This window comes from Pelobates fuscus, chromosome 5 (assembly GCF_036172605.1).
Source record: "Pelobates fuscus isolate aPelFus1 chromosome 5, aPelFus1.pri, whole genome shotgun sequence".
In the NCBI taxonomy this organism is placed as follows: Eukaryota; Metazoa; Chordata; class Amphibia; order Anura; family Pelobatidae; genus Pelobates; species Pelobates fuscus.
In genome coordinates this window covers 145681971-145754059 of record NC_086321.1, presented here as the reverse complement: position 1 = coordinate 145754059, position 72089 = coordinate 145681971, and the positions used below count along the sequence as shown (strand labels likewise).

The following is a 72089-nucleotide window of genomic DNA, read 5'->3' as shown; positions in this document are numbered from 1 at the left end:
GTTGTGTTTGCCAACTGTCAAATATCTGTGATTCCATATCTCTGAAGGTCAAAGAATTATGAGGCCAGAGAGAAAAGAAGCTGTCTGCCAAATACCAATACCCAAGAATAGAAGACAAGTGCGAGAATTCTTGGGGGCAGCAGGCTTCTGTAGGATATGGATTCCCAGCTATGCGATACTGGCAAAACCTCTGTACGCAGCTATCAAAGGTACAGAGCACGACCCCTTCTTATGGACCCAAGAACAGCAAACGGCATTTGAAGATGTGAAGAAGGCTTTGATGAGTGCCCCAGCATTAGGTCTACCTGATCACACACGACCATTCTACCTGTATGTACACGAGCAAAGAAGAATGGCTGTGGGAGTATTGACACAGTACTTGGGATCATGGCAAAGACCTGTTGCCTACATGTCTAAGCAATTGGATACAGTGGCCAGCGGACTTCCACCTTGTCTAAGAGCCGTAGCTGCAGCCGCCCTGCTAGTAGCTGAAGCCGATAAACTCACTCTGGGTCAAGAACTTTATGTACGAGTCCCACATGCAGTACAGACGTTGTTGGATTACAAAGGAAATCATTGGTTTAGTAACAGCCGTATGACCAAGTATCAAGCAATGTTGTGTGAAAACCCCAGAGTGCATTTAGAGACTGTAAACACCTTAAATCCAGCTACCCTTTTGCCACAACCTACTGAAAGTCAACATGATTGTTTGGAAGTAATGGATGAAGTATTCTCAAGTAGACCAGATCTTCGTGATTTTCCCATCCAGAACCCCGATGTTCAATATTATACCGACGGCAGTAGTTATGTGAAAGAAGGGATCCGCTATGCAGGATATGCAGTAACAACAATAGACAAGGTGATAGAAGCTCGGCCACTGGCGAAAGGAACATCAGCACAAAAGGCAGAATTGATAGCACTGACACGAGCGTTACAATTGGCTGAAGGTTTAAGAGTGAACATCTACACGGACTCCAAATATGCGTTTTTAACCACTCATGCCCACGGAGCTTTGTATAAAGAAAGAGGACTACTGAATTCAGAAGGCAAAGAAATCAAATACGCAGCTGAAATCCTACAACTATTGGAAGCAGTGTGGGAGCCGAAAGAAGTCGGTATCATACATTGTCGAGCGCATCTGAGAGGAGATGGTGATGTAACCAAGGGAAATCGGATGGCAGATAGTGCAGCTAAGCGTGCTGCTGAATCAGGAAGACAGGAGTATGTGGGGCATATAGCTGCTCTTATACCAACTCCACTGTCCCAATGGACTCCAGTTTATACAGCTCAAGAAGAGGAGTGGTTAAAGACTGAACCAGGAAAGTATTTGGAGAACAAGTGGTATCAGCTAGAAGATGGAAGAATAGTCATACCAGCATCACTAGCGGTAGAAATTGTCCAAAATTATCATAACGGGACACATTCTGGGAGAGACAGTACTGAAGAATCTCTCAGAAAACATTTCTACATACCAAGATTGTCCAACTTGACTCAGGCCATTGTACGAAGATGTGTAACGTGTGCTAAAAATAATGCAAGACAAGGACCAGTAAAGCCACCAGGAGTCCAGTTTATGGGGGGACTCCCCATGTCCGATCTACAAATAGACTTTACAGTGATGCCTAAATCGGGTGGACATCGTTACCTGCTGGTAATTGTGTGCACCTATTCAGGCTGGGTAGAAGCATGTCCTACTCGTACAGAGAAAGCAGGAGAAGTTGTGAGATTCCTGCTACGAGAAATAATACCCCGATATGGACTACCCTGTTCTATAGGATCGGACAATGGTCCAGCTTTTGTTCATCAGTGCCTACAACAACTGACTCATATGCTTGGTATAAAGTGGAGGCTTCATACTGCATATAGACCCCAGAGTTCTGGTAAGGTAGAGAGAATGAATAGAACTATTAAGAACCAGTTGGCTAAAATGTGTCAGGAAACCCAACTTAAGTGGAACGTTCTCTTACCCATAGCTCTATTGCGAATCCGCAGTACCCCTACCAGAAGGATAGGCCTCTCTCCTTTTGAAATCATGTATGGGCGACCACCTCCCGTACTTGGTAACTTAAGGGGGGATTTGAGTCAGTTGGGAGAAGGAATTACCCGGCAGCAGGTTGTAGAGTTGGGTAAGACTATGGAGGAGGTACAGAAATGGGTACAAGATAGATTACCTGTGAATATTTATCCCCCTGTTCATAGTTATCATCCAGGAGATCAAGTGTGGATTAAAGAGTGGAATAATGTACCGTTAGGGCCCAAGTGGAGAGGTCCTTATGTTGTTCTTTTGTCTACCCCTACAGCGATAAAAGTAGCCGAAGTGACTCCGTGGATACATCACTCCAGGGTTAAACCAGCAGCAGTCGATTCTTGGCAAGTTACAGCAGATCCAGAGAATCCCTGCAAGATCCGGTTAAAACGCACTACTCAGTCGGAGTAACGAGGAACTATTGTGGATTACAAATTTTATTATTTTTGGGATTTGGTGCGTGAGTGAGAAGGCCATAATAAAGCCTGTCCGCCCACCGACGTATAGTTTATAAGCCAGGGAAAGTCTCGAAGGGACTCCTGTGAAGACGAGCAGAACTCCATTCCCTGCAGCCCTTACATCCTGGAAGCTGAGGTGCCTTCGCACGGACGAAGACTGAGGATGACGGCGAAAGATGTGCTTTTGATAGTGTTTATTTATATGTGTTTTTATATTCAGGAAGGTAGAGGTACCGACACTCCTAGCTGTGAGGTATGCATTAAGACTACGAGAACAGGTAACCATATTTCCCAAACCCTAATTTGGCATTCACAATACGAGTGTAAAGGAGATATATCGAGATGTAGATACTTAAATATAGACTATAGTGTGTGCCATTTAGGAGTAGGAGAACCTAAGTGCTTCAGTCCGGAGTATCAACCTCGTACAATTTGGTTGACTCTCAGGAATGGAGATCCTCAGGGGACCCTAATTAATAAGACGGTGTTAGAATCCGTACATTCTTCGGGTGTTCTGCTATTTGATGCGTGTAAAGCGATATCGAGTGGTAGAAAGCCGTGGAATGTATGTGGGGATCTTAGATGGGAGAGGACGTATGGGTCTAATGATAAATATATCTGTCCCAGTAGTAAAAATAAATATGTGAGTCCTAGATGCCCAAATAAAGACTATAACTTCTGCCCATATTGGTCTTGTGTGGGGTGGGCGACTTGGGGACAGACAGTAGACAAAGACATGATAGTGACTAAGTTGCCGACTAGCCCATATTGTAAGTCTATGGAATGTAATCCCATCCATATACTTATAAATAACCCGATAAGTTCTTAGACAAATATGGCAATTTATTTGGGTTTCAAATATACGGGACGGGTTTAGATCCTGGGACAGTATTGTTTATAGGGATAGAGACTGATACGGTATCCTCCCAAACTCATCAAGTATACCATTCCTTTTATGAAGAGATGAGTATAGATAATAAGATCCCCCATAATGCTAAAAACCTGTTTATTGATTTAGCCGAAAGTATTGCCGGTAGTCTTAATGTTACCAACTGCTATGTGTGTGGAGGTACTAACATGGGAGACCAATGGCCTTGGGAAGCAAAGGAGGTAATGTCCGGTTCTGAGGCAGTTGACCAACTAATATCTACACAAGCCGATTATCATATGAGTGTTAGAGGTAAATCTGAGTGGAGATTAAAGACCTCCATCATAGGTTATGTTTGCATAGCAAGGAAAGGAATAATGTATAACACTTCTGTAGGAGAATTAACTTGTCTAGGGCAAAAAGCTTATGATGATGATACAAAGAATACAACTTGGTGGTCGGCTTCAAATGTCTCAGAACCATCTAACCCGTTTGCTAGATACGCCAATTTAAAGGATGTGTGGTTTGATTTATCCATCACATCTACCTGGAGAGCCCCAGCAAATTTGTACTGGATCTGTGGTAAGAAAGCCTATTCGGAGTTGCCACAGGACTGGGAAGGGGCATGTGTGTTGGGTATGCTCAAACCATCCTTCTTCTTGTTACCGATTGAAACAGGTGAGACTTTAGGTGTTAAAGTGTATGATGTGAATCATAGGAAGAAAAGGGGACCCATAGAGATAGGCACCTGGGAAGATAATGAATGGCCTCCCCAGCGTATCATAGATTATTATGGGCCAGCCACGTGGGCTGAGGATGGTACCTTTGGTTACAGAACCCCTATTTATATGCTCAACCGTATTATAAGATTACAGGCGGTGGTTGAGATTATCACTAACGAAACATCACAAGCGCTCAATCTTCTAGCGAAGCATAACACCAGGATGAGGACGGCAGTCTACCAAAATAGATTAGCCTTGGATTACCTTTTGGCAGTAGAGGGAGGGGTATGTGGGAAGTTTAACCTGAGCAATTGCTGTCTTCAAATAGATGACGAAGGGCAAGCAATAGCTGAGCTTACTAGCCATATGGTTAAACTAGCGCATGTGCCTACTCAGGTATGGAAAGGGTATAATCCAAGTAGTTGGTTTGGTAGCTGGTATGAGTGCTTTGGAGGGCTTAAGGCAGTGGTAGGTGGAGTCCTACTGATTTTAATGTTGTGTCTACTCCTGCCGTGTCTTATACCCTTAGTAGTTAGGTCTGTGCAAAGTCTGATAGAAAATATAGCAGAGAGGAAGGCTGCTGCACAGATAATGGCGATTTATAAGTATAAGGCTTTAGATCAGGGAGAACCAATGCAGGAAGATGAGTGTTGAAGATTCACATCATAAGATAAGTCTGGTCCGGTTCATGGTAACTTGCGGTGTATGCAAACTAAGGTTAAGTGGTGCCTCAAGTAATTGTGAAATATCAAGAGGCATCAAAGGGGGGAATGTGGTGGAATCTCGGTAAAAATAAATTTAGTAGGCCGAGATTACCACGTGGCATGTGTACGTGCATATGCTGACGTATCGATCAGTTGGTTGCACGAGGCAAGATACGATCAGTAGTGTACGGAGCATGTGCAAGAATACAGGATGTAGTATTCCCCCTCCTCCATTGCGCTGGACAAGCCATGCGGTCAAGCAGGAAGTTAATTCTTATTTGTATTGATTGGTCAAGAGAATGTGCGGGTGGAGCTTAATATGGGAGGAGTTATGTGCCTATATAAGGAGCCTGCACTATTGTCCGGGACTCAGAACTTGTGGTATTTTGGTGACGCTAGTCCCTCTGAGTCCCGATCGGTGATCCAATAAAGAATCTCTTCCTTCCTGAAGAAACCTGTGTCCATCTCTCTGTGCTTCGCTTCCGTCAGTTTCTCCGGTATCAGTTCGGGAGACAAACTAAGGATAGCATTTATTGTTTCCCTTGCGGTTTCGCACTAAAGTGGTTGGTGTTAATGTTCTAATGGGGTACAGGGGTGGTCCTTGTTCGGGAGACGAATGGATGCTGTTCATATGAAATCTCCCAAACGGCCAAAAAAGAACTACATGAAATAACTGGCAAAATAACGGGGGGAGGGGGGACAACAGCCAATACAGGGAATAAAAAGTAGCTTGCAAATGTACATTCCGCTACACAGCATTCTATCTTGTGTTTTCTTTTGGTCTTAGCGACTGGTTAATAATCCGATACCTTTGGCTTAGTTTCATGGGGTCAGCTATTTGCAACTATCAGCTCCCTCTACGTGCACAAGGAGAAAGTAATGTGTGATCACTTCCTAACTCTGATCCTGTGTGAGGCAGCGGTCTCAGATTGTAGTTTGGTCAGAGATTTCCACAAGCAGATCGCAGTGTTAGAAGCAGTCAACCAGGCTCATGACCAGAGTATAGACTTTAATGATCTGATGGTCGTCTTAAAATGTATACCATTTACTAAAGACATCAGGACAATTCAAAGATTTAGGTTATATGCATGACACCCCCCTCATATTCCCTGTTCATGCAATGCTCATTCAGTGTGCCCCTGCCATTTAGGTTTTGCTTCTTCAGTAAACCCATTTTGTGCCATTGCCATCTTCATGCCACTCCTGCCTCAGCCATCCATTTCGTAATCCTGCAAATACTGTCCTTTCTTGTGCCTTTTCACAAATAGCTCATTCCCAAAATGTTTTCTGGTCAACCTTCCCTTTCATCACTTTTTTGTGGGTGTTGGCATGTAATACCAATAGTGATGTCCCGAACGGTTCGCTGGCGAATAGTTCCTGGCGAACATAGCTTGTTCGAGTTCGCCACGGACGGCGAACATATGCGATTTTCGGTCCGCCCCTATTCGTCATCATTGAGTAAACTTTGACCCTGTACCTCACAGTCAGCAGCAGACCCTCCCTCCCAGACCCTCCCACCTCCTAGACAGCATACAATTTAGATTAATTCTGAAGCTGCATTCTTTTTTCTTTTCTTTTTCTTTTCCATAGCCAGTAACCTGTGTTTATTATACATTATCCTCCCATAGCCAGTAACCTGTGTTTATTATACATTATCCCCCCCATAGCCAGTAACCTGTGTTTATTATACATTATCCCCCCATAGCCAGTAACCTGTGTTTATTATACATTATCCCTCCCATAGCCAGTAACCTGTGTTTATTAAACATTATTCCCCCTATAGCCAGTAACCTGTGTTTATTATACATTATCCCCCCCACAACCAGTAACCTGTGTTTATTATACATTATCCCCCCCATAGCCAGTAACCTGTGTTTATTATACATTATCCCCCATAGTCATTTATCGTTGGACCTAGGCAGCATGATGTCTTAGGCCGGCCCAGAGAGTGAGTGAGTGAATAATATAATATATATGTTCAGAAACATATTAGTAATATATGTAAATCGGGTTCATGCAAAGAGGGTGAAAAGGTATTAAAGAAAAACACACTTATTGCATCAACTTTACAAAGCCAAACTTTTAAAATCTTTCCTCATTTCTTTCTCGGGATGAGGAATATATTGGTTGTAGACTGAGGATTTCCATCTGCCCAATCTTTTAATAATATGCACTGGAGTGTCAGTGTTGAAGGAGACCGAAGCTGCCCCTATTCTAAATGAAAGACCCAAGACATGGATACAACCCAATCTTAGGAGTAGTGTTCTGATGTAGAAGATGAATTTAGCCGTAGTCAGAAGGATTCAGTGAGAGTAGTGGTGAAATGTGTGTGGCATGTAAGAGTCAAGTACCGGTATTTTAACTGGGCACTAGTTCTAGGTGGGATAAAGTGGTATAGCGGATGGATGAGTAGTTTGGTTCGTTTTAGAGGTTTGTAGAGAAAGTATATAGTGATCATGATTTTTAGCGATATCCAATATTTTTAAGGTGGTCTCAAACAAACATAAAATGCTATATAAAATTTGTGGGAATATCGAATAGTCGTGTACAGTAAATCAGAGGGCTCAGAATATCGAACCATTGATAGGTAACCTGGATGAAGTAGGGGTACGCGGTAATATGCTTTTAATGGGATAGGACATTAGGAAAGGTGTGTGATTGGAATAAGTGGTTGTGGCTGTATTTACCTTATCCTGGGACCGACCTGGCTCCTAAGCTTGAGCTGCGCGTGGCTGGATCACTCCTGCCTCCACACGAGCCGCATGCGGCTTGATCTCCTCTTCTGACTTAGCCGCATGCACTGACCGCAGTGATCGGTCACGTGGCCCGCCTGGCACTAGGAGCACGGCTAGAGTCACGAGCTCGCTCTTAAAGGGGCAGTGGGAGCCAAAAGTTGATTCAGGCTCCCATTGGCCCACGTCATTCCAGCACCCCCACACACAAATGTTTTTGGGGCACAATAGCTTGCATTTAAAAACAAAAAAAGAACTTTTTTGACTGTGAAATAATAGTCAGTTTCCTTCACACGTGTGCGTTTCTGGGCCTGCCAGTGCACAGTGTCACACCAGTGCAACTCATATCTGGTGTAGCAGTAGTGTACATTTAAAAAAAAATAAAAAAAAATACAGGGCGCTTGTTGTCACCTTTCGGGGACCCTTGGTGTTGTACGTGGCTGGGTGGAGGAAGAGACCTTCAATGACATCAGTGAGGACAAGGAACGGGACATGGCTAGCTTGGTATCCAACCTTGTGCAAATGGGGAGTTTGCGGTTGTGCAAATGGGGAGTTTGCGGTGCGTTAAACGGGGAGTTTGGTCTGTCACTGTGAAGCAGGCGTAACCCTTACACTACCTGATCGATACAACATCATATCTGATGTTTTAAAGCACGTTATTCCAAGCAATTTAGGAATGTTAGGTGATTTATGCCCTTTATGCATTAAAACCAGACTCTGCATCAACTATGTAATTTTCCATGGGAGTTTTGCCATGGATCCCCCTCCGGCATGCCACAGTCCAGGTGTAATCCCCCTGAAACAACTTTTCCATCCAACAAGAGTCCCTGTGGGTTTTAAATTTCGCCTGCCTGTTGAAGTCTATGGCGGTTCGCCCGTTCGCGAACTGAATATTTTATGTTCGCGACATTACTAAGTACCAACACACATTGGGAAATATTGACTGTTTGAGATCTGCATTTCACTTAGCATTTATATTATACACAAATCTGGTTTACAGATTTGTCAACGGCTAACAAAATGTAGTTTCACATCTAGCCCTATTGTGAATCAATATTAAGAGCCACTTCAGGGATTCCCACTTTGATTAGACCAGTGGTTCCCAAACCAGTTTTCATGATCCACAAACAACCCAGGATTTATGCATTTCCACTTTTTATTCCAATAGATACTAACAAAACGTGGAATAGACTCCCCCAGTCAAAAGCCTACTTTTGCCATTTCAACATCTCCCATGCTGGTCCTGGGAATATGGGCAACTCTTTGCCAAGTCCACCTTTTGATTATACTGTCATCACCTGTCGCATTTATGTGTCGACTCCTTGCAAAGTAGTTAACCCTCCATAGCAAAAGAATAGATAATAGCAAGGTTGCCCACTTGATGTTTAACTTTTTGCATTTAAGATCAGCTGTCCCTCTTCCCTCCCCCACCCAGAATTTTTTTTGAATGGCAGGGGGCTGCTGCTTACCTATTTATATGGGCTCATTCTAGAATAGGTGAGAGGAACCAGTCACTAGGTTCCTTCCATCACCTTTAATACACCACCCACCCTTACAGACACGCAGGTTATTCTGGTGTAATATAGTGAAATTAAAGAGTTGTCCTCAAAATTTTGCTGCTATTGATGACAGTTTTCGTTATACTGTACATCAGCCACCATGAGGTATGCAACAGGGACTTTTATTGTACACTTGTCAGATAATGCATGCCCTGACCCAAAAACGCTCCATGCATTTCATGAGTTCTGATTTTAAACAAAACAAATAAAACCACAAATCTTTAGCATAAAGTGCAAGTACGACAAGTGCTGTTGCAGTGTAAAGAACCCACTAGACTAGAGAGTTCTTTGTAAGAGACAATTTCTTAGATAGAGTTAGATAGAGTTTAGTTGGCTCATCAACATAAGTTTATTATATGAATTAAATTTAGTCTTAGTGATTTTGCTTTGCAATTTAATGTTTAGTCAATGTGAACATGTATAGAAACAAGTTGTACAAAAAGGCATAGATTTTTAAAGTGCTGAATTAAGATAATTTCCATTTGAGGTCACATGGTCTTGGACAAAGTATGTTTAGCTGAATAAACAGGAAAAACTGTTTAAAGCGGAGTTAGAGGACTCATACAAGCCAATGACAGGCTAAGAGATAAGCCAATAACACTCTAAAGACATAAAATAACCCACATTAAAGAATACACTTTGCAAGTTGTGAAATATACCAGGTTACAAAATGACCAGAAACATTAAGAATTCCACATACAACCAAGTGCATTATCTTCCGTGATATCTGGATCAATGTAGTCTTCACTAGAGTGTAGCAAATGTGGTAAAGAAACCCCATTTGATGAGTGTTGAATACCAGTGTGGACTGTGCAGAATCCAGGTATAGTTTAAGTCCATACATTGTTTCATAACAATAGCGAATATTTGACCGCAGCAAAGTTTCTACTTTAATTTTTTCCTGCTTGATGTATAACAGTCAGCTACACACTCCATTCAGGAGGAAGTGCAGCATGTCAGCTTCAGTACGTAGAAAGTCTTTCAGTCAAACCTCTTCAAGTTTGTCCACTGGCATAAATCCAACATCACCAAGCATCTCCAGTGACACCTCCCCATCTGGATAGATGACTAGCTTGCTAATGCTACCATGATGAAGAGACATCCTTTTCCATGCTTCAGGTGGGAGTTGTAATGCCCTGAACAAAAAAAACTACAAATTAGCTCAATGTCACATATAATGAATTGCTGCAGTAAAAGCTAGATAATGCTGGTTGTATCCTAGATGGTTTTACTTAACCTAGACAGTTTATAGCATGCATATTCTACACAATCTTTTACACAGGGAAGAGTTATTCAGAGCATGAGGACAACCAATGTCAGATAATTGACCAAAAGTCTGTGGAAGCCCTCTAGTGGCTGTCTGGTAGACAGCCACTGGAGTAGTTAACCCTCAGGTAATTATTGCAGTTTCTCAGAAACTGCAATAATTACGACAGTAGTGTTAAGGGACAAGACACCAAGACCTTAATGAGTTTAATTGGTCTGGGTGCCTACAGTGTCCCTTCAAGTTTTAAGGAAGAGCTAGCTTGCACGGTCAACATGCCAAGGTATACCAGTATGTTACTTTGAAGTTGTATTTCCCCCTTTTAGCCAGTATGACAATGAATCATAGAATGTTTTATACCAATTCCAGAGTTGCTGTTGTACTTGCTTAATAGTGGTCAATATACACACACCACAAGTATCATAGTGTTTATGGTTTAAGGAGATTATAAGCCCCATTAAATTGGACTGACTAGCATTTATTGCTTATGCCTGTAGTCCCCTCTTCAGAGATTTCTACTTCCACATTAGCATAATTTGGAAGTCTGGTGTATACACTTTCAAGCAAATAGTCCAAACATTCCCCCCCAAAAATTCTGTAGCGGTCAGTGTGCTGAACCTGGGAGGACCAATTAACTGACACATGATTCTTGTTGTATTGGAGGTCAAAGGGTATATTACCTGCATACAATGTAGCGGATGACATTTTCATGGCAGACTATGATCTCATAGCTATCTTTTGCCTGCTTTGGATCTGCGCGACATATATACTTCCTAAATGCAGCCTCGAGGCGTGGGCCATCTTTAAAAAACTAAGGACAAAAATGAAAAAAAATTAATTATATAGTTAACTCTAGGTCTACTCAATGATTGTATACCTTATAATCTGCTTTCCAGTGAGAAGATAGTGGGACTGGCTTGATTGGGTATCCTTCACGAAGCAAGTCACATCCAGAGTTTTCTAGATCTGTGGAGATTCATGGCTTTAGTTTTCTTCAGTTTTTAGAGATGCAACAGAAAAGAGGATCTTCAATACATCTCTATTACAGAGTGAACAACCCCCACAAAAACTCAAACCTGCCGTCTTATATGTATGGGGGAACCCCTGTGTATCCTCATTAGCACCAAGGCCATGAAGTCTATTTGTATGGAGCAGGTAGAGACAGGATAGAGAGTTACAAAAGGCTGTAGAATGAACTGAAAAGACTGTTTAGAAATACTAGGGCAGTATTTCCATTGGGTGCTGTCAGTGGTGTATCCTGGTTTTGTGCTGCCCTAGGCAGGACAAAACTCAGGCACCCCCCTCCCCACCCCCACCCAACCTTTCCCCCTGCATTCTAAATACACACACACACACTAACAGACACACACTGACACACACTCACATTAACACATTTTTTTTTTTTAATTTATTTAAAACATTAACACTTTTTTTTAAAATTTATTTTTAACACTTTTTTTTAAAATTTATTTTTAACACTTTTTTTTTAAATTTATTTTTAACACTTTTTTTTTAAATTTATTTTTAACACTTTTTTTTTAAATTTATTTTTAACACTTTTTTTTTAAATTTATTTTTAACACTTTTTTTTTAAATTTATTTTTAACACTTTTTTTTTAAATTTATTTTTAACACTTTTTTTTTAAATTTATTTTTAACACTTTTTTTTAAAATTTATTTTTAACACTTTTTTTTAAAATTTATTTTTAACACTTTTTTTTAAAATTTATTTTTAACACTTTTTTTTAAAATTTATTTTTAACACTTTTTTTTAAAATTTATTTTTAACACTTTTTTTTAAAATTTATTTTTAACACTTTTTTTTAAAATTTATTTTTAACACTTTTTTTTAAAATTTATTTTTAACACTTTTTTTTAAAATTTATTTTTAACACTTTTTTTTAAAATTTATTTTTAACACTTTTTTTTAAAATTTATTTTTAACACTTTTTTTTAAAATTTATTTTTAACACTTTTATTTTTATTTAACCCCCCCCCCCCCCCCTCCCAGCCTCCTTACCTTTGGGAATGCTGGGGAGGGTGGGTGTCTCTTCCTCCCTGGTGGTCCAGTGGCTGCTGGGCGATCGGGCGGCACTGCCTGGCGGGCGGCCGGTGAGGGAGCACTTCCCCTGAGCGGTTTGCTCAACTCCCTCGCGCGCCTCAGAGTGAGGCTGGGAGCCGGAATATGACGTCATATTCCGGCTCCGCCTCCCAGCCTCACTCTGCGGCTGGCGAGGGAGCTGAGCAGACAGCTCAGGGGAAGTGCTCCCTCGCCGGCCGGCCGCCCGATCGCCCAGCAGCCCGCCGACATGTCTGTTAGCCGCAAGGCTAACAAGACATTTGCCTTGGGCATTTGGGGGCGGCTTTTTTGCCGTCCCCTGGAAAATGCCGCCCAAGGCAAATGCCTTGTTTGCCTCGCGGCTAATACGCCCCTGGGTGCTGTTGACCTATTCTACCACCCAGCATGATCTTAAGTGATGCTCTAAGCATAAAGACAACTTTAGCTTAATGAAGCAGTTTATGGATTATGCCCCTGCAGTCATAAGCTAGAATTGTGTCATTTAAGAGTTAATTCACTTATGTTTGAGGCAGAAAACAAACCCCTCCGCCTGCTGTGACGCATACATGAGAAGTGTGTTAACTTTAGGTTCTCTCCTGCATGCTATAATGGGCTATTAAACAGATCAGTTTTAAACTTAACAGAATAGGCAATAATTGAGGTTGAAACATCTCTTTACAGGAAGGGTTTAGGAAGGCTGTGCAAGTTTTGGTGCATATATCCCTTTAAAGATACACTTGAAGGATCAATTGTTCGTACGTGTCTGACAATTGATCTTTATGAAGGTATTAAACTGGATTTATTCAGAATTCCTTGTATTTATTAGACAATTCCCCATCATAATGGGATTCCATTCGATGATATGAAGAGATTAGAGATAAATTTACCTGGTAGTTTTCTTCTGATGATTTCAAAAGTTTCTTTGGTTCTGGCCATCGAAGAATAAGTAATGTAGGTGAATGCATGATGTAGAGACGCCAGGCGCTCACCTGTGTGTTCTGCCTGCTTCCTTCCTACAGGAGAGGAGAGACTAAACTTTGTTAATGACAAGCTGTACCACAATAACCCCAGTCTTATTTCAGTGTGGCAATCACAGGAATTGATGGTTAGTGGGGCATGTATGTAGTTATAAATCCTGAGGCTTTTATGGGAGAGAGGTGGGGGGGGATGTATAAGATACAAAAACACAAGTCATACCCTCTTCAGTGAGAATTTTTTCTGAGTCTGTAGCTCCATCTTCATTGTACTGTGCATGTCTGACCAGAAAGATGTGCCGAGTAGCCGTTGCCTTGTGTTTATCCAGCTCGTGTTTCAATTCCTCAGGCTTTTCCTTCAGGTGATTCAAGTTAATCAGAGAGTTTGGCTCTCGACTATGGAACAGAAATATACACACAGACACTTTAAGGCAGTTACCACAGTTTGCTTAAAGGGTCTGGTGTGTGTTTGGCAGTTTGTAAAAAAAAAAAAAAAAAATGGCATGAACACCTCCCTTTGTCGAGAGAAAGATGCACCTGCCAGAGGACCCATAGTACCACCAGGCAGTGGGGAGACTATGACTGCTTCCCAAACAGACCAGTGACGAACGCTTTTCCACAATTAAGCAGGAAAGACTCGGCAGAGCACACACAGCCACCAGATTGGGAATAGAAGAACTAATTACCGGTAGCTTCCATGCAGACACTGACAGCTGCGTTTTGTAGCTCAAAATGCCCAGCGAACAGATTAGATTACCGACAGGTGTCGCTTCCTTTGGTCTGGGACAACTAATCGCATCCAGACAAAATCACACCCTGTCCACTAATTGTATAGACATGTATTTTATAAAGTTAGTGACAGAACTAGAACTCGAGGTTGGTAACTTCCTTCGTAAGACCCACATATCTCAACTGTTACATTATAAAACCAGTGGGAGGACATTCAGTGGGATGGTCGCCGACCAGGGAGTTTGCCACCTTAGACTTACAGATCCCAGTTACTTTCCCAGCGCTCGCTGACAGCAGGAGGCCATGCTAGAAAGTAGTCATTCCCGCGTTTCTCCACAGACACGGCGGCAAAAAGAGCGACAGCAGAACCTGCGGCGGTGATCACAGCTCTACGGAGAAACATCTCGGCAAATTACCAATCCCCGAGTGATACGGAACTCACAGCTGAGCCGGGGATTCATATAGTGCGGGCTACGGGAGCCTGAGAGGGCCATGTCCGAAAGGCATGCCGGGAGTTATAGTTCTGACTGCACTGCAGACTCCATTCGTTCGAAGTAGTCGAACGAGGTATGATGATAGATTCGCTGATGGAATTCCGTATATCAAGAATAGAAGTACTGACTGGCAGCATTGAAAAAAAGGCACCTGTATGGATAGGTTTATATGACTGTCTGTAAGTGCCTGTAAGGCTATGGCTGTACCTGTATGGCTGTGTGTATTTGTCTATCTGACTTGGCTGTCTGTGGGGTTGTGTCTGTATGGCTGTGTCTGTGTCCTGGGAAAAAGGTATATATTCAAAATTATAGGTTACAGTGATGAAAAGGGGAAGGGCAAGGGAAGAAGAGGTATGACATTAATGATTAAATGTATGGACATGGGTAGAATTAAAGGGCTTATCTTAATTTTGATCTTTCATCTGTTTAGTAGAGAGCACCCTAATTTGGTATTCGTATGTATGGCAATCGCATGTAAGGAAACCAGATTAGGGTGAAATCTACTAAACAGCTGAAAGATCAGAACTAATAAATTGGCACATATCCTGTGTTTATTGTTATTACCACTATTATTATGTTTAATATATATTATTATTTAGCTATATGGACGAATGTGGCCCCTCCATCTCTACACAGACAATGCATCCGGAGCTCATGCAAAAAATAGTTTGCCTACCCCCTGCCCTACATGTTGCTGCCATCTATTGGCTTTTTTAGTTTTACAGGAAGATATTCACGTACTAGTTAATAAAGCATGCTTTACAAGCTGATTATACCGTCATCGGTGCTGGCCAGTTGGCAAAGGCCAGGGAGACACTGACAGGGTCTGTTCAGTACTGCAGTTCTAGCATCACTGTGGGTGAACGAAATTGCCCTGCCGCAGTATCCTGAATGGATTTAAATGGACGTTCGGCACTGCATACAGCTCATCAGTCAGTCTGGGGCCAATAAATTATCCCCAACTGACAGAAGGAGCCCCATATATCCATTGATACCAGTGTATTCCTGATGTGAGCAGGGATTTGACCCTTTGCAGTCCTGTGTCTGAATATATCTGACAAAATAATTTACCTCTTGCGGGCCAATGTCTTTTTTTCCCTGGAGAGTACCGCTGATCCTCCATGCCGGGTGCCGCAAAGGTGCGCAACGCACACGGTGGGAGATCCTGGCGGTGGTATGTGCGCACAGGTTGTACTGCGTTCCTGTGGGAGTTCACAGAACTCCAATTTAGTTGTTAATTGTTAAATTAAAATGATATTAAACCTAGTGGTGCACTTAGTGGAAATTTATTGCACCGCAAAGGGTTAACCTTGCTCACACCATATTGCAGCAAAAGGCATTTAAAAACCTATTAAAGAGCATCTATGCAGAGCTCACTCTGAGTATCAAGAACGTGAGCTCAAGAAAACTAATCACCATTTACTACCATTTCCAGAATTGAAAGAACTTCTGTTTGACAACCTTTAAGACAATGTGCTTACATATGCTTCCGCCTAAAACAGACACTGTCATTATGTTACACAGTAGAGGAACAAGGACATGGGTAGGGAGATTCCTCCTGAGGCCTGCAAGAGAGCATACATGTCTCATGGGGGGCTCTTCTCCTGCACGTCCTATCGTGAAATCACACGAAAATTACTTTATCATTTGTACTTTCTACCAGCAAGATTTGCACACAGATTCCCTAATGTTAGTAATGGCTGTTGGAGATGCAGCTCCAAGGTAGGGACAATGCTCCACGTTTGGTGGACATGCCCTCTAGTGACACATTTCTTGCATAGAGTGGCAGGCATGTTAGAAGATAGTGTGGTCCTACATCTGAAACCCTCCTTAGAGGAATTTCTCTTATACATACTACCATAAGATCTTATTAAACGTTTATATCTCATATTCACCAGGCTCAGCTGCCTTGTTGCTAGCTACAAGCTGGAAGCCAACCTTCGTTATTTCCAATACGGAAATTGTAACTCAGGTCACGGCCAACCTAAAAATGGTGGTCATCTGCCGAAATAATAATTATAAAATAAACACCCACATTGGGAGCCGCAGCCATCATTAGGGAAGTTAATGGTATAACCATTAAACTGGTACCCATCTACTTTTCTTTACTTTACACTTGATACACCTGAGGCAGGGGCTTGCACCAGACAGTGAGAGATAATTCCCAGATTTTACTAGTAACATGACGTAAAGTCATGATTTTATTAAAGACACGGAGGCGAGTATTATGCATAACTCTTTCTTTATTTCCTCAGCAGCAAAGATAGAGGAATATAAATATTGTCAAAATGAAAGAAAAAACTGAACAGGCATAACAGGCAGCCAATCACATAACAGAGGAAGTAGCTATATAAGTCCTGTGTCTCCCACAATCCCCCTCTTTCTTGCGAAAACCGAAGACCAGGTAAGATAACGATGTCCCACTTGATCCAAACAGGAAACGGGAAACAATACGAAAACTTCAAGCTAAAAAAGATAGAAAAATATGGTAATTTCCAAACTCAAAACTGTAGACTTACCAAACATAACCGTGAGGAGCCATACAAAAAACTGTATTCTGAAATAGAAAAATATATAAAATTAGGACCCAGCATAAAATGTTCAAGACCATCCAAAACATGATGCAAATACATGATATAAATACGTGATATAAATACAGACCTAATTGAAAAACATACCTGAATAGCACCGAAGCATCTCCTTTCCCAGAATCCACACCGGGAGGGTGGGCGGGAATAATACTCGCCTCCGTGTCTTTAATAACAACCAGAAAACCTCGGGTAAGTAAACGACTTGGATGCAGACTTCGTCCTCCTGGATATTTCAAAAGTAACACCTTCTGGGGTGAATGCAACGGCGTCCCAATCCAGGGCCCTGACGTCAGAGACCCTCTTGCAAGAGATCAAACAAAGTAACATCACCAGCTTGGATGACAACCGTTTCAAAGTCAATTCATGGTTAGGGTACCACGATGAGAGGAACTGCAACATCACGTTGACATCCCAAAAGGCAGAGAAACGAGGCCGAGGAGGACGGGCAAGGCGAATACCCTTGAGAAGGCGACATACGAAAGGATGTCTGCCGACAGGGGAACCATCCAAACCCCTGTGTCCGGCCGAAATAGCCGAGCGGGATAGGTTGATCGTGTGGTACGCCTTGCCCGAGTCAAACAGGAACGTGAGGAACTCCAGGATCAGATGTAGAGGGGCAGATACGGGATCCACTGCCCGTTCCATGCACCAACCAGACCACGATCTCCATGAAGCTCGATAAGCCGTTCGTGTGCCTGGGGCCCAGGCGTTATCGAGGAGCAGGAGAGTTGTCTGCGGAACGTCTGAGACAACCCAAGGTCCCCTGAAAGGAACCATGCTATCAGGGGCAACTGGTGTTGAATCACCAGGTCGTGTGAGTTCCCATCCGGATCCAGAAGGAGGTCCTGGAAGACTGGTATCAACCGGGGAAAATCTATTGACAACTCCATCAAGCGAGGGAACCATGGTCGAGATCTCCAGAGAGGGGTGACCAACGCCACACAACAGTCGTGGCGAACCAGTTTCGAGATCGTGCGTGCGATCATGTTGAACAGGGGAAAGGCGTACAGGTGACCCTGCGGCCAGTCTTGGAGAAAGGCATCCGTCGCCACCGCTGCCGGGTCCGGCCTCCAACTGTAGAACCTCGGCAGCTGAGTGTTCAGCCGTGATGCGAACAGATCCATCTGGAACTTTCCCCATAACATGTCCAGGCCCTGGAACACCGAGGCGTGCAAATGCCAGTCGCCAGAGTCTCGTAAGTGTCTGGAATTCCAATCCGCTCCCGAATTGTCCAGACCCGGAATGTGTTCCGCCGTCACCGAGACGTTGTTGTAGAGGCAGAACTGCCAGAAATCCTTCGCTAGAATCGCCAACATTTTGGACTTCGTGCCGCCCAGGTGGCTTATGTAACGGACCGCCGACACGTTGTCCATCTTGAGCAGAACGCAGCAATTCGCCCGCCCTGGGGTAAGGCTGCGGATCGCGAAAGCCCCCGCCAGAAGTTCCAAGCAGTTGATGTGTAACGACTTCTCCATGTCGGACCATCTGCCTCCTGTGGAAACGTCTCCACAACGAGCACCCCAGCCGTGCAAGCTGGCATCGGACTCTATCACTACGTCTGGGACGGAGCCGAAAATGGCTCTCCCGTTCCATGCCTCCATGTGTGCCAACCACCATTCTAACTCGTCTCTGGACTCCGCGTCCAAGCGTATCCGAGATTCGTAGGAGCGGCCCAGTCGAAGGTGCGACCCTTTGAGCCGTTGAAGGGCTCTGTAATGTAGTGGGCCCGGGAAGATCGCCTGAATAGAGGCTGCGAGGAGGCCAATAATTCTCGCCAATTGTCTTACTGACAAGTCTGAGACACGAAGAGCCCTCCGGATTTCCTTCCGAATGGCTTTCATCTTGGAATCCGGTAGAAACAAAAACTGTTGGACGGAATCCACTTTGAAGCCCAGGAATTCTATCGACTGGGCGGGGGTCAGGACCGATTTGTCCCAATTGATCAGAAATCCCAGACCTTGTAAAAGGTCGGTCGTCCAGTCCAAGTGTAGTTGGAGGTCCGCCCTCGACTGGGATAAGATCAGGATGTCGTCCAGGTAAATAATGAGGCGGACCCCTCGGGTTCGGAGGAATGCCACCACCGGCTTCAGGAGCTTGGTGAAGCACCAAGGAGCCGAAGAGAGACCGAAAGGCAGGCAGGTGAAGCGCCATCGTCGGCCATGCCAAGTGAAATGCAGGTAGTCCCTGCAGTCTGCGGCAATGGGAACCGTGAAGTAAGCGTCCTTCAGGTCCAGTTTGGCCAGCCAGCGTAGAAGGTCTCTGAGGCAGTGTATGCCCTCCATCTGGAAATGTTGGTAACGTAGGAAAGCATTGAGAGGGCGAAGATTTATCACGGGGCGAACTCCGCCCCCTTTCTTTGGTACAAGGAACAAGTTGCTCGTAAAGCCTCGCGCGGCGAACGGCAGTTCCTCTATTGCGCCCTTGGACAACATTTCCACGACTTCCGCGGAAATCATCTCGTCCTGATCTGGTGGAAGAGACAGTTCTCTGGGGGGATAAAACTGGACAGGCATAGAAACGAACTCTAGGCGATATCCCCTTACACACTGTAGTACCCAAGCATCTGAGGTCAGTGCCACCCACCTGTGATAAAACAAAGCCAACCTCCCCGCTACCTGAACCTGAGCGGGAGGGGAAGAAGGGGTACTCACCGTAAGGACGTCTGTTAGAAGCGCCACTGCGGGGGTATCTGGAGCCCCAAGCTCTGCCTCTGGCTGGGAAGAAGGTGGGTGCTCTCGGGTCTTGGAAGCCTCGTGATGGAAAAAAGGAACCTCTGGGTGCTCGGAACGAGCCTCTGTAACCGCGGCCAGGCGGACGGTTCCTGCTACGCCCGGCCCCTCCAAAAACCTTGGGCGCGAACATGCGTTTCATGTTCGCTTGCGCCTTATCAATTGCGGTAAAGGTCTTCACATAGGAGCCCATGTCTTTGACAAAGGAGGAGCCGAACAGCAAGCCCTCCTCAGTCGGGTCAGGTTCTGTCACCGTCATAGCGGCCAGCTTAGGGTCGATCTTTAGGAGGATCGCCTTACGCCTCTCAGAGGACATAGCCGTATTAGCATTGCCCAGCAGGCATATAGCCCGCTGGACCCACCCAATGGCCACATCCATATCCAAAACTGAGTCTCCAGATTTGGCAGCTTCGAGAAGCTCGTATAACTTCGATAGGGGCCCCAGAGTATCCAGGATCTTGTCCTGGCACCCTTTCAGGGAGTGGTCAAGGCCCTTCTTGGGCTTCCAGCCCGACTTATTGAGGAATTGGGCAATTTGGGGATCAATATCCGGGGTTTTGCCGGCGGCGCCGGGGAGTGAAGGCCTCGGGCATTCGGCGCGCAGTTTATTGCGGCCTTCTTTAGAGAGCGGGGTGCGAATACGCTTAGCCACGTATTGGGCAATATGGTCTGGGGGAACCCACTCAGCGGACCTGGGGTGCCGCAAGTCGTCAGGGTCGAACAGGGGGTTACCCTGCGGGTCAAGAATCGCCTTGGTATCCCCAGAGGCGTCTAATAAGTGGCCACTGGCCTTGGCAGAGGAGCCCGAGGGGGTCACGCCCGTAAGGGGCAAATCCTCGCCAGATTCACCTTCGTCAAAGGAGTCATATCCCATATGGTCGGACTCATCCTCCACACTCCGGTCGGTATCCGACCCATCATCTAGGGCTCTGGCCCTTTTCCATAGTCTAGCCTTTTTAGCCCGGCCAGGGGCTCTTTTGCGCGTGGGGTGCGCGCTATCAGTGACCGCTTCCAGCGTGTCGTTCATGGCAGGTAGCACCTGCATCGAGGAGTGGGAGTCGACATTTTTGGATTTGGCCTTAGCCTTACGTGCCCCAGGCACTGTCTGGGCAGGGGAAGGGGACCCCCCACCCTGGGAAGTTGGGGTGGTTACTGCAGGTACAACCATTGAGTGGAGGGAGTGGGTAAATGAGGAGGAGACAGCCCCCATGGCCGAGGCAATAGCCTTCTGCAGGGAGGAAGCCATAGTGGCTTCAAGTAATGCCTGAAATTCCTGAGAGGCCATAGCACTCTCAGTAGTCTCCATGGTAAAGTCCCCAGAGGGGTCTGCAGGCCCATCATCCCTATCCTGCATGTTGGCAATAGTTTGTAAGAGCAAACTTTAAACTAACGAAACAGGGCAGGAGGGAACTAAAAGGGTTGAGTAACCCACAGAGAAAAGCAACAAGAAATAGTCAGACCGTTAGTGTGCCCGGGAGGGATCGAGGCGACCGACTGCACGGCAACTAGGAGGCAGACCGCATGGAGGTCCGTCCAAAATGGCCGCCGCACGCGAGGGAAGTGCTCGCGTCCGTGCACCCGTCGGGGGAAGGGGCGCGTGCACTCTGCCCGCGCGGTAAGACCGTGGGCGGGCAGGGAAGTGCACGTAGCCGCGGTCGTGAAGCAAGGACCGGCCGCGGCAAAATCACTGTTTGCACCCGCGAGAGGGAGCAAGGGAAAGGCAGGGAGAGAAAAAATCTCCCGGTAAAGGGGAAAAACCCCCAGGGATCCCCAAGGCACACTAAGCGGAGCACAAGAAATAGAAACGATGCATATACACTTAAACAAGGGATGCATCAATAAAAACAACACCAAAGTAAAATAGTAAATGGCAATAATAACAAGAAATACCACAATCAAAGTACAAGTAAGAGAGCTAAACATGGATACTTAGCTGTCTGAGGAAGCAGCAAAGAAAGAGGAGGATTGTGGGAGACACAGGACTTATATAGCTACTTCCTCTGTTATGTGATTGGCTGCCTGTTATGCCTGTTCAGTTTTTTCTTTCATTTTGACAATATTTATATTCCTCTATCTTTGCTGCTGAGGAAATAAAGAAAGAGTTATGCATAATATGAGCCTCCGTGTCTTTAATAAAATTATGGTTTGCCTATCGTTAAAGGAAAACTATAGGGTCAGGAACACAGACATGTATTCTTGGCCCTATAATACTAAAAACACAATCAAGCCCCCAAGTCCCTCCCCCCCCCTAAATATAGAAAAATCTTACTTTTTTTTTTTTTTTTTTTTTTTACATTCTTTATTTTCATGGTTCAGGTTTAGGCATACAGGCTTTAACAACATTTTACAAGGTTAGAGATAGTAGAAAATAGTATGGATATGTAGCATGTAATATTGAGAATGCTGCACTTTTAAAAAAATAAAATAAATTAAATCAGGCATATGTACTGACTGATTTCATACTAACTATGTATTTTAGTTCAGGTAGTGAACTAAATAGGATAGCATACGATGTAAGCTAGGCTAACTGAGCACACATAGAGTAGCACATGAAGGAAAAACACACCAGGTAACTTAACCAGAAGTATTAAGTACATTCCATCCAGTCCTAACAGTGTTAACCCCTCAAGGACCAAACTTCTGGAATAAAAGGGAATCATGACATGTCACACATGTCATGTGTCCTTTAGGGGTTAAAGCCCACTCTGTGAAGGACGGAATGGAATGACCTAACGTCAGGTTAATGGACCACTAAATCACCCAGACCACTTCACCTCAATGAAGGGGTCTCGATGCAGTGTCCTGTCATTTTTAACCTATTATTTAAAACAATGCTGTTGAGATGATTGCATCTTTAAGAACAGCAGAACACGATCTCTGGAATGATTCAGTCTGTGTGACAGATGGAAACCATTTTTTAATAGGAGGAAGCAGTTAATGATACAGATATGTGCTTAATGCTGAATAAAAGTGATATTGGGGACAGTTATTGGCACAAGGTAATAACATAGCACTGAATGTTATAATCATGACGAGACAGGGATCATAACAGCTGGCGACAATTAGACTCTGCAATGGCTCACATTGGCACCTTGATTGTGTTTGCACCAGACGTAGAAAAATGAGACACATGGGTTAATCTATTTGAGTTTTATTGTAAATAAGTGGCAATTTACCTGACAACTGTATGCCCAGAGGCTTACAGCTCTAAGCATTAGAGGTACACTCCACTGCCCAAATACAAAAAAAAATACAAATCACTGTTTAGTATATATACTTCCTCTACAACAACTGAGTAAAACTCAGTCACATAGTTACATCGCTGAAAAGAGACATGCAATTCATCAAGTTCAGCCTTTGTCACATCCGTTTTTGTTGTTGATACAAAAAAAGGCAAAAATAAACAGCTTGAAGCAGTTTCCAATTTCGCAACACACTTGGAAAAATTCCTTCTCAACCCCTGAATTACAGTTAAATCTCTCCTTGGATGAAGAAACTATTACCCCACAAATAAAAAAATATATTTCTGAATATTATGTTTTTGCAAGATCTGTACAGACTCTGCTAAAACCATCTCTTCAGGGAGAGAATTCCACATCTTTATTGTTCTTACTGTAAAAAAACAACCTTTCCTTTGATTTAGACTAAATCTCCTTCCAGTCTACATGCGTGACCTTGTGTCCTATGTATAGTCATGAAACGAAATACAGTTCATAGGAAAGCTTTGAATTCAATGCTTTCCTATCACAATCATTCGAATACCTAGGCAGTGCTTGCCACAACTGTGCTTCAGTCCCTAAGGCTCGGTAAGACATTACCCTTAGTTCTAGGGTGTGATATTATTCTGCGTGCTGGATCAATATAATCCCTTCAATCCCATGCACACTAACCTTGGGAGGTTAGTGTGCATGCACTGCAAAATGCTGCTCTGTGCCAATCAACATCTCCTCATAAAGATGCATTGAATTAATGCATCGCTTTGGGGAGCATTCAGGTTCATGATGGACATACAATCATTGCAGGACTGAACCCAGGAAGTCCCTCTAGTTACTGTCAGAGTGACAGCCACTAGAGGTGTTACTAGGCAGCTTTTCCAATGCTAAGCTTGCAAGGACAGGCTATAGAAATGTGAACAACTACATTAAGCTGTAGTGGTTCTGGTGACCACAGTGTCACTTTAATATTGTTGATTTTTTAAATTAGAACTTTGCCATTTGTGCAGACCTATGTGCATGCACAAACACACACACTATGTGACCCATGCAAACATACACTAATACTCACTGACCCATACTGTGGGGATATTTATGGGATAATAATAGTAAACAGTTGATAATTGCCCACTATTTTAATTCTCAGATCCCAAAGATCGTTATCGTGTAAGTGAAATGTATTCCATATAAATACAATCACAATTTGTTATAAAAATAGATACAATTTATTGTGACAATTTAAATAATAACAATATGTAACATGCGTGACAATAATCAATGAATATTCAGTATAACATGATATGCAATACAATGGCAATACAAAAACATTTTTCAATGGTTAACAGCCTTAATTGTCAAGACAAGATTTATGACTGTCTTTCACAGAGACAAAGAAAAAGTTTCACACAGTTTGCAGGATAAAGCCATAACACTTTAGCTGACAGTTAAAATAACCCTTTCAATGCTAGCTAGACCTCCTAAGTAATTAAGACCTATTCTCATGTAATTTTTAAATAAAATAACAATTAAACCAGTTCATTAGTCACTTCCTGGAACCATCCAATAAGAGTAATCTACTATATTCTATAAGCAGAATCTTAACTTGCCTAAACAGATATTTTATCTTATTTTAGAGCAAATCAATACACCTGGATAAATATCACGATATGCTAACATGTGATATGTCACATAAATACATAATTATTCATTTCTATCTGCAGAATAGAAAGTTTAATAATATATTTGTTTAGTAACTAAGATTTCTAAATATCGAAATCTGATCGTGATTTTTCCAGTCATATATCATGCTATTAGAATTTTTTTTAATTAAATTAGATTAGTTAAATGAAGCCAGTATATTTACCAATTAAAGAGATGTTCTCATCAGATGTTCTCAGGTAGCTAAGTGTCAAGGAATGTTTCTTTCTCGCCTACTTTGTCTTGCTTTGCATCCTTCTGCCTCCTTTTGCTTTCTCTGCATACCTCTCTCTTCCCTTTGTCTTAACTTTTTAAAGGAAAATTCACTAGGTGATAGACCAATAGGAGGTGTGGTTACCTTCCAGATAACAATTTAAGTATTTGGTCTATAGAGGGCAGTCTCGTCCCACTAAACATACCTATCCAGGAAAGAGTTCATTTTTCCTGGTGGCTATTTTGACGTCATTTAGCTTATCTTTATGGTTAATATAATTTAAGTTTACTCGTCAGTTCAAAGGGTTTTCTTTGGGCTTTCTTCAGACTATGTGTCTCCAAATTCTGCTATAATTTCTAATATGACAGTTCGTAAACTTAGTCTCACCTTTCTCTTACAATGGGAATCTTGTGAAATTTAAAAAGTAAAATTAATTACTAAGTTTTATCTGGTCACTGGTGTCTGGCTTTCTTGTGTGAAGCTAACATTAAGAAGAGTATTCCATTAGCATTTAGACAGTTTGTCCATCCCCCGTTCTCATCTCTTATCAACAGGTTTGTATATACTAAGCACAGGGCTGCCATCAGAAATTTTGGGGCCCCTGACAAAGCACAAGGTCTGGGCCCCCCCCCGCCCCCTCCCTCCCGGGCCCGCCCACGCCCTACCTAGTCCGCTGACAATGATGCGGGACTGAATGTGGTGTGTATAGTGGAAGTGAATTAGAATGTGTGTAATGGATGTAGTGTTTGTGTGTATTAGATACTGTTTGTGCAGTGAATGCAGAGTGTGTTTGTGTAGCGGATGCAGTGTGTATAGTGAACACAGAGTATGTTTGAGTAGTGGATGTAGTGTGTGTACAGTGATGTAGTGTGTGTTTGTGTAGTGGATGTAGTGTTTGTATGTACTAGATGAAATGTGTTTAGTGGATGCAGTGTCTGTAGTGGATGTAGTGTGTGTATTAGACGCAGTGTCTGTGTATAGTGAATGCAGAGTGTTTCAATTTGTGGTGGATGTAGTGTGTGTACTGTGAATACAGGATGTTTGTGTAGTGGATGCTGTGTGTACAGTTAATGCAGAGTTTGTGTCAGTATAGTGAATCCAGAGTGTGTGCATAGTTTAGTGAATGCAGAGTGTGTGTTAGTGTGTAATGAATGCAGAGTGTGTGTTAGTGTGTAGTGAACGCAGAGTGTGTCAGTGTAATGAATGTAGTGTGTGTTAGTGCAGTGAATGCAGAGTGTGTGTAAATGTGTAGTGAATGCAGAGTGTGTGTAAATGTGTAGTGAATGCAGAGTGTGTGTAAATGTGTAGTGAATGCAGAGTGTGTGTAAATGTGTAGTGAATGCAGAGTGTGTGTAAATGTGTAGTGAATGCAGAGAGTGTGTTAGTGTGTAGCGGATGCAGAGTGTGTGTTAGTGTAGTGAATGCAGTGTGTTAATGTGTAGTGAATGCAGAGGGTGTGTTAGTGTGTAGCGGATGCAGAGTGTGTGTTAGTGTAGTGAATGCAGAGTGTTAATGTGTAGTGAATGCAGAGAGTGTTTGAGTAGTGGATGTAGTGTGTGTACAGTGATGTAGTGTGTGTTTGTGTAGTGGATGTAGTGTTTGTATGTACTAGATGAAATGTGTTTAGTGGATGCAGTGTCTGTAGTGGATGTAGTGTGTGTATTAGACACAGTGTCTGTGTATAGTGAATGCAGAGTGTTTCAATTTGTGGTGGATGTAGTGTGTGTACTGTGAATACAGGATGTTTGTGTAGCGGATGCTGTGTGTACCGTTGATGCAGAGTGTATGTTAGTGTAGTGAATGCAGAGTGTGTGTCAGTATAGTGAATCCAGAGTGTGTGCATAGTTTAGTGAATGCAGAGTGTGTGTTAGTGTGTAATAAATGCAGAGTGTGTGTTAGGGTGTAGTGAATGCAGAGTGTGTCAGTGTAATGAATGTAGTGTGTGTAAATTTGTAGTGAATGCAGAGTGTATGTTAATGTGTAGTGAATGCAGAGAGTGTGTTAGTGTAGTGAATGCAGAGAGTGTGTTAATGTGTAGTGAATGCAGAGAGTGTGTTAGTGTGTAGTGGATGCAGAGTGTGTGTTAGTGTAGTGAATGCAGAGTGTTAATGTGTAGTGAATGCAGAGTGTGTGTTAGTGTGTAGTGGATGCAGAGTGTGTGTTAGTGTAGTGAATGCAGAGTGTTAATGTGTAGTGAATGCAGAGAGTGTGTTAGTGTGTAGCGGATGCAGAGTGTGTGTTAGTGTAGTGAATGCAGAGTGTGTTAATGTGTAGCGAATGCAGAGTGTGTGTCAGTATAGTGTATGCAGTGTGTGTGTTGTGTTAATGTATGCAGTGTGTGTGTTAGTGTATGCAGTGTGTGTGTTGTATTAGTGTATGCAGTGTGTGTTGTGTCAGTGTATGCAGTGTGTGTTGTGTTGGTGTATGCAGAGTGTGTTGTGTTGGTGTATGCAGAGTGTGTTAGTGTATGCAGTGTGTGTTGTGTTAATATATGCAGTGTCTGTGTGTTGTGTCAGTGTATGCAGAGTGTGTTGTGTTGGTGTATGCAGTGTGTGTGTTGTGTCAGTGTATGTAGTGTGTGTGTTGTGTTAGTGTGTGTGTTGTGTCAGTATGTAGTGTGTGTGTGTTGTGTTAGTGTATACAGTGTGTGTGTGTGTTGTGTCAGTGTATGCAGTGTGTGTGTTGTGTTAGTGTGTGTGTGTGTTGTGTCAGTGTATGCAGTGTGTGTGTTGTGTCAGTGTATGTAGTGTGTGTGTTGTGTCAGTGTATGTAGTGTGTGTGTTGTGTCAGTGTATGTAGTGTGTGTGTGTTGTGTCAGTGTATGCAGTGTGTGTGTTGTGTCAGTGTATGCAGTGTGTGTGTTGTGTCAGTGTATGTAGTGTGTGTGTTGTGTCAGTGTATGCAGTGTGTGTGTTGTATTAGTGTATGCAGTGTGTGTTGTGTCAGTGTATGCAGAGTGTGTGTTGTGTTAGTGTATGCAGTGTGTGTTGTGTTAGTGTATGCAGAGTGTGTGTTGTGTTAGTGCATGCAGAGTGTGTGTTGTGTTAGTGTATGCAGTGTGTGTGTTGTGTCAGTGTATGCAGTGTGAGTTGTGTTGGTGTATGCAGAGTGTGTTAGTGTATGCAGTGTGTGTTGTGTTAATATATGCAGTGTCTGTGTGTTGTGTCAGTGTATGCAGAGTGTGTTGTGTTGGTGTATGCAGTGTGTGTGTTGTGTCAGTGTATGTAGTGTGTGTGTTGTGTTAGTGTGTGTGTTGTGTCAGTATGTAGTGTGTGTGTTGTGTTAGTGTATACAGTGTGTGTGTGTGTTGTGTCAGTGTATGCAGTGTGTGTGTTGTGTTAGTGTGTGTGTGTGTGTGTGTGTGTGTGTGTTGTGTTAGTGTATGTAGTGTGTGTGTTGTGTCAGTGTATGCAGTGTGTGTGTTGTGTCAGTGTATGTAGTGTGTGTGTTGTGTTAGTGTATGTAGTGTGTGTGTTGTGTTAGTGTATGTAGTGTGTGTGTGTTGTGTCAGTGTATGTAGTGTGTGTGTGTTGTGTCAGTGTATGCAGTGTGTGTGTTGTGTCAGTGTATGTAGTGTGTGTTGTGTCAGTGTATGCAGTGTGTGTGTTGTGTCAGTGAATGTAGTGTGTGTGTGTTGTGTCAGTGAATGTAGTGTGTGTGTGTTGTGTAAGTGTATGTAGTGTGTGTGTGTGTAAATGTGCAATCTGGGGGGAGGGGGAGAGGGAGGAAGGGGCATTTTAACATATTTAAAAAAAATAAATTACATTTAATTAAATAGTTTCTCCCCCCTCCCTGCTTACCTTTGTCCAGGGAGGGGGGAGATTCCATCCCTGGTGGTCCGGTGGCATGGTGGGGCCCCCTGGGTTCCCTGTTACCGCAGAGGGGGCCCAGGCAGCACACAGCTTCTTCTCTTCTCTCCTCCAACAAATCTCGCGAGACACGCGGAGCGTTGCCATGGCAACCGGGTCTCGCGAGATTTATTCGCAGAGAGGAGAAGAGAAGAGGCTGTGTGCTGCCTGGGCCCCCTCTTCGGTAACAGGGAAGCCGGGGGCCCGCGGCTGCACACATAGATAGCGATATCCGCTATCTATGTGTGCAGGGAGGGAAAGTGGGGCCCGGGACTGCCAGAGCAGTCCGGGCCCCCCAGGGCCGCCGGGCCCGTGACAACCGTCATGGTTGTCACCCCCTGATGGCGGCCCTGACTAAGCATTCCTTTAGCTCTGGCAAAGTGGTTAGTTTTACAGAAGGGATAGAAATATTGTGTCTTTTGTTAGCTGAAAATAAAAAAAATGGAGTCTGCTCTGTTCAAAGTGACTCTGACAATGTACATTTTAATTTCTATCATAACATAAAATGTCTGCCGATATAAATACCCTGACAATACACTTGTTCACTCAAACTCAGTGACCCTCCCCACACTTTTACATTCTCATATTCACTGACCCATGCACATACTCACTCACACTCAGTGATCCCCTTAACACTTGATCACACACAGCGACCCACACACTCACACTCAGTGAATCATACTCACTAATACCCACTGACCCATACACTCACTCACTTACCCATCAGTTGAACAGCTGTGTGCACCTTTGCTTTGTCTGATTTCTTATTACAGGCTGTCAATGGGTTATTGGCTGCACCAGCATGCCAGGTGGCCAGTCTCTGCCCCTGTCACCGTCCTAGCTGCCCCACTTCCTGCTATGCTCCCGCTCACATGTTTCAATGCACAAGGCAGAGGGTGGGAGCAAGCAAATGATCCGTCCTTGTGCTACAGACCCGTTATATATATCCGGGACAGGTTTGGGGGGCCTAGCTATAAGTAACAAGACAGACTTTAGGGTGGATGCCGGCAGAGGTCAACAGTTTTATTGCCAGGTAGCGCCCAATGTTGTGGTCTGCTATTGCTATCTAAATCATGGCCCATGCTGCATAAAGCGCAGTCTCAGTTGAGGGGGGGCCAGCCCAGACAAGCAGTACAAGTGCCCCCTCTTAAAGAGCACTGTAGGTGACTGCCTAACACTCCTTATGCAAACGCCAGCCTTGCCCCGGCCCACCATTTCCTTTCTTATGTTTCTTGCACTTTAGTTGCCAGGGGCCATGTCAGGGCTGTATTCTCATGCATGAACACACAACTGATGTCTATGATGGATCCCACAAGTCACAGGCAGTGGTGGAACTACTACTGTATTTTATTGTGTACAGCTTTCCCTCTACCCTGATCAGTCTCTACATTGCTGCTGCTGAAAAACACCTCCAATGCATAATGATTTCACCACCACCACACTTCAGCTTTGGGACTGTATGGCTAAGCTGATGAGCGGTGCCTGGTTTCCTCCAGACATAACACTTTAAACTGAAAATCACTAATATCCACATCCAAACCAATTTACAGCACTAGAATCTGAGATTTATCAATGACCGCAAGGCAGCCGAAGATAAATCGAATGCATCCGTCAGGATGCACATACGTAAATTAACATTCACTTGTATCCATTAGAGGTGGAGTTAACCCAGCAGGTAATTATTGCAGTTACTGTAGGGTTAAGTAGTAATCCACTAGAGGGGGAGTTAACCCTGGCAGGTATTTATTACAGTTCATTAAAACCTGCAATAATTACCACTGCAGGGTTAAGGGACCTGGGACACTGCACCCAGACCACATCAATGCGCTGAGGTGGTCTGTGTGCCTATAGTGAACCTTTAACAATCTCCAGATTTTGTAATCCAGGCCCAAAACAGACCAAATACTGCTGGATGGCTGAAATCCAAACAAAATGCTGCAAATGCAGGCCTCGATTTAAAAAAAAAAACCCCAAACTATTTATTATTTTTAACATGTTTGTAGACATGCCCCAGCTTCTGCATGACAGGGGGGGGTATAGGGAGTTTAGATTCCCTTAAATTAATATGGGGGTCCTATTGACCCTTTCTGCTTTTTATTAATTTCATTTTTTTTGTGAACTCTTTTTAAAGTGGCAGCTGGCTAGGCCAGGTTTTTTTTTCTATTTGCCCTCCTGCTACTAGCACCATCGGCAATAATCATTCTTGCATGATTTCTTCCAGGTGCATTAGGTTTAGACTTTTATTAAAACCGGTGCTTTGTGAATCCTCTGAATCCTATGCTTTGTAAAAGCATCGATTTTAATTCAGGCACCAAATGGATCAGTTGCAGTTTAGCCTGGGATGACCAAATTACAACTGTACTTGAATTTAGTAAAATTGAGAATTGCCAATGCTGTCGGAATTTGGTTATTTTAACCGGATTTTGTTCGTCCTCCTAGAAATTTCCCATCCTTTGATTTAGCCAAAGTTTACACTGACCATTGATGCTTCACCCTGTATTTTTTGCACTCGTTCAAGGTTATTTACTAAAGTGAGAATTTAAAGTGAATTTTAAGTTTAAGGCCAGAGTAGCTGAATGGAAGCACAGCTGGATTAGAGCATTTTCCAACTCAGCTATTTTGACCTTAAACTTGAAATTCACTTTGAATTCACCTTGAATTCTCACTTTAGTGAATACGCCCTCCTAAAGCACATGGACTGTGTACATCAGAAACTGGATCTCCCAGCTGAGCAATGAGCAGGACATAATACAAACATTACAATGTTTGCCCACTCTTCTTTAATTTAGAACAATTAATATGTGGGCAGTTGTCTTATAATGTCTGTTTCATAATTGGTTTAATTAGTATTCGTGGTTTTATTACTATCACTATTTTCCCCCCAGTACCATGCTTATTTATTTATCGAATCATACATCTTCATTAGTAGCCTCAGTACTGTAAATTTTAGCCAAAATGTACAAAATTACGATTACAGGTTTACTATTGCAACTGCTGTAGCTACGTAGAGAATTTAACTACAACTCCCGGCATGCCTTTCGTCCATGTCCCTCTCAGGCTCCCGTAGCCCGCACTATATGAATCCCCGGCTCAGCTGTGTGTTCAGTATCACTCTGGGATTGGTAATTTGCCGAGATGTTTCTCCGTAGAGCTGTGATCGCCGCCGGGGGTTCTGCTGTCGCTCTTTTTGCCGCCGTGTCTGTGGGTAGGAGTGAGGATGACTCGGATCCATTGTCAGCGGGTTGGGACAGTAACTGGGACAGGTAGGGCTCAGACACCTGCTCTAGCTATCACCTGCTGCCAGATACTATGCACAAGCCACTCATTGAAAAGCCAACATGATGTTTTATTAGGTTTGTGGCTCTGATGCTCCAGTTTTCAGTGTATGTGGGTGTTGGGGAAGCAAGGATAGTAAATCCTGCTCTAAGGCTATTTTGCTTGGTGTATATGGTTGGGTGACAAGTGGGGCTGGAATTGTGTGTGTTGTAGTAGGGTTCCATGAGTGATGACTGGGTAAGATCTCCCCTGTCAGCCCCATGGCAGGAGACTGGGCAGGACAGAGTGACAGCCATGGCCTTGTGGTAATATTGCATTAGAGAATGGGTGTTGCAGTGTAGTACCCATGGCTGGATATATCTGTGCTTGGGGACACTGCTCTGTACAGGGAAATTTTTCTCCATGATGCTGTTGTGATGTTTTCACTCTTAAGTAATGGGAAATCTAGTTACTCCAGGATAGTGGAGGTATGATTAGAAGAGTACAAAGCCAAAGGTTGTTCCCAACTCAAAGTTAAGCTATACTAAAACGCACCTCTCCTGACATCACTCTTCCATACTGGAGGGGGTGGGTATTGGGGGTTATGTTGTGAATGGCTTAACTGCAAATCTATCTGTGAAATGGGGCCCAGGTGCTCTGCCAGTTAACTATCTTGGTGTTTACAAAAGTCTGTCATTGACTAGCCATCTGTGTCCTTGCAAAGTTTGTTAAACATCAGCTTAAAACCTTTTGGTGAGATGGTGCCTGGGACCTCCTGGCCCCATGACCACTTGATTGCTATACAGCTAGTAAGAGTGGGAGTTTAGTCAAACAAATCAGAACCAGAGGATGGTACTTAGACTGCTAGCACCATAGCCACTGCATTGGTGTAGTAGTAGTAGTAATGCTGCTTAGATAGGGCTTCTCCACTGTGATCCAATGTATCTCATAGAGGCACACTGGGGACTCGAGTGCACAGCAAGTGCTGTGTATGCAAACTTTCCTATAGGAAAGCATTGAATCAATGCTTTCCTGTGGGTCTTCCACCTCACGTGACTTTATATATTTCGTGTGAAATAGTCATGCTCAGTTAGGTTGACCAGTAGTGTGTTTAAGCTTTGCAGTACAAGCAATAAGCCATAAAGATTTCCCAGCGTGTTGCACAAAACAGTATAGCATAAAACATATAACAAAGTCCACTAGGTGTGAGCGTGCATCTTATAGGAACAGAGGGCACACACCTCTGTGCGGGGGTGGCTGCGGTTGGTGACCAGCTTAGCCTATACCTATCGGAGAAGGCAGTGTCCTGGTTGTTGTGTTCGTCGGGTCCCAGTCCTGTTGGTGGCATAGGTGGTACACGGGCAGAAATGTCCAGGTGTGGGACTGTGGCGTCACACCATGTCTGAGCTCTACTCCAGCCTCCGGTTTGTGCCCCTGTTCTGTAGGTTGCAGCTTTATTAAAGGTCAAGTCCTTGTTCCCTTTACAAGGGACGCTGCTTTGGGGTGCTTTGTGTCTTGTTGGCTGCCCGCTCGTGCGTAAGTGCGGAGCGTTAAGTCCCTTTAAGACCCCCAGCCTGAGAGCGCGGTTTCGGGTATTTGGGCTTGCACGGCCTGTACGCCGGTGGGGAGCTTGGGGTCTCTGCTTGGGGCGCTTGCGTGGGTAGGCCTTAAGTAAGGCTTGGGAAAAGCTTAGGGTGTGTATCGATGCGTGGGGCCTGGAGTATCTCACTTACATGCTGCCTTTTCGTCCCCACGTGCTTCTGTCGGCTTTGAGACTTCTGCCATGCACCTTTTTCCATCTTCAGGCTGTGTTGAACAACTGTGGATCTTGTCTGTAGCTTATTCCAAAAGTCCTGGAATAGTGCGTCCAGCCTGGATTCCAGGGTGCTTTGGTTGGGCCCTTGTGGCTGGTTGCCGGCGTGCAGTTCCTGTAGGAGAGCCTCCGCCATCTTGTGTGGTCTGGGCGCTGTTGGACGCTTGCTCAGGACTGCAGTCCGGAGTGCCACAGTGTATTTTGCAGGATATATATATACTCTGACCTGTACTAGAGAACTTAATGCAGCCATATAAACATTTTCAGGGTTTAGGGGACAGTGTCACTGTGCTGAGTTACTGTAGTGCCTTTTTTAAGGGTATGTAGAACATATCTTTTGGGACTTGTAGTTAAGCAATTGGCAGTTATGCCACTGTACAGATCAGTTGGCTGGAGCTGCTGGTAGACCTTGTACTGTAAATATCACCTTGTGGTTTCACTTTAACTGTGCATTACGTGGCTTCACTATAACCTGTGAGGGAGCTAGCTGGCAAGGGTCTGGATTTTATAGCCTGTGACTCTTATGTGCAGAATGACTGACTGGGAGAGTGGTCTTCCTGGTACTGACCTATGCAAAGAGCTTGTGGGTACCCTTTAATGTATTGGGGATTTGTTTGTCCTCCACGGAAGATTCCTCTCGAGATATACAGGATTATTCTCTACAGTGAGCATTTTAACCCCTTAAGGACATGTGACATGTCATGATTCCCTTTTTATTCCAGAAGTTTGGTCCTTAAGGGGTTAAGGTCAAAATAGCCCTACTAGAAACACTCCAAGTATGCTGTGCTTCAATAGCATTAGTGATGCTCTAGGGATTAGAAATGGCAAGCTGAAGTCTGGCCTGGTACACCTTGGTATGAAGGGATAGTAGAAAACTAGGTTCAACAGGGTGGTAACTTTAAACAGAATATATTAGGAACAAGTGTACAATGTGTATAGAAGAGTGGCTTTAAAAAAAAGTTTCTACACTTGCTACTTAATATATGGAATTGTCTTTCTTTCTGAAAGCCGTGCATCACTAGCAAAACAACCTGGTGTGCTCAGATATACAGAGGACAAGTATGAATACCACCGGAAGGAAGACTACAAGAATAAATCCAATCGTCACATCTTCCTGATACAACATGCAAACTATAAAACTTATACCAGCTCTGACAAACTGACTGCTGAAGGCAAGTTATGGCTTCTCTTGATATGCAGCTGCGAAACTCAATGTAGCATCTAAAACTCTGTGATTATTTAATGTGTGCCGCAAAACAAACTTTCTGTTGAAATTCTTCATCAGATTGATTACTCCACTCTAATTTTTCAGTCCTGTTAGATTTTTCCCTTTCTGTACAGTAATTATGAGTGAAACATCTAACAGAATGGAATCTAGCTTATTGACCGTACTCCCTTGTATGTACATACATGACAACTGTTTCGCTTACAGGAATGTGACAGTCTATTGCCAGATGGACTGGTTGTAAATGCTTATTTGCACAAAATGCATGGTGTATTTTGTACAAATTTTCTTGTCTGTGAGCTGTAGAGGATATTAAAACAAATTTAATAAATGGGTATTTGGACTTTCAAAAGTTAACACTCTTTTCAGTGCTGTTTTTTAAACCTATAAATGAAAACTTCTCCAATGGACTATGGTAACTTTATCAATTTAGATTTTTAACGTCACCACAGAAAACACAACTTTTCCCATAACTCATTCAGCCCAAAAATGGTTACATGGAATTTCCCCTGAAACATGGATGTCTCAGCTTATGCTCTAGCTGAGGATACAAAAACAAATTGTGTATGGGAATGGAATGTATACCTACTCGGTGACTATATCTCACTTCTACTTTTCAGGTTATGAGCAGGCAGATCTCACCGGGAAGCGTCTGGCAACACTGGCTAAAGGCCCAGGAATGGCTGAAAAGAGACAAGCAATACAATTTAAGCACATTATTTATTCACCTCAGACCACAACTAAAGAAACTGCTGAAAGAATCAGCAGGCACTTACCAGGTAGGGTGCTCTTGCAGGTAGAGAACATCTTAACAGCCTTTTTCCACTTCCCGAAAACAAACTTGTAGAATGCTGTGCTATAAGCCTGCCTATTTAGCCACACTCTCTGGGAGGTGGGAGAGAAGAAAGGAAGGTTTCTTATCAAAAACCATAGGAAAGCATTTTCAATGCTTTCCTATGGAAAGCTCTAATGCGCATGCGGTAATGAAGAGGAGCAGCGGCAACCTGAAACCACCAGCAAGGGACATCGTCGGGTCTCAGGTTAGTGACTAAAGGGGTTTTTCACCCCTTCCACAACAGCGGGTGGGTGGTGGGAGGGAGAGGGGCCCTGCAGTGCCAGGAAAACGGATTGTTTTCCTGGCACTGGAGAGTCCCTTTAACACAAACTTGCATTCTGCAAGGACACCCAGGCAGGTACATAGTGTGTATATTACCTGCTGGTAGTGAATCAATAGCAGCTCACTCAGTGCTGTTGAGGCTGAGTATGCGCATACCTCTTGATAAGTAAGTATTTCTGGCACAAGGGGGTGTGGTAAGGAGGCAGGCCTATTGTGCAGCATTCTGCTAAATATTTATTGGTGCCCAGTTTTCCTTTAAGTGTAATTTATTAGTTCAAAGAGGCAAGAACTTGGCTCCTCAAGACTTTATAAAGTTGACTTGGTTGGGTGAATAAAATGGCCTTTACAAGTGGCATTTCCACTTCAGATGTTATAATAGCACTCTCATGCTTCTCTGGCCATATTTGAAAGAATTCTTGACATAAGCAATAAACATCTAGAGGGGTCACCATTTGAGATTCCTGCTTTACACCCTTGAGTATTTGGTCCTGTCATTTTTGTATTGCTGAAGGTGGCACCCAGTGAATGTTGCCATATCCCAGATCTCTACAAATGCCAATGTAGGGCAATCTAGTTGAAACCACAATGTATGCTATAGTGCGCAACTTTGCATGTAGATTACCTAAACATAACTTGCATTTTCTGTTCAAATGTGCTCTTAAAAGGACCACTATAGGCACCCAGACCACTTCAGCCTAATGAAGTGGTCTGGGTGCCTGGTCCAGCTAGGGTTAACCCTTTTTTTTCCCTTCAGATTAGAGGCAGTGCTTATACCACAGGGATATCCAATCTGGAGGGAAAAAACAGGCAGGCAAATCTCCAAACATTTAAACCCTCCCCTAATTACCTCCTTTCCCATAAGTAGCAGCTCCTCCTGATCATACCCAGTTCTTTGCCTGCCTCCGGCAGGGGAGGTTAGACAGGAGGTTCTCCAGGAAGCAGGTGAGAAGGGCTGAGGCTCTGGGGGCACTGCTTCCTTCATGTCCGGGTAAGTAGCCTTTAACACGCCGGACGGCGTGGTCCCTCAAGTTTTATGTTGCCGTCTAATGCCGTGCCAGGTGCCGGTCTGACGAAGGACGCAGGCGTGCGTCGGCTGGGAAGTCCTGCGGTGGAACGCACACACAGGTTGCGTTGCGTTCCACTAGGGAGTCGCGGAGCGCTATGCGCATGCGCAATGCGAACCTTGATTCAGGCGCCAAATTTGAACTGGGCGTTCTCTTTGGTTTCAGGACTTATATGAGCATTTACCAGCAGCAACCTCTGTTTGCCAGGAGCTCTCAGATCGGTTGTAAAGAGTGTTATCTCACCTGCCCTCCAACACACTCTCAGGCCATTTAAGGTAAGACTGATTAAGTTTTTAATTAAATGGGTCCTAGCCTGAATCGATAAGGAGAAAAATTTGATTGTTTTCCCTTTTTTGTTTTCTCTTTTCAGTATGTCTAATCCGGAAAATTTGGATAAAGTTGCTGAAAAGGGGAAATGTTCATCTAAAGCCAAGCATTTAATCTGCTCTGTGTGTAGCCAACCTATGCCAGATGGTTACAAAAAGAAACTTTGCTCAGTGTGTTCTAAAGAAGCTTCAGAGGAAGCAAAAAGAACAGAAATGTCTACTTTCCTCAGCTGGTTGCAACAAAGTATGCAGCAAACATTTGTGGATATGCAGTCGGCTGCATTACAGTCAGTCCAGGCCTCGGTTGCCCAAGATTCGCAAGTTGTAAAACATGCTAAGAAAAGACTGAGATCTTGGGAAGCTTCTGATACTAGTTCAGTAACTAGTGGTTCTGAGTATGAGGAAATTTCAGGTAGTGATTCTTCAGATGAGGAGTTTGCCTTCCCAGATGAAACAATTGGGAAATTGATTAAAGAAGTGCAGTGCATTTTTGGAATTGAGGAAACAGGGAAAAAGTCCAAAGTGTTTCCTTTTCTCTCCCACAGATTAAGGAATTGATTTTAAAAGAGTGGAAATTCCCTAGTCACAAGCCGTTTCTGTCTAGACATTTTAAAACTCTTTTTTCCTTAGCATCGGAACAAGACTGTAAGCTGGATACGGTCCCTGTAGTGGACGTTCCTATTGCTCAAATCTCTAAGAAAACTACTTTACCGATTGGAGACACAAGCGGGCTCAAGGATGTCATGGACAAACGCATTGACTCCTCCTTAAAAAAGTTGTTCATATCTTCTGCAGCCCAAGCTAAAGCTTTGATTACGGGGTCATCTGTTGCCAAGGCCCAAAGACTTTGGTTGGAAGAACTAGAAAAAGTTTATACGGGAGAAACTAAGGAAGACCCGGTAAAGCTATTAAAGAATATCAGGATGGCATCTGATTTTTTGGTAGATGCGTCTGCAGAAAGCCTAAAAATTTCGGCCAAGAATATAGGTACTTCAACAGTCGCCAGAAGAGCGCTTTGGCTCAAAAATTGGTCAGCAGATACAGCATCTAAGAATTCACTGTGTGACCTATCCTTTGAACCAGGAAGACTTTTTGGTTCAAAACTGGATGAATTGTTAAAACAGATGAAGGAAGGAAGGAAAGCTTTACCAGAATCATTTAAGAAGCAGTTTAGAAGACGTAAAGCGGAGTCGCTTCCCTCATTTAGAAGTTCCTTTCGTAGAAACTATTTCAGGGGTCAGCATAAAAAAGCCTTTGATTATAGGAAGAAGGAAAGATTTTCTGACAGAAGAAATAAAAAGTTATGACGCCAGGCCTGTGGGTGGAAGGCTGAGTCACTTCCTAGAGCACTGGAAAGGAACAACATCAGATCGCTGGGTTCTCACAGTGATAAAACACGGATACGCTCTAGAATTATCACAAGCCCCAATGGAAATGTTTCTATGTTCCGAGGTTCATTCTCTAGAGATGGAACTCTCTAATGCGAGAAGTATCGACTCTATTACTGAAAAGAGTGGTGGAAGAAGTTCCTCTCAAGGAAAGTTTTCGGGGCACCTATTCAAGACTTTTCTTGGTTCCAAAGCCAGATGGTTCGTTCAGACCCATTTTAGATCTAAAAGCCGTAAACAGGTGGATTATCAAAAATAAGTTCCTCATGGAAACAAAGTCCGCTACTCTGCTTATTCATCCAAAATGTTGGTTTGCGTCCCTGGATTTAAAAGATGCCTATCTGCATGTGCCCATAGCAGAATCCAGCAAAAGTCTTCTAAGGTTCGCTGTGTGCTGCCGATCAGTAATCAAACATTACCAATTCAGAGCATTACCTTTCGGCCTGTCATCAGCACCCAGGGTATTCACAAAGCTGCTAGTAGTCGTTTCAGCTTTTCTAAGAGGTATGGGCATCTGTCATTCCGTATTTGGACGACTGGCTGTTGATTGCAGAGTCCCAAGGTCAACTACAGCTAGACCTGGGGACAGCGATAGAAGCGCTAGAAAAGCATGGCTGGCTAATAAATTTCAACAAATCGGAACTAGTGCCAGTTCAAAGGATCCAGTTCCTGGGTCTGATTTTGGATTCTATCGCAATGAAGATATTCCTGCCAGAAGAGAAGAAACTAAAAATCAAGCGATTAATTCGGAATCTCAGAAGAAAAATTGTGTTTTCAATCAGAGAAGCCATGGGCTTACTGGGTCTGTTTACAGCCTCAATCCCGGCAGTCGGTTGGGCAAAATCCAGAATGAGACCTCTACAAAGAAACATTCTGCAAGTCTGGAATCGACAGGAACTCTGCCTGGATGGGCTTATGAGGTTCAACAAGCTAACTTTGAGAAGTCTGCAGTGGTGGACATCTTCTCGATTCCTGCACGAGGGTCTGTCATTCCGGATGAAGTCCTTCACTATAATTACGACAGACGCCTCTGCCCTGGGCTGGGGGGCCCATCTGGGAGACATCAAGAAGCAGGGGTCCTGGCAAGAGAAGGATATGAAAAATTCCTCGAACTTCAGGGAATTAAAGGCCGTGTGGATGGCACTCTTGGCATTTCAGATGCTTATCAAAGATCGACATATTCAAATCCGCTCAGACAATCGAACGACAGTGGCATATTTGAACAGACAGGGAGGTACGAGATCAACAAAGTTAGAAAGCCTTTGTTCAATGATCATGCTGTGGTCAGAAGTGCACCTGTTGTCAATTTCAGCAGTTCACATTTTAGGGAAATTCAATGTGGTGGCAGATGCCCTGAGCAGGCATCATTTGAAACAAGCAGATTGGTCCCTGTCATGCAGAACTTTCAAGTTCATCACAGACCGCTTCGGTGTTCCGGAGATAGATCTGATGGCTTCCAGAATGAACAGGAAGACAAGACGTTTTGCATCCCTAAATCCAACAGACAGGCCGGATATCATAGATGCCCTGTCAGTTCCATGGAAGTTCAACCTGGCTTATGCCTTTCCGCCAGTAGTGCTTATTCCCAGAATACTTCAAAAAGTAAGACTGGAAAGTGTACGTATTATCCTTATCCTTCCATGGTGGCCAAGAAGAAGTTGGTTCTCGGTTCTCCTGAATTTTCCAGGGGCCACATTTTGGAAGCTCCCACTTTCAAGAGAAATACTAGAGGACGCCATGGTGCCTCTGCCGACCCTTCGAAGATTCCATTTGACGGCCTGGTTTCTGAACGCCAGATTCTAGAGAGCAACGGTCTGGATACTGAAGTGATAAAGATCCTGTTGGCAACTAACAAGGAATCTACTTCAAAGATCTACGCTAGGGGGGCGGGGCCTAACCATCATGGCGATGAGACGTACTTCTCAGGAGCTCCTGCTCAACTATGGCAAAACGACTGAAAAACGGCTATACCAAACGAGACAAGCAGCTGTACCACATAACCGTCGGATTCCCGCAACGGAGGGCAAACAGTGGAAGGCTGAGAGTCCCGTTCAAGGCACGCTGGCATCGCGACTGAGAGTGCGGCCTAGCACACATCAGGTTGGTGAAGTGGACGCTTTTCCGACCTGGAGGCGCTCTGGAGAGACCCGCGACGCACACAAGCCCCGTCACCCCCCCCTTTGGACCGGTGGGGGAGATCCCGGTCCACCCAGCGGAGGCAATCCCAGGCGCGCTGAAGCGACACAGGCCGCCTCATGGGCACAGAGCGACCGCGAGGTTCCACCTAAGATGGCGGAAACTGCAGACGTCGAGTATCCCAATGTGACAGTACAAGACTTTCAGGCACGGCTGAACAAGCACTTCGAGAGGTTCTGGAGGGAGCTGGAATGCAGGCTACACCAACCTGCCCCACTACATGGTTCTATCTCCACTGGGCAGAATCCACAGCAAAAAAGTCGGCCAGAGGCCCAACACCCTGTCAGCAGATCGGCACCGCAGAGGAGGAAGGGGCCTCCGGGGGCGCCCAGAGCCCGACCCCGGCATGGATCACAACGACCTAACCTGCCACCGGGTTACTCACTCCCAAGGCCCAGACAAGCTAGGATAAGCAGGCAACACAGGGGGGTTCCCTATACAGCGGTGCAGAAATCGCGACAGCAACACAATCATCGTCCGCTGATGAACCACCTTAAGCCACAACAAAGACCTACCACAGGGGCACCCCCCCACTGCTCCTCTCACAAGCTTCTGGCCCCATCTAAGAGTCAATGCCACATCAGAAGGCCCCACACTAATAAGCATGGCGCACCCTGTAACGACTCACCACAATGCCGAACACCCACCGGCCCCACACACGAGAGCACTTATACCTACCGGCTGCGAGCGGCAGATGTTGGAAACCGGCCAAAGCAGCACACCAATGCCGCACATTCTCCCCTCTCTTCCCCACGCGGTGAAAGGACAAGGCAGCGAAGCGGAGGGTATGTTGCAAGGCGACCAGCAAGAAACACCCTAGCCCTCGAACCGGCCCAGACTATGATGAACTCATGCCCAACTCACCTGAGGTCTACCAGAAGGGGCATCGGATGAAGCAAGACCAGAAGGGTGACCCATCCCATTCTCTCACGAGACAACACCTACAATCATAACCCATAGCTCCTACTAAACCACAGATTTTGCTCTACTTGTTTATCTTTCTTACTGCTCCTTTACTTTTTATAACCGAAGGCAAGGTCAATGTTCAGTCAGTTCTCACACCCTTACCCAGTAACCCTCAGGGGCTCAAGCCCACCTGACAAGCACAGCATGTTAATCCATCAGGTACAACTCCACAAATAATAGAGCTTACACTAGGGCACACAGCCTATATAAACAATACGAAGATACCGCCTCACTCCATGCAATCGTGACTTGCTAGGAAACTTAAACCTGTGGGGCAGACACGAGCTAAGTCCACGCACATAAGCTTGAACACATGTAGGCCCTACTCACCTTGTTATTTAAATCTGTAACTTAGCACTGAGTTAGAAGGTCTACACCCGAACAACACCTGTAACCTGAGCGTGCTCTCATAACCTACACACACGCATACCCTTTACATCTTGTTACCCGTAATTTGAACTTGTAACGCATTAGATAGTTTCAGCCTGTTAATAATATAAAAATGTGCAACGTATTTCATGCCACTGTTATCACTGCAATGTCAAAGTTTACGCTGTTGTGGCGTCATGAAACCAATTTGTAATCACCTGCACAACAAAAATAAAGAATTAAAATAAAACAAAGATCTACGCTAGAATTTGGAAGATATTCTGTCAGTGGTGTTGTAGATTTAAAGTCAACCCTGTTTCCGCATCCATCCAGAAGATTCTAAGTTTCCTTCAGATGGGATTTGCTAAAGGTCTTAAACCTGCTTCATTGAAATTGCAGGTTTCTGCTATCAGTTTCTTCTCCCTCAGATGCTTGGCCTCTAATATTCTGATTTCGAGGTTCTTCAGAGCTCTAACTCGTTTGGTGCCCTATGTTAGGGAAACCTATCCTCCCTGGGATCTTAACTTGGTTCTTTCAGCGCTTTGTGAGCCGCCCTTTGAACCATTGGAGGAAGCTTCCCTGAAGATTATTTCGTTAAAAACTGTCTTTTTGGTGGCTATTACATCAGCTAAAAGAATTTGTGAGATTCAAGCTCTTCGGGCGAATTTTCCTTTTTTAGTTTTCCATCAGGACAAGGTGGTTCTAAAGCTCGATCCTTCTTTTATACCTAAAGTTTTTTCGGTTTCGAACGTCAACCAGGAAGTGGTCTTACCGACTTTTTGTCAGAATCCATCTAATGCCTTGGAAAGCAAATTTCACTGCCTAGACGTAAAGAGATGTCTTTTACAATACCTAAAATCTACGGAATCCTTCAGGAAGGATAATAGTCTTTTTGTCCTATTCAGAGGCACTAGGAAAGGCATGAAGGTTTCGAAGAGTTCTCTGGCTAGATGGCTGAAGGATTGTATTCTGTTGGCTTATTCCAAGAATGGCATGGAACATCCAGGCCCTATAAAGGCCCACTCTACTAGAGCGGTTTCGACGTCTTGGGCTCTCCGAGCAGCTGCATCTCCCTCTCAGATTTGTTCGGCTGCTACTTGGTCCTCTCTCCATACTTTCTCAAGACACTACAAGTTGGACATACTGGCCTCGGAGGATGCTGCTTTTGGGCGCAAGGTACTTCAAGCTGTAGTGAAATGAACCCGCCCTCAGGATCTGCTTTATTATATCCCTGTGGTATAAGCACTGCCTCTAATCTGAAGGGAAAAACATAAATTTTACTTACCGTAAATTTCTTTTTCCTGAAGATTAGAGGCAGTGCTACATTCCCGCCCCTTTTTTCTAATGAACTCAGTAATTTTGCAGCTATTTGGCTTATGTATTTTCTGGGTATGATCAGGAGGAGCTGCTACTTATGGGAAAGGAGGTAATTAGGGGAGGGTTTAAATGTTTGGAGATTTGCCTGCCTGTTTTTTCCCTCCAGATTGGATATCCCTGTGGTATAAGCACTGCCTCTAATCTTCAGGAAAAAGAAATTTACGGTAAGTAAAATTTATATTTTTTTTTTTTTTTTTTTTTTTTTTTATACTACTGCTATGTTTACACTGAGGGTTAATCCAGCCTCTAGTGGCCATCTCATTGACAGCCGCTAGAGGAGCTTGCGTGCTTCTCACAGAGAAGACGCCAGCGTCCATAGGAAAGCATTGTAAATGCTTTTCTATGAACTGGCTGAATGCACATTCAGCCGATGACGTCGCTAAGGAGGAGGAAGAAAGCTCCCCGCCCGGCGCTGGAGAAAGGTAAGAGTTTAACCCCTTCCTCTCTCCAGAGCCCAGCAGGAGTGGGACCCTGAGTGTGGGGGCACCCTCAGGGCACACTAGTGCCAGGAAACTAGTTTTTTTTTTTTTTCTGGCACTATAGTGGTTCTTTAAGGTTGTCACTCACTGTAAGAATGATCTGCCGTTAGTCCAAAAATATGCATTAACTCCCTCATCACAACTGTTTTGTCTCACTTGCAATATACAATGGCATTGCTTCTTTCAATCCAGAACAGTAGTGATGCTGCTCAGACGTCACACTGACTTCTGTCTTGTAACAGAATAGCTGCTGCCTCCTAAATACCTGATGGTACCCAGATCTCTTGCACATTGACCTGCTATGTCTGTCATAAAACACTGCAAGTGTTTCAACAAATCAATCTTTTAGACCTAATATGGTATTCTCTTTCAGGTGTCACTATGTTTAGCAGTGATTCGCTTAATGAAGGGCCTCCAATTCAGACTTCTCAAGATCCTGACTGGAAACCTGATCTTAATGTAAGATGTTGCAAATTGACAGCTGATTGTTCCCTTCTCTCCTACCCTAAAATCTTGTAATCTTCTCCATCCAGCATCTAGAGACTCCATTCAGAAAGTACATCTACCGTCCAGATCCTGAGCAATCCGAAGACACCTATGAGATAATGGTCTGCCATGCTGATTTAATCCGCTACATTGTGTGCAAGTAAGATAGGCTTTTAACTTTGAAGTGCTAATACATCAAGGATATCGTCAAACTTTAGAATAGTCATCCGTTTAGAGAAACCCATCTATTAAATGACACATTTGCAGGAAACTGCATTTTTTTTTAAGTACTAATAGTAAAGACAAAATGCTCAGTGCTTCAGCATTATAACTATATAAAAACTAAGGCACTGGTGGCTGATTAAACAGGCTTTAGTCATGAATGTCAGATCTGCTATAGATGTCAATTATCATAAAGCATAGCTACTGGTCTGAGCTAAACGTTTTGTTAAGCAGCTAGTACAAGACAATGACTAGAATTGGACATCTCGTGATTGTTTAGTTTGGTACTGACAAAACAAAGAATGTGTAAAGGATTATATTCAAACTCTATCTGGAGTAGCAAAATTACACTTTTAACAATGATTAAATAATTCCTGAGTGTATAAAAACAAGGTAAAAGATGACACAATAGAATTGTGTAAAGTGACTGAGAAACATTTGACTGTACGTGTGCTACTACAATGAGTCAAACAGAACACTAAGGGCAAGTCCCCAGACCAATGCTCCTCATAGATGGGCAGCTTTGAAATTTAAGGATTCTTATAAAATACTCTAGGGCTGTGTTCATTTGTGTCAATCAAAACAGTTTGCTTCAGCTTCTGTCAAAATCTCAGCAGAACAGAAGTTGTAGTCCAGCAGGGTCAAAAAACCAACTTGTTCTAACCTGTAGCTTGTATGACTCTTCTGTGTCTTGTGCATGTGTGGGGGTTTTCCTTTGTATAGGGAGGGCAGGTGTCAAAAACCAGAAGCCATTCTGTTAATATTCCAAATAAACTGGTAGTGGGTGCTTTGATGGTAACTAATTCAGCCATGAGCAACCTGTACAAGGAATCTAGGGCTGGCAATATGCGATCTTTGTTTTGACGCCAGACTATAGTGGCACAATTTTGTGTTGTCGGCAAGGGATATTCCAGTTGGGTGAGTAGGGCCTTGGAAACGGCATTTTGGAGCAGGGTAGGATGGTGCTTGGAGTGACCCTGTAAGGTCTGAGACTCCTTGAATTTTCTGTTAACTCCTTGAGCAGTAGCATGATGGAAGTAGTAGCAAACAAATATTTGTAGACTGCATATATAATCAGAATACATGTACTCTAGTGCACTCTCTATAAAACTGTAACCTCTTGTGTTTTTTTGTTTTTTTTTATTCTACTTTTGGGGACACCATTCCCATGTGACTAAACTCCAAATGATATCTAGGCTTTAAAGAGAAGCTGATTGTGAACTTTATGTACAGACTAAATATCTTTCTCAGGTCACTGCAACTCCCACTTAAAGCATGGTCCCGAATGTCACTTTATCACGGAAGTGTTACCAAGCTGGTGGTACAACAGGATGGCAATGTTCGACTGAAGACGCTTGGTGATGCTGGATTTATGCCTCATAACTTGCTCACAAAGCCTTAATTTATGTAACTGTATACTTCTGTCTGTGATATCTCAACAATACTGACTCTTATCACTTATAGTTTTTAAGAGGTGTGATGCAGGGCCTGGACTTAATTCTGGATATTCAATTACTGCAAACCTTCTTACACTAAATATTTTGGGTGGTTCTCATTCTGAGTATTTGTAAAATGGATCACTAAATGGTATGACTGCAGAAAGTTGGCACTGGCCCAAAAGACAAATACATTCTCCACTTAATGCACTTTAATAGGTGACCATTATATGCAATGGTAATCTGATCCTCTGCTGTTCTTCAGGCCAGTCTTGGTGTGATCTAAGACACATGCTACACTTATAACTGATCTGTTGGGGCACATGTGGGTGACTTGACTTAAAGTGGCTCTGCAACAGTTTATCCTTGTCTAATCATAATATGAAGGCTTAATTATTGGTTGACCTGTCTCTTCCTATTGACTGAAGTCTAAGAGGTGGGGGGGGAGGGAGGAATTGCAGCTGGTTTCATACTGAGATAGGAGACTTTCAGCACTCCCTATGTTGTGGGCATTTCCACTGATACTTTGCTTGCATTATGGGAGATGTAGCCATAACATTGAGAGTGTCAAAGGTTGCTTCTCGTTGCCCTATATGATGGGTGAGTGCTCAGTGCAGGATAACTGTCATGTTTGTATTTTATGAAACCTTATTACAGCACTGTAAATGTTTCAAACAATGGAATGCACTCTGAAAAGTTTCCATAATAAATGCATGTAAAACTATTTTGTGTACTTGGTCTATGTTCTCATGTTTCTTGTCTAGATCTGACTTTAAACCAGGACTTAGTTGGGGAGGGGAACCCCTCAGGAGTCTTCCATTGCTGGTCAAGGAGCTAACTTTCCAGTGGGTCATATTTTCTGATGACTTCACATCCTTCTCGTGACTACAAAAGATAGCAATATGATCTCCTGCAGTCTCAAAATTACACTTCAAACTCAGGTGCCTAAAGGGATAGTGTTGTGCACTCACCCAACCTGGGTATATAAAGGGTTAAACCTTTTTAATTTCCTGATCCCATTGTTAATGTCCCTCTGCATCGGGTAGAACCTCCTTGCTCTAATATGCACACAAAGGTCCTGTCTCAAACTCTCACTACTCCTGGGTGGCAGCAACAACCATAGTACAAATCAGCCCCAATATATACAATAAAAACTACCACCGCTCTTCCAAATCCCTATCCATATTTATATAAATGAAGGTTATTTAGTTGCTCCAATGGCCATAAGGGTTTAGCCCACCTGGCAGTTCAAGGTGAACTTTTCAGGTGGGTCCTACACTGATTTCCCACCTTGCTTCCTTGAGCTTCTGGCAAAGATCTCTAGTAAGACAGAGGTTTATTTGTATAAACCCCTAAGGAACCTGTGCGTGCATAGCAAATGCTGTGCACTCATTAGATCTCCCAATAGGAAAGCATGGAATCAATGTTTTTCCTATGGAGGAAAAATCTGACTGGAGGTCCTCATGCTCTACTTCCGGCATTGGATACCAGACCAGAGGTCCTTCAATTTAGGAAGCACTCTAGTGTCTGTTTGGTATAAACAAATGTTTAACATTGCAGCACTAAGGACAATGGGGCACTGCAATCAGATCACATCAACTAGCTGAAGTGGTTTGGATGCCTAGTGTCACTTTGTGCAAGGGTATAAAACACAAATGCTCAAAATCTGGTCTTTGGCAGCTGCTTAACACCCTTAAGGACAGCAGGCATGCTATGCCATCCTTGGGACTAGCTCTAAACAGAGGCAGCATAGCACATCCCCGCTGTTCTATTTACTTACCTGCTGCTCCCATTGTGGGGTATGTCCAGTCTTTTTTAGTAGCCACTTAGTCACAAAAACTGGCCAGAATTGGCGTTCAAATTAGTTGTTTTTTGTTTTCATAGCTAAATATTTGTTAAATCCCAGTTTCCCCATAATAAAATCATAGATGTGGGTGCACTTAATATGAAAGGGGTGAATTACAGTTGAACAGTCAAATTCAAATTTTATTTATTTTGATCTGAAATTGTAATCTAAATTGGGAGTATAAAAAAAAAAATACATTTTTACAATGTACCTTTATGTTCATGCTCCTGACTTGCATAAGGGTCAGAAGTCATTCTAAAACTGCCACTCTCGTAGATGCTCACTTTACTCAGGAAATATTCCAGGTTGTAAAATACTCAAACTATAATTGTCACTCACTGGAGAACCAGAATTTGTCAAGTTGCAGTAACATGGATATTGTCACGTTTCCCTGCTATACTAGTTTTAACAGGAGTTACAATTATATCTTCAGCAGCATCATTGAGATGTCATGTTTAGACCAAGAACTCAAAGTTGGTGAAGGGATTTTTATTCCTAGGCAGATGCCAATTCATTGGCAGTGATCTGATCCCTTTTTTTTTTTTTTTTTTATAAATTATTTATTAATTTTCTTCTAAACAAAACACATTTAAAAAAAAAAAAAAAAACCTGACAAGACCATACTAACATTCTCGGCTCATAACTGTACCATATACGTAAAGTATAGCGAGGATACCAATGGGGAAAGGACTTTAGAAACAATCATAAGTGAAATGTGTCCCCAAGGCACCAAAGAGACTATGGGGTCTCTCTGGGGATAATCCAATAAGACAAAACAGCATGTAGGTTCACCACAAGGGAACCTACAATGCTTCCTGGCGATAGATGGTATTGCTAAAAAATAAAGTAATTGACCTGTAGCAAAATAAGTCTCCTCTGAGGTTCTGTAATACAGTATTAAAATACAATAGGGGCGTGGCTACGGACCGCATGGAGGCAGACGCATAAGCCGTGAGCTCTGCTGTATCGTGGGTTTAACAGTGTGATATCGCAGCAAGACGACCACAAAAAATAGCCCTACCGGACACTGAATACACCCTGAACACGATGGCAACAAAAACGCACAAAAAAATGAAGCAAAAAATTATTGAGTCACACCTGAACCTGCAGCAAACCACTCCCATGTGAATCCAAGATGGCGCCAGGGACACCAGATCGCCCATACTGGAACCTGAGGTAGGCGACAGGGAGGTAATTCTTGGAGGCGACACTAACTTTCTCCTAGACGTCAATATGGATTCATCAGCCGCGAGAACGGTAACACAACAACTTCAAAACAGAGACACGCACAAACATCCAACATCTGCAGAACATTGACGACACATAACTATGTAGACCCATGGAGAATATCTCACCCTGCTGAAATAGACTACACTGCTGCACACAATAGCTACTCCAGAATTGACAGATTTCTAATTAAGACCACATCACTAGAGAGAATGATAAGTGCAGATATTGGCATCATATCATGGTCAGACCATGCCCCTATCACACTGACCATATCTGGCCAATTCACCTCCACTGGCCAATTCACCTCCACTGGCCAATTCACCTCCACTGGCCAATTCACCTCCACTGGCCAATTCACCTCCACTGGCCAATTCACCTCCACTGGCCAATTCACCTCCACTGGCCAATTCACCTCCACTGGCCAATTCACCTCCACTGGCCAATTCACCTCCACTGGCCAATTCACCTCCACTGGCCAATTCACCTCCACTGGCCAATTCACCTCCACTGGCCAATTCACCTCCACTGGCCAATTCACCTCCACTGGCCAATTCACCTCCACTGGCCAATTCACCTCCACTGGCCAATTCACCTCCACTGGCCAATTCACCTCCACTGGCCAATTCACCTCCACTGGCCAATTCACCTCCACTGGCCAATTCACCTCCACTGGCCAATTCACCTCCACTGGCCAATTCACCTCCACTGGCCAATTCACCTCCACTGGCCAATTCACCTCCACTGGCCAATTCACCTCCACTGGCCAATTCACCTCCACTGGCCAATTCACCTCCACTGGCCAATTCACCTCCACTGGCCAATTCACCTCCACTGGCCAATTCACCTCCACTGGCCAATTCACCTCCACTGGCCAATTCACCTCCACTGGCCAATTCACCTCCACTGGCCAATTCACCTCCACTGGCCAATTCACCTCCACTGGCCAATTCACCTCCACTGGCCAATTCACCTCCACTGGCCAATTCACCTCCACTGGCCAATTCACCTCCACTGGCCAATTCACCTCGAGACTAAACAAATCTCCAAAACTATTTCACAGAAAATGTTCGCCCCGACACACCGCTGGATTATATCTGGCTGGCACACAAGGCCGTGATAAGCGGTAGTTTTATAAAACATGCCAGTCAAGCCAAAAAAGCACGCCAAGCCCAATACCTAGAAATCACAGCTCTAACACATAGAAACAAATGCTCACCTTCACCCACGACACAAACAGCTCTTCTACATGCCCACGTTAAACTACGAAACTTTGAATTGGCCAAAACCACGTATCTGCTTCAAAAATACAAACACAAATACTTTGCCTATAGCAATAGAGCGGGAGCAAAACTAGCTTCACAGCTCAAACATAGATCAACCGCCTCCAGGATTGCCTTCCTAAACACAAATAATGGACAGAAAGTCATTGACGCGAACAAAATAGTAAATGAATTCTCAGAATATTATCACAAACTGTATAATCTGAGCGAGGACGAGGGGGTAAAAGTGCCCACGCTTACCGATATTGACAATTTGTTTTTAGCAAACATCCACCTACCATCCCTATTACCAGATAGAGTACATCAACTCAAACAGCCGATATCCCATCAGGAAATATCCAAAGCCATAGCTGACTTACCATCAAACAAATCCCCAGGTCTGGATGGCCTCCCTAATAGGTACTATAAAGAGTTCTCCCGATTGCTACTTCCCCATCTCTTAAACCTATACCAACATAATCTCAACAGGGGAGCCCTGCCATCAGAACTACTACTAGCTCACATCTCGACATTACCCAAACCAGGCAAACCACCCACCACTTGCAAAAACTTCAGACCAATCTCCCTTCTTAATTGTGACGCCAAACTCTATGCGAAGATATTAAGTAACAGACTTGCATCCATAATAAGTGACCTAGTACACAATGACCAATCGGGGTTTGTCAAGGGACGACAAGGCTCTGATAACACCCGAAAAGTCCTTAACATACTAGCTACAATGGAGAGGGGGTCGGCGGGAGGCCTCCTTCTGGCAATGGATGCAGATAAGGTCTTCGACTGGCTTAATTGGGCATACATGCAAAGGGTACTACAAAAATTCGGTTTCCCTACCGAATTTATCAAAGGCATTATGGCACTATATAAGACACCAGCGGCCAAAGTTGCTCATGGTGGCTTCCTCTCCACCTCCTTCCAGATATCCAACGGCACACGACAGGGGTGCCCCCCTGTCTCCACTCTACATTTTATCCCTTGAACCGCTGGCACACAAAATAAGAAATGATCACCGCATACAAGGCGTCAAAATCTTAGGTAAAGAATACAAATTAGCACTGTTCGCAGATGATATTTTAATAACACTAGAAAATCCTCAAATGTCAGTCCCGCCCCTAATGGAGACCTTGGCGAGATTCGGGGACATATCACACTACCGTCTAAACCAAGACAAAACACAAGCACTACCTATTAAACTCCTCTTGACCACCACGTCCACACTGAAAGAGAAATACTTCTTCGACTGGAGGACATCCTCGCTTACTTACCTTGGCGTAAAACTTGCATCCTCTATAGCGGTGGTACCAAAATTAAACTATCTCACACTTCCACAACAATGCACAAAAGGTCACAATCATACATCTCTTGGTTAGGCAAAATAAATGCGTATAAGATGGTGATTTTACCAAAAATACTTTATATGTTCAGAATGCTCCCCCTACAAGTCCCACACTCGCTCATTAAATCACTGCAAACCATATGCAACACATTCATTTGGGGAAACAAAAAAAACACGCATAGCAAGTACGATACTATACAAACACTCGAAACAGGGCGGAGTGGGGTTACCCAACGTGGGCCTATACTATAAGGCATCGGCCTTAGCATCAGGGATACTACTACATACCACCGAAGGGACCATACAATGGGTAGACATGGAGAGCCCAATTCAGCAATAACTCGGCACTAGCACACCAGTGGACACCGAGAAAGTTAAGGTCACCCAAGTCTGGCCTACTACCCACCACAAAGTTTACTATCAATTCTGGACGGCATTTTTTAGAAGCCATGGGGGATAGAAATACATTCCACATAGAGGCCCCACTGACGGCCTTAAAGGCTATTTCACCAGACGTACGCTTGCAGAGGTGGTCCGTGGCGGGAATAACACACATACACCAACTGCTCCAACCTCACGGAATGATGCCATCCCCCGAAATACAACAAAAATGGGAGATTCCCAATGACGCTATTTTCACATACTTACAACTCAAGGGACTCATCACAGCACATGTACATACCCAACAAACAAGTCCTACCCAAACATTCCCATCGACGAAGGCAATAATGGAAAGGTGTTGGAAACACCCCACAAAACCGAAAACCATTTCCCTATGCTACAAAGCTTGGGAGAACACTACACCCAACACGACACCGCATTGCAAAACATTGTGGGAAATAGACTGTGTCATCCAACTTACGGACGAAGAATGGATACATGTACTAAACGACATATCCACATGGACGAAATGCTACACACATATAAAAGCACACAGGAAATTATTATACAGATGGTATCTAACCCCACATAGGCTTCACAGAATATACCCAAACTCAACCCCACTATGCTGGAGATGCTCTGCAGCAGAAGGTACACTTATGCATATTTGGTGGACATGCCCCAAAATCCAACCTTTATGGATAGAAGTACACAATACACTTCGCACCCTGAAAATCCCAGATACCCAAAATACACCTGAAACATACTTACTCATGAGGTTCCCTCAGACATTCAAACACTCACACAAGCAAATATGTGCCATCACCATCTTGGCGGCCCGTAGTCTATTAGCTCTCAACTGGAAATCCACAACTTGCCCAAACAAAACCCAATTGTGGGACAAAATACACCAATTCTACATCTATGAACGAATGGCCGTACCCAATACCAAAACGGCACAGAGGTTTCACACAACATGGTCCCCATGGGTAGAAATGTATAACCGACAGACACCGAGAATTAACCCCTGATAATTATATGTAATTATACGTATGTTTTACTGAGGGACATACAGACAAATACAACTATCCGCCACTTGGTACGCACAAACAGGTCAAATGTTAGTCTGGCTATGTGAGCAATAACTGTATAAGTAACTATGTATAACGATCCATGTTACCTAACTGTACTTTTTCCCAACCAGACCTCAACTTTAATGTTTTAATGTTTTACTTGGTTCCATACTACTTCTGATTGTATCACTGATGATGAAAACTCAATAAAAAATATATTGGAAAAAAAAAATACAATAACCACCTTGTGCGGTAAACTTATCTCAAAATAAGTATCAAAATAAAAAAGCTTTATTATATAATATCTCCATAAACAATTGGGCTGCACTCAGTCTTTGCAAGTAAGGTTTTCTTATTCCATAATATTAAAAGCAGATCAACGTTTGATCCTGAGAAAGGTCCCTGAGCGGACCGAAACGTTGATCTGCTTTTAATATGATGGAATAAAGAGAACCTTACTTGGAAAGTGCAGCCCAATTTTTTTTAAGATTTTTTTTTTTGAATATTCATACCCCAGGACTGGCACCTGGCATTTTAAGTCTTCAAGCCTGAGTGCAAGAACTATTTAATATTTTATGTGTGTATATGTCAGCCCCTGTGAGAAAAATTGATTGCTGTGAGGAAAGAGAGGCTATGTAGTTAGTCAGCCTGTATGAGGCATGAAGGGCTATTTAAATTAGTCAAATAAACCCTGTTGGCCAAATATGTATATACAGTTAGCTCTTTCAATAGCATACCAACTTTATTTTTACAAAACCTCTTTTTTGGGTTGCAATAACTTGCATTATTAAACCCAATGGTATTGTTCTACTTCTGGAATACCTAGTCCACCTTGTGTCTTTTTTTTGCCAACGTTCTCATTTGTATACGGGGATCTTTCCCTTGCCAGACGAATTTATTGATTTTAAGCCATATTGGTGGGATCCTCAGGGGTATCTTTTTTAAAAAAAAAGACAATTTTGGCAGCATATACGTTTTTATAAAATATTTATTCTGCCCCACCACGAAAAGCCTAATGGTTTCCATTCTTTCAGTTGTTTATTCGTTTGAGTTAGTAATGGTAAGTTTATTTCTACAATATTCTTAGGGTCTGTACAAATCTTAATACCCAAATAATATAACGGGCCGCCCAAATTAATCCATATTTATTACTCAAAAAATGGCTTCGTTTCTGAAGCTATATTGCCAATTAGGACTTAAATAACTTGTTTCTGTTTATGCAGCCCTAGCCAAAACCACCACTGTCCCATGCAGCCTACATTGATTGTGGTGGGCATAGTTCTTTCACAGTCAGATGTGATAGTACAGTGTTTAGTTTAGAGGTTCTTGACTCAGGCTCTGCAAATTGACCTTTAATTGCACACAGGGGCTCTTAAGGTAGGAGATAAGGAATTATAAATTAAACAGACTATGTGCAGTAAAGGATGTGTAAACTTCACATATCTTTACAGGATATATGTAGGTCACATGCAGGGGAGGTGCAGCTAAGGCTGCATAATTGTGATCTAATCCTTTAATGGCACAGCATTGAACAGTGAGAATGCTAAAATGTGTCTAGCTTTCTAATAGTTGGATCTATATATGGCTCGAAAGTCAAAGTTCTGATCAGGCATAAGTTATATGCCACTGTACATGTCATTTTCTTTACTTCATCTTCACCAAAAATGTGGTTTAGTGTTGGCAACAGAAAATAGCAATTCCTCACAATAATTTAAAATAATTATTGCGCGCGAGTTAACATAAAATAAGCAATACAAAAAATAGTAAGTAAAAATTGGTCCACATCTCAGTGGACTTCCTCAGGGACACAATGAAATATGATAAAACATACAAATGCAATTACCAAAGGAGATCATGCAGCCTGAATATCCCTCTCCTTCCCACTGTCATTACCCAGAAGTTATTTAAGTAGAAATATAAGTGATAAGGAAAGAGTAAGTTAGCAATTGACAACCCACTCACTGTTTCAGCCTCATGGCACAGCCTCTGCATGCCTTCAGCCCTAAGCAGGTGGAGTGGATTTCCAGAGTGCAAACACTATGCCTTACAGATTATCAGGCTGTACTGGCACAAGGTAGCAGGCTTTGTCACACCACCAATGATACCGGAGAAACTGACGGAAGCCAAGCACAGAGAGATGGACACAGGTTTCTTCAGGAAGGAAGAGATTCTTTATTGGATCACCGATCGGGACTCAGAGGGACTAGCGTCACCAAAATACAGCAAATTCTGAGCCCCGGACAATAGTGCAGGCTCCTTATATAGGCATATAACTCCTCCCATATTAAGCTCCACCCGCACATTCTCTTAACCAATCAACACAAATAAGAATTAACTTCCTGTTTGACCGCATGGCCTGTCCAGCACAATGGAGGAGGGGAATACTATATCCTGTATTCTTGCACATGCTCCGTACACTACTGATCGTATCTTGCCACGTGCAACCAACTGATCGATACGTCAGCATATGCACGTACACATGCCACGTGGTAATCTCGGCCTACTAAATTTATTTTTACCGAGATTCCACCACATTCCCCCCTTTGATGCCTCTTGATATTTTACAATTACTTGAGGCATCACTTAACCTTAGTTTTGCTTACACCGCAAGTTACCTTGAACCAGACCAGACTTATCTTATGATGTGAACCTGCATTGGTTCTCCCTGAGCTAGAGCCTTATATTTATATATTGCCATTATCTGTGCAGCAGCCTTCCTCTCTGCTATATTTTCTATCAGGCTTTGCACAGACCTAACTACTAAGGGTATAAGACACGGTAGGAGTAGACACAACATTAAAATCAGTAGGACTCCACCTACCACTGCCTTAAGCCCTCCAAACCACTCATACCAGCTACCAAACCAACTACTTGGATTATACCCTTTCCATACCTGAGTAGGCACATGCGCTAGTTTAACCATATGGCTAGTAAGCTCAGCTATTGCTTGCCCTTCGTCATCTATTTGAAGACAGCAATTGCTCAGGTTAAACTTCCCACATACACCTCCCTCTACTGCCAAAAGGTAATCCAAGGCTAATCTATTCTGGTATACTGCTGTCCTCATCCTAGTATTATGCTTCGCTAGGAGATTGAGCGCTTGTGATGTTTCGTTAGTAATAATCTCAACCACCGCCTGTAATCTTATAATGCGGTTGAGCATATAAATAGGGGTTCTATAACCAAAGGTACCATCTTCTGCCCACGTGGCTGGCCCATAATAATCTATGATACGCTGGGGAGGCCATTCATTATCTTCCCAGGCGCCTATCTCTATGGGTCCCCTTTTCTTCCTATGATTCACATCATACACTTTAACACCTAAAGTCTCACCTGTTTCAATAGGTAACAAGAAGAAGGATGGTTTGAGCATACCCAACACACATGCCCCTTCCCAGTCCTGTGGCAACTCCGAATAGGCTTTCTTACCACAGATCCAGTACAAATTTGCTGGGGCTCTCCAGGTAGATGTGATGGATAGATCGAACCACACATCCTTTAAATTGGCGTATCTAGCAAACGGGTTAGATGGTTCTGAGACATTTGAAGCCGACCACCAAGTTGTATTCTTTGTATCATCATCATAAGCTTTTTGCCCTAGACAAGTTAATTCTCCTACAGAAGTATTATACATTATTCCTTTCCTTGCTATGCAAACATAACCTATGATGGAGGTCTTTAATCTCCACTCAGATTTACCTCTAACACTCATATGATAATCGGCTTGTGTAGATATTAGTTGGTCAACTGCCTCAGAACCGGACATTACCTCCTTTGCTTCCCAAGGCCATTGGTCTCCCATGTTAGTACCTCCACACACATAGCAGTTGGTAACATTAAGACTACCAGCAATACTCTCGGCTAAATCTATGAACAGGTTTTTAGCATTATGGGGGATCTTATTATCTATACTCATCTCTTCGTAAAAGGAATGATATACTTGATGAGTTTGGGAGGATACCGTATCAGTCTCTATCCCTATAAATAGTATTGTCCCAGGATCTAAACCCGTCCCGTATATTTGAAACCCAAATAAATTTCCATACTTGTCTAAGAACTTGTCGGGGTTATTAATAAGTATATGGACTGGGTTGCATTCCATAGACTTACAATATGGGCTAGTCGGCAACTTAGTCACTATCATGTCTTTGTCTACTGTCTGTCCCCAAGTCGCCCACCCCACACAAGACCAATATGGGCAAAAGTTATAGTCTTTATTTGGGCATCTAGGACTCACATATTTATTTTTACTACTGGGACAAATATATTTATCGTTAGATCCATACGTCCTCTCCCATCTAAGATCCCCACATACATTCCACGGCTTTCTACCACTTGATATCGCCTTACATGCATCAAATAGCAGAACACCCGAAGAATGTACGGATTCTAACACCGTCTTATTAATTAGGGTCCCCTGAGGATCTCCATTCCTGAGAGTCAACCAAATTGTACGAGGTTGATACTCTGGACTGAAGCACTTAGGTTCTCCTACTCCTAAATGGCACACACTATAGTCTATATTTAAGTATCTACATCTCGATACATCTCCTTTACACTCGTATTGTGAATGCCAAATTAGGGTTTGGGAAATATGGTTACCTGTTCTCGTAGTCTTAATGCATACCTCACAGCTAGGAGTGTCGGTACCTCTACCTTCCTGAATATAAAAACACATATAAATAAACACAATCAAAAGCACATCTTTCGCCGTCATCCTCAGTCTTCGTCCGTGCGATGGCACCTCAGCTTCCAGGATGTAAGGGCTGCAGGGAATGGAGTTCTGCTCGTCTTCACAGGTGTCCCTTCGAGACTTTCCTGGCTTATAAACTATGTGTTGGTAAGCGGACAGGCTTTATTATGGCCTTCTCACTCACGCACCAAATCCCTGTAACAATAAAATTTGTAATCCACACGATTCCTCGTTACTCCGACTGAGTAGTGCGTTTTAACCGGATCTTGCAGGGATTCTCTGGATCTGCTGTAACTTGCCAAGAATCGACTGCTGCTGGTTTAACCCTGGAGTGATGTATCCACGGAGTCACTTCGGCTACTTTTATTGCTGTAGGGGTAGACAAAAGAACAACATAAGGACCTCTCCACTTGGGCCCTAACGGTACATTATTCCACTCTTTAATCCACACTTGATCTCCTGGATGATAACTATGAACAGGGGGATAAATATTCACAGGTAATCTATCTTGTACCCATTTCTGTACCTCCTCCATAGTCTTACCCAACTCTACAACCTGCTGCCGGGTAATTCCTTCTCCCAACTGACTCAAATCCCCCCTTAAGTTACCAAGTACGGGAGGTGGTCGCCCATACATGATTTCAAAAGGAGAGAGGCCCATCCTTCTGGTAGGGGTACTGCGGATTCGCAATAAAGCTATGGGTAAGAGAACGTTCCACTTAAGTTGGGTTTCCTGACACATTTTAGCCAACTGGTTCTTAATAGTTCTATTCATTCTCTCTACCTTACCAGAACTCTGGGGTCTATATGCAGTATGAAGCCTCCACTTTATACCAAGCATATGAGTCAGTTGTTGTAGGCACTGATGAACAAAAGCTGGACCATTGTCCGATCCTATAGAACAGGGTAGTCCATATCGGGGTATTATTTCTCGTAGCAGGAATCTCACAACTTCTCCTGCTTTCTCTGTACGAGTAGGACATGCTTCTACCCAGCCTGAATAGGTGCACACAATTACCAACAGGTAACGATGTCCACCCGATTTAGGCATCACTGTAAAGTCTATTTGTAGATCGGACATGGGGAGTCCCCCCATAAACTGGACTCCTGGTGGCTTTACTGGTCCTTGTCTTGCATTATTTTTAGCACACGTTACACATCTACGTACAATGGCCTGAGTTAAGTTGGACAATCTTGGTATGTAGAAATGTTTCCTGAGAGATTCTTCTGTACTGTCTCTCCCAGAATGTGTCCCGTTATGATAGTTTTGGACAATTTCTACCGCTAGTGATGCTGGTATGACTATTCTTCCATCTTCTAGCTGATACCACTTGTTCTCCAAATACTTTCCCGGTTCAGTCTTTAACCACTCCTCTTCTTGAGCTGTATAAACTGGAGTCCATTGAGACAGTGGAGTTGGTATTAGAGCAGCTATATGCCCCACATATTCCTGTCTTCCTGATTCAGCGGCACGCTTAGCTGTACTGTCTGCCATCCGATTTCCCTTGGTTACATCACCATCTCCTCTCAGATGCGCTCGACAATGTATGATACCGACTTCTTTCGGCTCCCACACTGCTTCCAATAGTTGTAGGATTTCAGCTGCATACTTGATTTCTTTGCCTTCTGAATTCAGTAGTCCTCTTTCTTTATACAAAGCTCCGTGGGCATGAGTGGTTAAAAACGCATACTTAGAGTCCGTATAGATATTCACTCTTAAACCTTCAGCCAATTGTAACGCTCGTGTTAGTGCTATTAATTCTGCCTTTTGTGCTGATGTTCCTTTCGCCAGTGGCCGAGCTTCTATCACCTTGTCTATTGTTGTTACTGCATATCCTGCATAGCGGATCCCTTCTTTCACATAACTACTGCCGTCGGTGTAATATTGAACATCGGGGTTCTGGATGGGGAAATCACGAAGATCTGGTCTACTTGAGAATACTTCATCCATTACTTCCAAACAATCATGTTGACTTTCAGTAGGTTGTGGCAAAAGGGTAGCTGGATTTAAGGTGTTTACAGTCTCTAAATGCACTCTTGGGTTTTCACACAACATTGCTTGATACTTGGTCATACGGCTGTTACTAAACCAATGATTTCCTTTGTAATCCAACAACGTCTGTACTGCATGTGGGACTCGTACATAAAGTTCTTGACCCAGAGTGAGTTTATCGGCTTCAGCTACTAGCAGGGCGGCTGCAGCTACGGCTCTTAGACAAGGTGGAAGTCCGCTGGCCACTGCATCCAATTGCTTAGACATGTAGGCAACAGGTCTTTGCCATGATCCCAAGTACTGTGTCAATACTCCCACAGCCATTCTTCTTTGCTCGTGTACATATAAGTAGAATGGTCGTGTGTGATCAGGTAGACCTAATGCTGGGGCACTCATCAAAGCCTTCTTCACATCTTCAAATGCCGTTTGCTGTTCTTGAGTCCATAAGAAGGGGTCGTGCTCTGTACCTTTAATAGCTGCGTACAGAGGTTTTGCCAGTATCGCGTAGCTGGGAATCCATATCCTACAGAAGCCTGCTGCCCCCAAGAATTCTCGCACTTGTCTTCTATTCTTGGGTATTGGTATTTGGCAAACAGCTTCTTTTCTCTCTGGCCCCATAATCCTTTGACCTTCAGAGATATGGAATCCCAGATATTTGACAGTTGGCAAACACAACTGAGCCTTCTTTCTAGACACCTTGTATCCTGCCTTCCAGAGAATGTGTAGTAGATCGTGCGTTGCTTGCTGACAGATTTCTTTTGTAACTGCTGCTATCAACAAGTCATCTACATATTGTAACAATACACACTCTCCTGGGATGGACTCGAAATCCAGTAGATCTTGACTTAGGGCTGAACCAAATAGGGTAGGTGAATTTTTAAACCCTTGGGGCAGTCTTGTCCAAGTCATCTGGCGTTTTGAGCCCGTTACAGCGTTCTCCCATTGGAAAGCGAAAATACATTGACTTTCTGCGGCAATTCGGAGGCAAAAGAAGGCATCTTTGAGGTCTAAGACTGTGAAGTAAGTAGCCCCGCCCGGAATTAAAGCAAGCAGGTTATATGGATTGGGTACAACTGGATGTATACTAACAACCGCATCATTGACTGCTCTCAAGTCCTGCACAGGTCGATACTCATCTGTACCGGGCTTTTGAACAGGCAGCAATGGGGTGTTCCAGGGGGAAGTACAGAATTTTAGGATACCATACCGTATGAACTTATCCAGATAAGATTGGATGTTCTTCTTAGCCTTCTGCGGGATGTGGTATTGTCTTAGGCTCACTGGATAAACCCCAAGTTTCAGTTTAATTTTTATAGGTGGAATATTGCGGGCCAGTCCTGGTGGGTTGTTCTCTGCCCAAACTCCTGGTATGTTGAATAATGTCTCATCACTCCTAGGGTTTTGGCTAGTCAACGCTGTATAAAGTCGCCACTCTTCTTCCTTTGGTACGGATAATGTCATGATACCTGAAGGTCCATTAAACTTTAAAGATGTTGTTCCATTTGGTAGGAACGTAATCTGCGCTTGTAATTTTGATAGCATATCACGTCCCAGCAATTGGACTGGACATTCAGGCATATAAAGGAATTGATGTTTTACTACGTGGCCTCCCAATGTACAGAGTCGACTTTTAAGAACCGGTTTTTCAGCACTTCTTCCAGTTGCTCCTATCACAGTAATAGTCCTTCCAGATGGAGGAGCAACTAGATTAGTCACCACTGAATGTTCAGCACCAGTGTCGATCATGAACGCACTCCTTTTCCCCCCTATTGATACATCGACCATAGGCTCCGCTCGACCAAGGGGGATGGAGCCCGGTCGGTATCAATAGTCCTCCATGACCGTGTCAGCCAATCCTACAAAGTCCCTACCTTCTCTATCGCGGGGCCTTTGCGCTGCTGGAATATACCTGTCTTCCCTAACACTTCCTCTATTCCCATTACTCCATCTATTACCATTACTCCCTCCGGGGCCTCCTCTACCTCTCGCTCTGCCTCTAAAGTTTACATAACCTGTCCTAGGTCTGTCTCTCTCAGACTGTTCTCTTCGCGGACACTCATTTCTCCAATGCCCTTCTTCCTTACAGTAAGCGCACTGATTTCTACTTAGAGGTTCCTCATTCCACTTACTATCGCCTCTATCTGGGCCCCGTCTATCTACGCCTGCGATCGCTACCGCTAGCATATCAGCCTTTTTACGCATCTTGCGCTCTTCCTCTTTCTTACTTTCTGTTTCCCTATTCATATAAACCTTATTCGCTACCTCCATTAGTTGGGTGATTGACATACCTGCAAACCCTTCTAACTTTTGTAGCTTGCGCTTAATATCTCCGTAAGCTTGGCTGACAAAGGCGGAGTTAACCATTCGGGAATTGTCTGCGTCTTCCGGATTAAAGGGGGTATACAAGCGGTATGCCTCCAATAATCGGTCATAAAAGACACTGGGCGCTTCATCGCTTTTCTGAATCACCTCAACTGTCTTCGACATGTTAATGGCTTTCTTTCCTCCGGCTTTCATGCCAGCAATTATAGCGTCTCTATAGGCTCTGAGTTGAACCATATCAGCACCATTTACATTCCAATCGGGATCGGTGTTGGGATAATGTGTTGCGGCCCATGCTGATGGATTGGCTTGGTTTAAAGTACGGGCTTTATCCTCTAGTGCTTTAATGGCTGCTTGATTAATCCTTGTCCTTTCCTCATTGTTAAATAAAGTCATTAATAACTGCTGGCAATCAGCCCATGTCGGGTTATGTGTCTGTACTATTGAGGTGAACAGATCAGTCATAGCTTGTGGTTTCTCAGTATACGAGGAATTGTGGGTCTTCCAATTTAAAAGATCGGTTGTCGTGAATGGGACATATACAAAGACTGGGTCAGCGTGTGCCATTTGACCTGCGGCATCGATATAGGCTGACCCGGGATTCAGACGAAGAGGCATCTGATAGTGCTTTAATTGTTGGGCACCGGTCAACTGTCGGGTCTGTATGGGGCTACGTGGAGGGGCGTCAGTCATGGGTTCCAGTCGGGGAGAAATAGGGTATGGGGATGTGGGAGCCTGGTTTTGGGAAAAGGTTGTAAATAAAACACTTCGAGCCGAGCTAGATGAAGCTTGACCGGAAGTCTGAAGTGGCGCCAAATCAGGATATTCGTTTTTAATGGGGGTTGGTTCTGATTCCGGAAGGGGAGATTTAGTACGAGGGGGGGTGGATCCTGTACTGGAGGAGGAAGCGGAAGTGGATGGGGGTAATGAGGGGAGGGGTGCAGGACTTCCTGCATTTGCGTCACTTCCTCTTAACGGAAAGTAAGGGGGCGGCAAAGGGATCTCGGACTCAGGGGGCGTGTCCAAAATGGGCCTAACACCAGTCCTAGTGGACAAACAAGTCCTAGCCACCATGAGGCGATACTGCTCCTCGTGGCATGTCTGGAGCCATTTTGGCGAGTCATTTACGGCCTGTCTCCAACAATCAATATAAGGAAACTGGCCGTAAAGTTCAGGCCTACCTGATACAGCCACGTGTAAGCGCTGTACCAGAGTTGGATCCAAACTGCCACGTGGCGGCCACGCCGCAACCAAAGTAGGCCACTCCCTAGTACACAAAGTGACCAAACGTACAGGAGACATTTTAACCCCAAAATCACAAGTTTTGAATCCCTTTTTAAAATTCTTCACCATACAACCTAAGGGATCCGGAATCGTTGACTGCGACGCACCCATACTTAACAATGGAACGTCGTCGACAACGAATACTATACACGCGTACTATTCAACAGTCACACCCGTTTCCTCTGGCAACAGCACCACGTGGTACGGTTACCAAGTGAAACGTACACAATAACAATAAACACTCAGGGAATTCCCGTACACACACAGCTGTTACACCAGTCACTATATAATCAATATTATGCCCTTTGGCGTAACTATACAGTCACCCACGCTATAATTCTCTATATACGAATTACCCGTCTATAACACACCCCAGTAACATCGTCTTTTACAAATAGCGGTTACAGTACGGTTAGCATAGGTCAAAGCACAAGTTAAGGTCACAATACAATTATTAGTGGTTATGGTGTTAAACATGCAATAGACGACAATGATTAGTACTTATATACAGTGTCAGTAAATATACAGGGTTATGGTACCGTGCACTATAATACAGCAACACACTATTAACACTCTCGCTAGACGGCTGAGCTCGCGCTATCTAACAAGATATACACTTTACTAAACAATCGTTAACACATTTACAATTCCCAACTAAACTATTGGCCAGTACCTTGAATGGACTACCTAAAAACAATCTACATACGTTTTGGTTAGCCACACTGCCCAATCACCACATATATAGCGAGCTAGAGGACCGAATTTACACAGACGCCTCTTAGTCGCAATATCAAAAGTCTAGTGGGTTCCAAATTTACACGCCTTCCCACTTAGCCCAGATAGGATGAGAACTAGCGAACCGAATTTACACAGACGCCGCTTAGTCTCCCGGTCCCTCCGACCTAGCGAACAAAATATACACCCTAGAACGCTAGTCTAGACAAGACACCGGTGTCCGGCTAGGGCTATTTACACCAGAGCCCCGCCTGACTAACAAAATCAAACGGTCTGACTAAAGAGCGTTCGATCGAGCGGTGCGCCTTCGCTCCTTCCCTCCGACAGAGGGGGCAGATACACAGATTCAAAACCCCTTTGGGCCTACCGCACAATCGGTATACCCCTAGTGGGTCCTGCCGTCTAAAACAGCAGTTGTCTTACCTCCTCGTTCCTGAACCTGAGTTCACACTCATCGACGGGGACACCCCAGCACTTCTCACGTAGAGGCCGATGATCTCCTGGACAACAGACCAGTGGCGCCGAGACGAAGGGAGGTCCACGCAGAAGTTCAGGGGTGCAGCCGTAGAGAACGTGGGCAAAGATAGACCGTCTCACGCCTCTGCCTCTCAGCTACCGTTGAACGATGAGCTTCCCGGCCAATGCACCAAATGATACCGGAGAAACTGACGGAAGCCAAGCACAGAGAGATGGACACAGGTTTCTTCAGGAAGGAAGAGATTCTTTATTGGATCACCGATCGGGACTCAGAGGGACTAGCGTCACCAAAATACAGCAAATTCTGAGCCCCGGACAATAGTGCAGGCTCCTTATATAGGCATATAACTCCTCCCATATTAAGCTCCACCCGCACATTCTCTTAACCAATCAACACAAATAAGAATTAACTTCCTGTTTGACCGCATGGCCTGTCCAGCACAATGGAGGAGGGGAATACTATATCCTGTATTGTTGCACATGCTCCGTACACTACTGATCGTATCTTGCCACGTGCAACCAACTGATCGATACGTCAGCATATGCACGTACACATGCCACGTGGTAATCTCGGCCTACTAAATTTATTTTTACCGAGATTCCACCACACCAACACAGTCAATATTTAGTCAGAGGGACAGACAATCACTTTTAAGGAGTATTTTGAATTCAGGGAAATAAATTGCAAGAAAGAAAGAAAGCAATTTCACCACCACCAGATATGAAAGTATAAATCGCCTGTTTCAGCCCCTGGACAAAGTCTTTGCCAGGTTTTATGTCTTAGCTGGAAGTGGACATCCAGAGTGCAAAAGCAGTGCCTTTATAGAATTAACAGCTCTGCCGGCAGAAGGTAGCAGGCATTAGCGTTACCACACCAAGGGGGAAACATGCACTTAATACAGGGAGTGCAGAATTATTAGGCAAATGAGTATTTTGACCACATCATCCTCTTTATGCACGTTGTCTTACTCCAAGCTGTATAGGCTCGAAAGCCTACTACCAATTAAGCATATTAGGTTATGTGCATCTCTGTAATGAGAAGGGGTGTGGTCTAATGACATCAACACCCTATATCAGGTGTGCATAATTATTAGGCAACTTCCTTTCCTTTGGCAAAATGGGTGAAAAGAAGGACTTGACAGGCTCAGAAAAGTCAAAAATAGTGAGATATCTTGCAGAGGGATGCAGCACTCTTAAAATTGCAAAGCTTCTGAAGCGTGATCATCGAACAATCAAGCGTTTCATTCAAAATAGTCAACAGGGTCGCAAGAAGCGTGTGGAGAAACCAAGGCGCAAAATAACTGCCCATGAACTGAGAAAAGTCAAGCGTGCAGCTGCCAAGATGCCACTTGCCACCAGTTTGGCCATATTTCAGAGCTGCAACATCACTGGAGTGCCCAAAAGCACAAGGTGTGCAATACTCAGAGACATTGCCAAGGTAAGAAAGGCTGAAAGACGACCACCACTGAACAAGACACACAAGCTGAAACGTCAAGACTGGGCCAAGAAATATCTCAAGACTGATTTTTCTAAGGTTTTATGGACTGATGAAATGAGAGTGAGTCTTGATGGGCCAGATGGATGGATTGGTAAAGGGCAGAGAGCTCCAGTCCGACTCAGACGCCAGCAAGGTGGAGGTGGAGTACTGGTTTGGGCTGGTATCATCAAAGATGAGCTTGTGGGGCCTTTTTGGGTTGAGGATGGAGTCAAGCTCAACTCCCAGTCCTACTGCCAGTTTCTGGAAGACACCTTCTTCAAGCAGTGGTACAGGAAGAAGTCTGCATCCTTCAAGAAAAACATGATTTTCATGCAGGACAATGCTCCATCACACGCGTCCAAGTACTCCACAGCGTGGCTGGCAAGAAAGGGTATAAAAGAAGAAAATCTAATGACATGGCCTCCTTGTTCACCTGATCTGAACCCCATTGAGAACCTGTGGTCCATCATCAAATGTGAGATTTACAAGGAGGGAAAACAGTACACCTCTCTGAACAGTGTCTGGGAGGCTGTGGTTGCTGCTGCACGCAATGTTGATGGTGAACAGATCAAAACACTGACAGAATCCATGGATGGCAGGCTTTTGAGTGTCCTTGCAAAGTAAGGTGGCTATATTGGTCACTGATTTGTTTTTGTTATGTTTTTGAATGTCAGAAATGTTTATTTGTGAATGTTGAGATGTTATATTGGTTTCACTGGTAAAAATAAATAATTGAAATGGGTTATAATATATAATATATTTGTTTTTTGTTAAGTTGCTTAATAATTATGCACAGTAATAGTCACCTGCACACACAGATATCCCCCTAAAATAGCTATAACTAAAAACAAACTAAAAACTACTTCCAAAAATATTCAGCTTTGATATTAATGAGTTTTTTGGGTTCATTGAGAACATGGTTGTTGTTCAATAATAAAATTAATCCTCAAAAATACAACTTGCCTAATAATTCTGCACTCCCTGTATTGACCTAATTGACAATGGTTTCACTTTTTCTTAACCTCCTGTCCACACCATCGTAGCTGATTTTTGACACATACAGTTAGAAGACGAAGACAAATCCTAACTTCAATTAGTGTCAAAATGTAGAGTAAGGTACCCCAAAGGGTCAGATTGAACTTCAGGAAGGTAATCTGCTCCATCAGATGAGGTGGCATTTGTGAGCGCTATGGATTCAATATATTCCCTGTTAATGAAAACACACGCTCACTTTAAACAGTGATTGGAGGACATGATCAGAGCTCCTGCACAACCAGAGAGATGGCAGACCACAAACTATTTTTGTCAACCCAGTACCTAAGGAGGACAACATAAGGGGGCAAAGGAGCTACTTAACTTTGTGTTGCTTGCTATTTCAATAGGTCCAACTAAAGAGCCAAGCACCTCTGCCCAAACTGCAGCTACTGGAGTAGCTACTACCACCGCTGGAAGTTGCAGACATCTCAGGCTCCTGCTGTACTTCACAATTAGCCAGCATTTCCCCTTTCTTTTGCAAGTTACACACCATTGGGATAAGTTTCTCCCTCCAATTTGTCAAGCTGTAAGTTGAGTGCTTGTTTCCCCCTAATACTAGGATCACACAGGGAAGATAGTTTCAGTTTGGGAGCATTAACTACTCAGCTAACTCAGCTAGTGTAGAGAGCAACTAGGAACACCCACTTAGTTCTCAAGGTAGACATCCATCTTGTTCTCTAGATGAGTGATCGTAGGGATGATCTGTCCCAGACAGGCAGTGCTGTGGCTTATTTTCAGTGGCATCCCTAAATGGTTTAAGGACCACCACTGGATGATCTATCACTATCTAATCATCAAGGACAAGTATAATACCCCAATACGCAAATTATAACCTCAGTAATAAAACATGTTACTGGGACTTAGAGGGCAAAACTTTAAAAGACAGGTAGGTAGAATAGTTAGAATTAGAGTCAAGAGAAACCAAAAATCAAATTGACCATAAGACAGAGCCAGGTCAATTATTCCAGAATACATAATGGTCAAGTGGAAAGCTGGGCCAGTAAGAATAATTGCTTGTATCACTCTGAAACATATGGATAATTTGGATTATGGTAGGAGTTGATTGGGAGGAGCTGCTGTGCCACTGCCAGTGGTAGTAGCAACACTGGTAGTGGAGCTGGTGGACGTGGAAGTGGATTTAGAAAATAGATTCCATGTACATGAAAGAGGCTGCTTCGAAAAATGACTGTCCTAACCGTGTGTCAGGAAAGTATAGGTTCCCACCACACAATTATAGAACACTTAACAGGATAGTCCGTATTACCGGTCCTAAGGATAGCTGGGCTTTCCACAAATACAGTTGCGACCAATTTTATGTGCACACTCAGTATACTTAATACTTTAAAGACTTACTCAATCTGATCTGTGCTCATCTTATCTATCAATCTATAAAAAAAAACAAAAAAAAAACAATGTGCTGCTGTATCTATACATGGACCTATGCTGACATGTTAATTTGTTATAATTGCTAAAGTGTATCATATGCAACTTCTTTTTGTCATCATCTAGCACAACAAAAATAAAGAATTATATAAAAAAAAAAATTAATTCACATACCACCTAAGTGTCCTTATTTAAGAGGGACATTCCCTATTTTGGGCCCAAATCCTTATTTTTCTCACTTCTATTCTAACTAGGCCACAATGTCAGTCGCTGTACCAGCTTTAATGTTTCCTACTCATCTTTTCGTATTACTATGTTTGGCCTCTACTCATTCTCAGCTCATGATACATTCCTAGCTAGCATGTGTTGGGCCTCTGTTTCTGTTCTGCCTTTTGACCACAATCTACCATTCTTTGCTATTTCTTCATATAATTATAAAAATGTGCAGTATCCCAGACAGGCATAGTGCCCACTTGTTGACAATCTCTCATGCTTTACTCTGCAATGTCTTTCTTACTCTGTGATTTCTGAAAGACACAACAAAAAACAAAGAATTATTTTAACAAATCAATTACATTTTAGTTCCGTAAATTGTTATATTACCTAAAAAAAATTCTCAGACAAGTCCTGCCCCTAGTTACACCCCAGCCATAGCCTCAACATAAAAGTGTCCTTCGTTGTCCATTTGCAATTTTTGGAATTATGAATTCACACTTTAGTGAACAACCCTGAAAGTGATGGTGTATATTGTTGTTAAGTTCAAATTTAGTTTTTGTGCTTTGATGGAGAGAAAAAAGAGCAAGCAACCACAGCAGGTTGCAATAGACAACGGACAATTGCATGACTCCCAACAGTTTCAATTTCAGTGGAGCAGTTCTGATTTTTGGTCCTGTCCTTAGTCTGGTGCCTCTCTGGTGCCTCTTTTGGGGAAACCAGGAAACTGTCCACAACAATAATAGCGCTATGTTCACTGAAACAGTGCTCCCTGCATGTCTTGCCCTCAGTGGGCTTACCTTAGTGATGGAGAGGAAGCCTGGCGTGCATTCATGCATGGCTGACCTGCCATTGACTCAGGCAAACCCACCACACACAAATTTTTTTTATATATTAATAGGTCCACCTCCCTACCTTTCTCTGTGAGGGCTGGAGATGATCCTCTCCTTGTTGGCCAGTGTTTGCCAATAACTGTGCTCTCCCTACACTGTTGCACATAGAAGGCTTATCAATAAACTGCAATCTTTGTTTAAGTTTGGATTCCAATATTGTTGAATGGGTAAGGCAGTGGCTGAGTGACAGGCAACAGAGGGTTGTAGTCAATGGAGTATATTCGAAGCTTGGGCTTGTCACCAGTGGGATACATCAGGGATCCATTCTCTTTAAAACATGTATTAGTGATATTGCAGAAGGACTTGATGGTAAGGTATGTCTTTTTGCTGATGATACTAAGATATGTAACAGGGTTGATGTTCCAGGAGGGATAAGCCAAATGGCAAATGATTTAGGTAAACTAGAAAAATGGTCAGAGTTGTGGCAACTGACATTTAATGTGGATAAGTGCAAGATAATGCATCTTGGACGTAAAAACCCAAGGGTAGAGTACTGAATATATGATAGAGTCCTAACCTCAACATCTGAGGAAAGGGATTTAGGGGTGATTATTTCTGATGACTTAAAGGTAGGCAGACAATATAATAGAGCAGCAGGAAATGCTAGCAGAATGCTTGGTTGTATAGGGAGAGGTATTAGCAGTCGAAAGAGGGAAGTGCTCATGCCATTGTACAGAACACTGGTGAGACCTCACTTGGAGTATTGTACGTAGTACTGGAGACCGCATCTTCAGAAGGATATTGATACTTTAGAGAGAGTTCAGAGAAGGGCTACTAAACTGGTTCATGGATTGCAGGATAAAACTTACTAGGAAAGGTTAAAGGATCTTAACATGTATAGCTTGGAGGAAAGACGAGACAGGGGGGATATGATAGAAACATTTAAATACATAAAGGAAATCAACACAGTAAAGGAGGAGACCATATTTAAAAGAAGAAAAGCTACCACAACAAGAGGACATTGTCTTAAATTAGAGGGGCAAAGGTTTAAAAATAATATCAGGAATTATTACTTTACTGAGAGGGTAGTGGATGCATGGAATATCCTTCCAGTTGAAGTGGTAAAGGTGAACACAGTAAAGGAGTTTAAGCATGCGTGGGATAGGCATAAGGCTATACTAGACTATAAGATAAGGTCAAGGACTAATGAAAGTATTTAGAAAATTGGGCAGACTAGATGGGCCAAATGGTTCTTATCTGCCGTCACATTCTAGGTTTCAATGCCGGGAATGCCGTAATATCCTGGCTGTTGGAACACTGCAGGGTGCGAGATGGAGCACACTAAGTACATAGCTCCATTGATGCCTTTTTGCCCCCCCCCCAACTGTTATATCTAGACAGAGTAGGCACCTGCCGTGTGGGTTGGCGGGTGTCTACTCTGCCAAATACAGTAAAACTGTACGGCACCCACAGAGGCTAAAGAGGCTCTAGGCGAGGGGCAATCAGAAGGGCAATTAATAAACTAGGGGTGGGCAATTGCCCCCCTTAACACTCTATAGTGACACCATAGACTTTTGTTAAAATTCTATACATGCAACAGACGTTTTCAAAGTATATTATTCAAATAAAGTTAAATAATATTCCAATCTTGTGAAATGTTTTGGAATACTACTAGTGCTTTAAATCAACAAATATCACTGTGCTTGCACAAAGTACAAACAGTTAAGGAAATTATTAAAGAGTCTGAAGTGACACATGGAGGGGCTGAGGGGAATAAATGAGACACATGGAGGGGCTGGGAGGAATGAGACACATGGAGGAGTTTAAGAGGGATGAAGTGAGACACATGGATGGGCTTAAGGGGGAGCAAATGAGACAAATGGAGGGGGCTTTGAAGGGGA

At 43.5% G+C, this 72089-nt stretch overlaps 2 protein-coding genes across 3 annotated transcripts; one reads left to right on the top strand and one right to left on the bottom strand.

The window, feature by feature from the left end:
• Positions 1–9533: 9533 nt before the first annotated feature.
• LOC134612625 (serine/threonine-protein phosphatase PGAM5, mitochondrial-like) lies at positions 9534–14501 on the bottom strand. The gene is made up of 6 exons (XM_063457032.1): positions 14356–14501; positions 13590–13762; positions 13280–13405; positions 11211–11299; positions 11014–11144; positions 9534–10205 (listed from the first exon to the last, which is right to left on the bottom strand). Exons 1-6 carry the CDS (start codon positions 14496–14498, stop codon positions 10055–10057), a joined length of 813 nt encoding a protein of 270 aa, XP_063313102.1. The 5' UTR covers positions 14499–14501; the 3' UTR covers positions 9534–10054.
• A 17504-nt stretch (positions 14502–32005) lies between these two features.
• On the top strand, positions 32006–46927 carry LOC134612624 (serine/threonine-protein phosphatase PGAM5, mitochondrial-like). 2 transcript variants are annotated; one of them, XM_063457030.1, is made up of 6 exons: positions 32006–32144; positions 34958–35121; positions 35795–35953; positions 44830–44915; positions 44990–45102; positions 46416–46927. In XM_063457030.1, exons 1-6 carry the CDS (start codon positions 32017–32019, stop codon positions 46564–46566), a joined length of 801 nt encoding a protein of 266 aa, XP_063313100.1. In that variant the 5' UTR covers positions 32006–32016; the 3' UTR covers positions 46567–46927. The 2 variants fall into 2 exon arrangements, with proteins under 2 accessions (XP_063313100.1, XP_063313101.1); XM_063457031.1 differs by having other exon boundaries at positions 46361–46432.
• The last annotated feature ends 25162 nt before the right edge of the window (positions 46928–72089 follow it).

What these genes read in the sequence shown, in the direction of transcription:
- LOC134612625 (XM_063457032.1), bottom strand. Translation starts at nt 14,498, where the DNA reads ATGTTTCTCCGTAGAGCTGTGATCACCGCCGCAGGTTCTGCTGTCGCT. An exon ending in CATCAGAAGAAAACTACCAG is followed by an intron (nt 11,300 to 13,279) that starts GTAAATTTATCT and finishes GAATCTCCACAG; the next exon opens with ATCTAGAAAACTCTGGATGT. An exon ending in ACTGGAAAGCAGATTATAAG is followed by an intron (nt 11,145 to 11,210) that starts GTATACAATCAT and finishes TTTTGTCCTTAG; the next exon opens with TTTTTTAAAGATGGCCCACG.
- LOC134612624 (XM_063457030.1), top strand. Translation starts at nt 32,017, where the DNA reads ATGTTTCTCCGTAGAGCTGTGATCGCCGCCGGGGGTTCTGCTGTCGCT. An exon ending in TGACAAACTGACTGCTGAAG is followed by an intron (nt 35,122 to 35,794) that starts GCAAGTTATGGC and finishes TCTACTTTTCAG; the next exon opens with GTTATGAGCAGGCAGATCTC. An exon ending in AATCAGCAGGCACTTACCAG is followed by an intron (nt 35,954 to 44,829) that starts GTAGGGTGCTCT and finishes ATTCTCTTTCAG; the next exon opens with GTGTCACTATGTTTAGCAGT.